The 70,000-nt window shown below is 53.0% G+C and overlaps 7 non-coding genes and 2 pseudogenes across 7 annotated transcripts; 4 read left to right on the top strand and 5 right to left on the bottom strand.

Annotated features, from left to right (window-relative positions):
• Positions 1 to 212: 212 nt before the first annotated feature.
• On the bottom strand, positions 213 to 366 carry LOC131062118 (5.8S ribosomal RNA). Its single transcript, XR_009110725.2, has one exon. It is a non-coding gene; the product is annotated as a 5.8S ribosomal RNA (ribosomal RNA).
• Positions 367 to 15,774: 15,408 nt separating this feature from the next.
• LOC131062021 (5S ribosomal RNA) lies at positions 15,775 to 15,893 on the top strand. The gene has a single exon (XR_009110648.1). It is a non-coding gene; the product is annotated as a 5S ribosomal RNA (ribosomal RNA).
• A 22,462-nt stretch (positions 15,894 to 38,355) lies between these two features.
• On the top strand, positions 38,356 to 38,474 carry LOC131062024 (5S ribosomal RNA). The gene has a single exon (XR_009110651.2). It is a non-coding gene; the product is annotated as a 5S ribosomal RNA (ribosomal RNA).
• A 3,210-nt stretch (positions 38,475 to 41,684) lies between these two features.
• On the bottom strand, positions 41,685 to 44,911 carry LOC131062237 (28S ribosomal RNA; annotated as a pseudogene).
• A 227-nt stretch (positions 44,912 to 45,138) lies between these two features.
• LOC131062120 (5.8S ribosomal RNA) lies at positions 45,139 to 45,292 on the bottom strand. The gene has a single exon (XR_009110727.1). It is a non-coding gene; the product is annotated as a 5.8S ribosomal RNA (ribosomal RNA).
• Positions 45,293 to 59,011: 13,719 nt separating this feature from the next.
• LOC131062044 (5S ribosomal RNA) lies at positions 59,012 to 59,130 on the top strand. Its single transcript, XR_009110669.1, has one exon. It is a non-coding gene; the product is annotated as a 5S ribosomal RNA (ribosomal RNA).
• Positions 59,131 to 62,780: 3,650 nt separating this feature from the next.
• LOC131062257 (5S ribosomal RNA) lies at positions 62,781 to 62,899 on the top strand. Its single transcript, XR_009110850.2, has one exon. It is a non-coding gene; the product is annotated as a 5S ribosomal RNA (ribosomal RNA).
• A 2,883-nt stretch (positions 62,900 to 65,782) lies between these two features.
• Positions 65,783 to 68,716, bottom strand: LOC131062241 (28S ribosomal RNA; annotated as a pseudogene).
• Positions 68,717 to 68,943: 227 nt separating this feature from the next.
• On the bottom strand, positions 68,944 to 69,097 carry LOC131062122 (5.8S ribosomal RNA). The gene has a single exon (XR_009110729.2). It is a non-coding gene; the product is annotated as a 5.8S ribosomal RNA (ribosomal RNA).
• Positions 69,098 to 70,000: the final 903 nt, after the last annotated feature.

Raw genomic sequence — 70,000 nt, 5'->3', positions numbered from 1 at the left:
GCACATTTTACCCACACGCTGGCAGGCCGCTATGGCCTGGTTGAAGTTCCACACTTGGCCTCGCTTGACCCGCACAAACCAACACCGACCTGCATAGGCCATCGCTCATCGCGACGGGGCGAGGGACCTCGTGCTCATTTCAGCTGACCACGCTGCTGGCGGGCACGACCGACCATCTCCGCTCCTCCGTGTAGGAGGGCGATTTTGGAGTGCGATGCCCAAGCAGACATTCCCTTGGCCAAGGCCTTGGGCGCAACTTGCGTTCAAAGACTCGATGATTCACGGGATTCTGCAATTCACACTAAGTATCGCATTTCGCTACATTCTTCATTGTGGCAAGAGCTGAGATATCCGTTGCTGAGAGTCATGTTTTTATCTTATTCATGTTTTTTTTCTGGTGACCCAAATGCACAAAGGTGCCTGGGCCACGCTTCAATGTTTTGGAATTCTTGCTGTGGGTCGCACCGATGTAGGGTGTTTGACACGAACCATCTGCTAGTGCAAGGGGGCACTGGAAGGGTGCGTGTCCCTGCCCCATTGCATTGCATAAGAGGCTGCTGCCTCGAGAGAACCTTGCAGTCAGAGGATGGCTCCTGCCCCATGAGAGATCGCTCGAGAGTGCACTCATCGGCGGCGGGGAACACTCCAAGCGACATGTTGTTCCCCTAGGAGACGTAACGGGGGGTTGCAGCAGTCCCAACTTCCCATCGTAGAACCGACGGATCACCGGGATCACACCGCGCACATAAACGGGGGCATACAAACTCGATGGGATAGAGACTCGGCCTCTCCTGAAAAGGGCATGCACCCGATCATGGCTTTCGATCACCTCGAGCCAACGGTGTGGAACCCGGGGCTGAGCCATGCAGTGAGGCCCAACCATCCACACATCATCGAGGGTGAGGGTTGGGAAGGAGGCGAGCTCAACGTGCCTCCCTTTCCTCCTCCCCTGCATGATTCAGGGGCCAGAACGGACAATGATCCTACCGCAGGTTCACCTACGGTAACCTTGTTATGACTTCTCCTTCCTCTAAATGATAAGGTTCAATGAAATTCTTGCGACATCACCGACAGGAACCGCCACTGTCAGCACGATCCGAACACTTCACCAGATCATTCAATCGGTAGGAGTGACGGGTGATGTGTATAAAGGGCAGGGACGTAGTCAATGCGAGCTGATCACTCGTTCTTACTAGGAATTCCTTGTTGTAGATCAATAATTGCAATGGTCTATCCCCATCATGATGCAATTTGGCAAGATTTCCCGAACATTTCGGGCCAGGGAGAAAAACTCGTTGGTTGCATCAGTGTAGCGCACATGCAACCCAGAACATCTAAGGGCATCACAGACCTATTATTGCCTCAAACTTCCATGGCCTAAGAGGCCATAGTCCCTCTAAGAAGCTAGCCGCGAAGGGGAACCTTTGCATAGCTAGTTAGCAGGCTGAGGTCTTGTTCATTAACGGAATTAACCAGACAAATCGCTCCACCAACTAAGAATGGCCATGCACCACCACCCATAGAATCAAGAAAGAGTTCTCAATCTGTCAATCCTTACTATGTCTGGACCTGGTAAGTTTCCTCGTGTTGAGTCAAATTAAGCCACAAGCTCCACTCCTGGTGGTGCCCTTCTGTCAATTCCTTTAAGTTTCAGCCTTGCGACCATACTCCCCTCGGAACCCAAACACTCTGATTTCTCAGAAGGTGCTGGCGGAGTCCTTAGAGCAACATCCGCCGATCCCTGGTCGGCATCGTTTATGGTTGAGAGTAGGACGATATCTGATCATCTTCGAGCCCCCAACATTCGTTCTTGATTAATGAAAACATCCTTGGCAAATGCTTTCGCAGTGGTTCGTCTTCCATAAATCCAAGAATTTCACCTCTGACAATGAAATACGAATGCCCTCGACAGTCCCTATTTTTCATTACTCCGATCCCGAAGGCCAACAGAATAGGACCAGACTCCTATCGCGTTATTCCATGCTAATGTATTCAGAGCGTAGGATTGCTTTGAGCACTCTAATTTTTTCAAAGTAACAGTGTCAAAACCACGACCCAACCAATTAAGGCCAGGAACACACCGCCGGCAGAAGGGACGTGAGGGCCAGTGCACACCAAGTAGGCAGACCGACCGTGATGACCCAAGGTCCAACTACGAGCTTTTTAACTGCAACAACTTAAATATACACTATTGGAGCTAGAATTACTGTGGCTGCTGGTACCAGACTTTCCCTCCAATGGATCCTCGTTAAGGGATTTAGATTGTACTCATTCCAATTACCAGACTTGATGAGCCCAGTATTGTTATTTATTGTCACTACCTCCCCATGTCAGGATTGGGTAATTTGCACGCCTGCTGCCTTCCTTGGATGTGGTAGCCATTTCTCAGGCTCCCTCTCTAGAATCAAACCCTAATTCTTCGTCACCCGTCACCACCATGGTAGGCCTCTATCCTACCATCAAAAGTTGATAGGGCATAAATTTGAATGAAGCATCACCAGCACAAAGGCCGTGCGATCCATTGAGTTATCATGAATCATCAAAGTAGCGGGCGAGCCCACACTGACCTTTTATCTAATAAATGCATCCCTTCCAAGAGTTGGGATTTGGTGCACGTATTAGCTCTAGAATTACTATGGTTATCCGAGTAGCAAAGTACCATCAAAGAAGCTATAACTGATTTAATGAGCCATCCGCAGTTTCACAGTCTGAAATAGTTCATACTTAGACATGCATGGCTTAATCTTTGAGACAAGCATATGACTACTGGCAGGATCGACCAGGTAGCTTCCAGCCACGAGTGGGCTGCCCCGGGCCTCTGCCAGAGAGACCGCGAGGTAGACCCGCCCTCATGGGAAACCAAAATTAGAAAGCATGTGGCCCATCCTTGCAATCAGAAAAAACCCACCTGCATCCCAAAGTTGACTAAGGATAGAGATGCGGGAACCGAGCAGTGTGCTCCTCAAGACCCGGAGTGAGGAAAACATGAGTGCAGGCTAGAGAGGTACGACAAGGAGCTTCAGTTCATAAGCACCTGGGAAGAATATACCGTACAGAGCCCTTTACCCTCGGTCTCAAAGCCGAACCTACTCGTGAATGTCAAATCTATGCAAAATACATCGTGCGCGCGACCACCTCAATTGTAAGGCCACTCAGAGACATCCATTTCCTAGGCATATGCCCCCTACATACTTGGAGTGGTGCACCCCGCACAGAAAAGCCATCGTCGACCGCACAGAACAATTTTCCGTCGCCCGGCTCTCTCGCCAAGCATCGACGAAGAACATCGTGTTGGAAGGAAAAGACGTGTGAAAGTTAGAATGTCGCATCAAGGAGCTCCAGTTCACAAGCACCTGGGAAGAACATCCCATATGGAACCCTTTACCCAAAAAATCCCAAATGACCGTGCTCACGACACATCTATCTGAATAGGCAACACCGTGCACGCAGCCACCTCAATTATAAGGCCACTCAGAGACATCCATTTCCCAGGTATATGCCCCCTACACACATGTTGTGGTGCAACCCACACAGACGAGCACATCTCGACTGATGCACAAATCATTCCCTTTCGAGCGTGACTTGGGTAACCATTCTCCGTGACCACTGCGACCCTCCCGATGGGGGAACAGGACCCTCCGCGGGCCGGAGTATGATGACAAGGGGCCTTGACCCACAAGAGCCTGGGAAGAACATCCCATACGGAACTCATTACTTGAAAACCACTGCATCATCGATGCTCATGACATTCATGCCATGAGAGAGTGCACCATGCACACAACCAAGTAAGGCCACTCAAAGACATCCATTTCCCAAGAATATGCCCCCTATGCACTTTTGGTGGTGCACCCTGCACGAACAATCTCGCCTCGACCAGCCTGAACAATTCCCCTCTCAAAGGAAGGCCTCAACCTTAATCGCCCATGACAAATAGCTCGATGAGGCATGAAGCACCCACGAGAGCCAGAGCATGACGATGCAGAGTCTTGGTTCACAGGAGCCTAGGAAGAACATCCCGTATGGAACCCTTTACCCGAAAACATCCGAACCGCACATGCTCACGATAGTCTTGCCGTTAGAGAATGCACTGTGCATGCGACTGAGTAAGTCCACTCAGAGACATCCATTTCCCAAGTATATGCCCCCTACACACTTTTGGTGGCCCACCTCGCATGAACAGTCCCACCTCAACCCCGTAAACAATCTTTTTTGCCTCGAAGAGTTTGTCAGAGATGAAGAAGCAACCTTCAGTGCAACTGTAGCACTCTTTTGTGCAACCACCCAAACAACACTTCCTCTACCCTTTATCGAAACACTCGGCATTGCTGCTCCCTAAGGTGAGCTTCTCCTCATAGGCAATTCCGCTCTTATTCGATCATGTTTGTGTGCCCAAATTTCAAAAGGCAACCTCCATGGGACATGGAAAAGACTCGAGAAGAGAGCTCGCTCACGGGAGAGAGAAGCCAAGGAGACCAGGAGAGTGCTGAGAGTGGGACAATGCTGAATAGGCGGGAGATGCCTGCGCGTATAAACAAAGATATATATCCAATTGCAATGAAGGAATGTGCCAAAGATTGAGAATAATGGCACAAATGCTAGTAACGTGCACTTCGGGACTAACGCATCACCGAAAGACAACCGCCAAACATCGAAAGAGTCATGATGCTCCGCAATCTACATGCAAAGTGGTCACACATCGGGTAAGGGAGTGAGAGCCCCAAACATAGCTGGGCGAGGCGCTCACTCCACTCTTTAATATCTCCTTAATACTGCCATTGAAATGGCACAACCACACACACACAAGCATCCTCAGAAGAGGACAATTCGAGTGACAGGTCAAATCCAAGAGTTCCGAAGACTACCTCCAGGAAAAATTGGGAACAAGACAGATTACAAGTCATTCAGTCAGTTATTGGGCAAACATGAGATGCGCACAAGAAATCGATCAGCCCTCACAATGGCCCAAGGCCAAAGATCAGACTACTACGATTTACCCCAACAATCATCGTGCCACTCTTTGTAGAGAGGTGATAGAGGCCAACAAGCCCGCGCATAGCAATCAAGGTGTAAAAAGGGCATTGAAGGCAGGAAGCCTGGACGAAAGAGGCTATGAGGTCACCTCGAAGCGGTCTAAGAATTGGGCGCCTTTGGAGCGACTACCAGTGCCAATCCCTTATCCCGCGGTGCATCCAACACATAGAAATTTCCAAGGTGGCCAAGGAGCCTCCTCGCATAGCAATCAGGGTGTGAGGTGAAGGATGCAGCATTGATAGAAATTGAGGTGTGAGGTGAAGGATGCAGAAGTGAGAGGTGAGGGATGTAGAAGAGATAGCAATCGAGGTGTGAGATGCAATAGAGATAGAAATTGAGGTGTGTGGCGAAGGGTGCGGTGGGAAGGGCCCAGCAGCTAGATGCATGAAGCAACGGATGTAGCAGTGATGACAATCGGGATGTGAGGAGAGGAGGGATGTAGCCAAGAAAGTAATCAAGGCTCGAGGCAAGGGATGCAGCAAGGATAGAAATCATGTTGTGAGGTGAGATTCCAAAGGCTAAACGTGAGAGGCTGCAGGGTTGACTCAGAGAGGTCTATGCATGTGAGAGGCTGCAAGCAAGGTCGACTCAAAGTGGTCTATGCATCAGGCACACTTGGGGCGACTACCAGTGCCAACCCCTTATCCCGCGATGCATCCAACAAAGAAAATGTTCCAAGGCGGCCGAGGAGGTTACCAGCTGAGGGATGCAGTAGCGATAACAGATATAGTTCTGAGGTGGCCAAGAAGCCTCACTGCATAGGAATCAGGATGCAAGGTGAGGGATGCACCAGGAAGGCCCCAATGGCTAGATGGAAGAGGCTGCAAGGCCGCCTCAAAATGGTCCAAGCATAAGGCATGATTGGGGTGACCAGCAGTGCCAACCCCTTATCCCACAATGCATCCAACACAGAGATAGTTCTGAGGTGGCTGAAGAGCCTCACCACATAGCAATCGGGATGCAAGGTGAGGGATGCGGCTGGAAGTCCCCAATAGCTAGATGGAAGAGGCTACAGGGCTGCCAAGGAATGGTCTGAGCATCAGACGCGCTTGGGGAAACTACTAGTGCCAACCCCTCATCTCGTGATGCATCTGATATAGAGATAGTTCTGAGGTGGCCGAGGAGCCTCACTGCATAGCAATCAGGGTGCGAGGTGATGGATGTAGTGAGAAGGCCCAAACGGCTAGATGGAAGAGGCTACAATGCCACCTTAGAATGGTTTGAGCATCAGACGTGCTTGGGGTGACTACTAGTGCCAACCCCTTATCCCGCGATGTGTCCGATACATAGATAGTTTCAAGGCAGCTGAGGAGCCTCACCGCATAGCAATCAGGGTGCGAGCCGAGGGATGAAGCGAGAAAGCCCAAACGGCTAGATGGAAGAGGCTTCAGGGCCACCTCGGAATGGTCCAAGCATCAGATGTGCTTGGGGTGACTACCAGTGCCAACCCCTTATCTCGCGATGCGCCCGATACACAAATAATTCCAAGGTGGCCGAGGAGCCTAACCATAAAGCAATCGAGGTGCGAGGAAAGGGATGCGGCAAGAAGGCCCCAACGGCTAGATGGAAGAGGCATCAGGGCCGCCTTGGAATGGTCCAAGAATCGAACGCGCTTGGGGCAACTACCAGTGCCAACCCCTTATCCCACGATGTGTTTGATACAAAGATAATTCCAAGGCGATCGAGGAGCCTCACCGCATAGCAATCAGGGTGCAAGGCGAGGGATGCGGTGAGAAGGCCCCAACGGCTAGATGGAAGAGGCTGCAGGGCCACCTTCGAATGGTCCGAGCATTGGATGCACTTGGGGCGACTACCAGTGCCAACCCCTTATCCCGCGATGCGTCCGATACATAAATAGTTCCAAGGCAGCCGAGGAGCCTCACCGCATAGCAATCGGGGTGCGAGGTGAGGGATGCGGTGAGAAATCCCCAATGGCTAGATGGAAGAGGCTTCAGGTCTACCTCGGAATGGTCCAAGCATTGGATGCGCTTGGGGCGACTACCAGTGACAACCCCTTATCCCGTGATGCATCCGATACATAGATAGTTCCAAGGTGGCCGAGGAGCCTCACCACATAGCAATTAGGGTGCGAGGTGAGGGATGCGGTGAGAAAGACCCAATGGCTAGATGGAAGAGGCTTCAGAGCCACCTTGGAATGGTCCAAGCATCGGATGCGCTTGGGGCGACTACCAGTGACAACCCCTTATCCTGCGATGCATCCAATACACAGATAGTTCCAAGGTGGCTGAGGATCCTCACCGCATAGCAATCGAGGTGCGAGGCAAGGGATGCAGCGAGAAGGCCCCAATGGCTAGACGAAAGAGGCTGTAGGGCTACCTTGGAATGGTCCAAGCATCGGACACATTTGGGGCAACTACCAGTGCCAACCCCTTATCCTGTGATGCATCCGATACAAAGATAGTTCCAAGGCGTCCAAGGAGCCTCACCACATAGCAATCAGGGTGCGAGGCGAGGGATTTAGTGAGAAGGCCCCAATGGCTAGACGGAAGAGGCTTCAGGGCCACCTCAGAATGGTCCAAGCATTCGATGCGCTTGGGGTGGCTACCATTGCAAACCCCTTATCCCACGATGCATCTGATACAGAGATAGTTCCGAAGTGGCCGAGGAGCCTCACCGCATAGAAATCGGGTTGCCAGGCAGATTATTGGGAAGGGAACCCCCTGGGATGCGGCTCAAGCAGTGCCCAAAGGGACTGGAATGTGGAATCACATCGAGAGACCCAAGTGCTATACGAGGGCTAAACTCAAATTATCAATTTGGCCATGACATGGACGCATCGGAACGACTACCTTTGCTGAACCACTCTCGCAATTGCATCCATACCGAAACCAATAGGCATTTCTGTTAGAGCCCTCGCATAGCATTCTGAAACCTCGCATGCCCCTCTAAATTAACCAATGCTAGTGCTCAATGAAAATCCAAGCGCTACCACCATTCGAGCGCCAGCATTGGTCAAGTTAGAGGGGCATGGGGGAGAATGCTCCAATCAACACCTCCCCTATATAAGTTATTTGTCCGATTCTCGCACAATCGTAGTCTACCTCATCAAATCGAACAACGGTCCCAAATTCGGACTTCCATTCCATAGAGACCCAAAAGCTAGATGGAGGCTCGTGAGAGAGAGATTCAGTGCATAGCAATCGGGTTTCTCAAACATTTAGGGACCGAGCTCACTTGCGGATAGGGCAAAATCTGCCAAGCAACCCAAAAGCTAGACAAGGGCTCAAATCGAATCGCCTAGGTGGCCACAACAAGGACATGTTGGATCGACTACCAGCGCCAAACCATTCAGCAAGATGAGTTTGTGTTGAGGCCAGATAGAGATTCTTAGAGAGCGCCCACATAGCATTCAGGAGACCTTCCGCGTCCCTCACACTTGACAAATGGTGGTGCACATTTATAAATCCGAGCGATCCAACCCTTTCGAGCACCAACATCGGTCGAGATAGAGGGGCACGGGGGGAGCTGCGTGAGACAACACAGTCCCCTATATATGTTATTTGTCCGATTCTCACACATCCTAAGAATGGTCATCAAATTGGACAACAGCCCAAACTTTTGACTTCGGTCCCAGAGAACCCAAGAGCTATCTAAAACGTTCATGGCCGGAACTCGATCGTGGCTTTACAAGTCCACTAAGCAACCCCAAAGCTAGACTGGAGCTCTAGTCGAATCACCTCTGTAGCCACTGCAAGGACGTGTTGGAGCAACTACCATTGCCGAACCATTCCGTAGGTTGCGTCCATACTTAGGCCACATAGAGATTCCTGATGAGCTCCTACATAGCAATCAGGAGACTTGCCATGTCCATCACAATCGATAAATCCTGGTGCAAGATTTTTGCATCCGAGTGCTCCAACCAGTCGAGCACCAGCATCAATCGACATAAATGAGCACAGGGGGAGGATGCTTGAGAACAATACCTCCCCTATATAAGCTGTAAGGGGCTGCTATCTCAGGGAGATCAGTAGGCTTCTGGGGTTGTAAGTCCCTTGTTATTCTCAGCTGGTGGAAGTTGTGGTGATTAACAAATGGTTAATGCCAAGCTACAGTTGTGTAAGAATTGGACGAAAAACTTATATATGGGGGTCGGTTGAAAGAATAGCCGAGTGCTAGGAGTGCACCAAGGTGGTCTGTGGTAGACACCTCCTCCTAGGGGTGAAGAAGAGTAACCCTGACCTCTAGTCTCAGGGAGATAGAGGTCCTACATGGACATTAGGGGTGAAGTAGAGTAACCCTGCCTTATCATTGGATGGTGAGGTTTACTGGTGGATGCATTCTCATGGTCCCTATCTCAGTGAAGCGGAGTAACTGAGCCAATGTTGGGGTTGACTCCCGGGGAGTTATCTATGACCCGAGGACTAGGGAAGTGGAGTACCTAGGCTCTTGCGAGAAGGATGATCGTGCAATGGATTGTCCCGGTTGGGGAAATGGAGTACCCAAGATCTTCTAAGGGGGATGGCCATGCAATGGGCTATCTATATCAGAATGTTGGAGCTTGAGAGTTGGGCGAGCTATGTGGGTTGAGTTGCAGAGCCAGAAGTCCATGTGTCTTGTGGAACAAGTGGGGTGATGTGCTGGGCATGCACCTAGGTTACCTGAAGTGGGATTTGCATTGAGATCCAGGATCTCAAGGCCCTAGAGTGGGGGTCAAATGTGGTAGTAGGGACTGGGTTCCGAAAGTGTGCTCATGTTGAGCCAAGCCATGAGGTGAGTCCAAGAGGGTGACAAAGATGGATGAGTTGCATGACCGAAAAGAGGACATGGTCCGTAGGTGAGTTGTTCTGGGAGCACAGCTGAGTTGAAGGAGAGTTCAGCGACCAATGATATTGGATTGGATCATGGAGCGAAGAGCTTGGTGCCCAAGTAGGAGTGCAAGGTGTTTTGTCAGTCTGAGAGACTTAGACTGGGTGTTTGCATGGAGCTGGTTATTGTGCATGGGATGTATAGGGAACCGGGTTCACCAGTGAAGCCATGTAGGCATAGGCTAGGGGCCCAAAGTAGTGTGACTTGGAGTCCTCGTTCAGGAAGGGGTTCTGAGTTGTGTACTAGGTAAGCCATCATGGGCTCATGAGAGAGTCAGTGGTGCACCAGGTTGAGTTCTGAAGGAGACAGGGTCTTTGTGGACCACGAGTCTATATGAGAAGCTATCGCCAGGGGCGAGGTGCAGTGGTATCTGTACTGGTGTTTCAAGAGTGGACATTGATCTAGGGGCAGGAACTTGTAATCGGATGCTTGGGAAGTATTCGGGGTAGTGACCAGTGACAGAGTTGGAATTGTTTGTAGATCGAGCCAGGGGCCATCTCTTCATAACAATAAAGCTATCTATTGCCCCAGTGTTGTGTTCATTGTGTGGAGATGGACAAACAAGAAGCTAGCTCAGGGAGTCTAGTCGTCCCATGAGATATGTTTGGTGCTTGAGGGTTTAGAGGAGCTGAGGGAGGCCAACATGGGGCGCCAGTGCTATGGGAGTACTGGGCATGCTCAGGGAGTGTGCAGAGTTGGAGCTAGAGGACTTAAGGAGTTCTGGATGGGTCAGTGTTAGTAGTCAGGGTCTTATGGGGGACTCAAGAAGATGAAGGCATCGAGGAGACCTGTAAGCTTGTACCAGGGGTGCAAGGATGGTGTGACAAGACAGTGCTAGAGTAGAGTCAGGGACTTTGAGGGAGTGCTAGGAGCATCAGGATGAAAGAAACCTGTGAGAGGGTTGGCATGCACTTCTATTCCACATGGATGTGTGTTAATGTGGTTAGGTGGTGGACACTTGAAAAGGTATGGCGTAGTCTGGAAACAAGAAAGGACTTGTCCGCAATGGAAGTCATGAGTAAGGTTTGCCAGTGCCGCATGAGGTTGGACCTCCTTTGGAAGGAAAAAGCTTGTTTGGGTAGCAGGTCGATCTAGCCCCGTGACATAAGTTATTTGTCCAATTCTCAAACAGTCGAAGTCTGGTCGTCGAATCGGGTCAAAGACCACAACTTCCGACTTTACCCACAATGCAAGTCATCGAATCGAACATCAGCCCCCGAGTTAGACTCCATGCATATGTCAGGTCATCTAACCTAACTTCTTCCTTCCTGTGCATGGCAGGCCATCAACTCGGTCATTGGACCCAACTTCCGCCTTCCTGCGCATGGCAGGCCATCAACTTAGTCATCAGACCCAACTTCCGCCTTCCTGTGCATGGCAGGCCATCAACTCGGTCATCGGACCCAACTTCCGCCTTCCTACGCATGGCAGGCCATCAACTCGGTCATCGGACCCAACTTCCGCCTTCCTGCGAATGGTAGGCCATCAACTCGGTCATCCGACCCAAATTCCACCTTCATGCACATGGCAGGCCATCAACTCGGTCATCGAACCCAACTTCTGCCTTCCTGCGCATGGCAGGCCATCAACTCAGTCATCCGACCCAACTTCCACCTTCCTGCGCATGGCAGGTCATCGGACCAAAATTCCGACCTCGCGAGTATACCTACATATCGAATCAGTCATCAGACCCAACTTCCAACTTCATCCATACTGTAGGGTCTTTGAGGTTGGCATGGTGCACTCAACCCGGGGAGTCGACCCATCGAAGCATACACCTCCCCTATATAGGCTATATGTCCGATTCCCACACCTGTGTAGTTTGCACCTCCGATCAGGACATCGACCCCAACTTCCCAACTTGGCTGCAATGACCGCACCAGCGCCTTGGTACGCACCTTGCAACACACAGTGCCAACATTTGCCTTCCTTCACATGGCAGGTCATCGGAACCAAATTCTAACCTTATGAGCATACCTACTAATTGAAGCGGTGCGCTCAACCTGCGAAGTTGACCCATCGAAGCATACACCTCCCCTATATAAGTTATTTGTTTGAATCTCACACCTCTTTAGTTTGCACCACCGATCAGGACATCAACCCCAACTTCCCAACTGGCCTGCATTGACCGCACCAGTGCCTTGGTGCACACCAAAGTGCGCACTTTTGGTGCGCACTTTTGTGCACCTTTGGAGCGCATTTTTCGTGCGCTCCAAACATGCACACATTTGGAGGGCACTTTTCGTGCGCTCCAAAGGTGCACACAAGTGCACACCTAGGTGAGCACCTTCGAGCACACCAAACTCTGACTTTCGACTTCATCCGCAATGCAGGGTCTTTGAGGTTGGTGCAATGTGCACAACTAGGGGAGTCAACCCATCAAACCCAACACCTCCCCTATATAAGCTATTTGTTTGATTCTCATACATGTGTAGCTAGCAGGAGCGATTAGGACATCAACCCCAACTTTTGGCTTCTAAATGAAAACAAGGTCTTTGAGGTTGGCGTAATGTGAACAACTAGGGGAGTCGACCCATCAAACCCAACACCTCCCCTATATAAGCTATTTGTCTAATTCTCATACATGTGTAGTCTGCAGGAGCGATTAGGACATCGACCCGAACTTTTGACTTCTTAAGGAAAACAAGGTCTTTGAGGTTGACGTAATGCGCACAACCAGGGGAGTCGACCCATCAAACCCAACACCTCCCCTATATAAGCTATTTGTTCGATTCTCATACATGCGTAGCCTGCAGGAGCCATTAGGACATTGACCCCAACTTTTGACTTCTTAACAAAAACAAGGTCTTTGAGGTTGGCGTAATGCGCACAACCAAGGGAGTCGACCCATCAAACCCAACACCTCCCCTATATAAGCTATTTATCTGAATCTCATACATGTGTAGCCTGCAACAATGATTAGGACATCTACCCCAACTTTCGAATTCATCTGCGTTGACCACACCAAAGGTGCACGCCTTGGTGCTCACCAAACTCCAACTTCCGACTTCTTCCGCAATGTAGGGTCTTTGAGGTTGGCGCAGTGCGCACAAATAGGGGAGTCAACCCACCAAACGCAACACCTCCCCTATATAAGCTATTTGTCTGATTCTCATACATGCGTAGTCTGCAGCAATGATTAGGACATCCACCCCAGCTTTGCACTTCTTAAACAAGATAGGGTCTATGAAGTTGGTGCAGTGCACACAACTAGGGGAGTCGACCCATCAAACGCAACACCTCCCCTATATAAGCCATTTGTCCGATTCTCATACATGTGTAGTCTATAGTAGCGATTAGGAAATTGACCCCAACTTCCGAATTCGTTTGCATTGATCGCACCAAAGGTTCGCGCCTTGGTGTGCACCCTGGAGTGCACTTTGGTGTGCATCCTGGAGTGCACTTTGGTGGTCACCTCGGTGCACACTTTGGTGTGCACCAAATGTGCGCACCTTGGAGCGCACCAAAGGTGTACACTTAGGAGTGCACCACATAGGGTCTTTAAGAGGTTGGCGTAGTGCGCACACCAAGGTGGGTGTTGAGGTTCGTGCCAAGGTGGGTGGGTGCTAGGGTGCGCTCCATGATGGGTGCCAGGGTGGGTGCATGCTAGGGTGGATTCCAAAGAGGGTCATAGGGTGGGTGCCAAGGTGGGTTGGTGATATAGTGGGTTCAAAGGTGGGTACTCGGGTGGGTTCCAAGGTGGGTCACAGGTTGGGTGCCAGGATGCGTGGGTGTTAGGTTGGGTTTCAAGGTGGGCTCTTGGGTGGGTGGCTGCTAGGGTGGGTTTCAAGGTGGGTACGAGGGCGGGTGCCAAGGTGGGTAAAAAGTTGGGTGTTAGGATGGGTGAGTGCTAGAGTGGGTGCCAAGGTGGGTGGGTGCTAAGGTGGATGCCAAGGTGGTTTGCCAAGGTGGGTAACAGGATCAGTGGGTTCTAAATTGGGTGCCAGGGTGGGTGTGCACCCACCTTGCCCGAGGTGGGTGCCAAGGTGCCAGAGTGGGTGGGTGCTAAGGTGGATGCCAAGGTGGGTGCCAAGGTGAGTTCCAAGGTGGGTGAGAAGGTGGGTGATAGGTTGAGTGGTAGGATGGGTGGGTGCCAAGATGGGTCAAAGGGTGGGTGCCGAGGTGGGTGGGTGCAAGGGTGGGTAGGTGCTAGGGTGGGTGTTAGGGTGGGTGGGTGCTAGGTTGGGTTCCAAGGCAAGTGCGAGGGTAAGTGTCGAGGTGGGTCACAGGTTAGGTGCTAGGATGGGTGAGTGCTAGGGTGCAAAGGTGCCAGGGTGGGTGCTAAGGTGCATCACAGCTTGGGTGCTAGGATGGGTCGGTGCTAGGGTGAGTGGCAACGTGGGTGCACATGTGTCAAGGTGGGTGCCGAGGTGGGTGCCAAGTTGGGTTCCAAGGTGGGTGCCAAGCAGGCGACTGCTATGGTGGATGCCAAGGTGGGTCACGGGGTGGATGCCAAGTTGCTAGGTTGGGTTCCAAGGTGGGTGCTAGGGTGCGTGGGTCACAAGGTGTGCTAAAAGGTGTGTCACAAAGTGGGTGCTAGAATGGGCGCACACCCACCCAGGCCAAGATGGGTGCGAGGGTGGGTTCCAAGGCAGGTCACAGGCTGGGTGCTAGGATGGGTGGGTGCCAAGGTGGGTGTGCACCCACCCTGGCCAAGGTCTATCACGGGGTGGGTCCTAGGGTGGGTAACGGGGTTGGTACTAAGGTGCGTGCCAAGGTGTGTCATAGGGTGGGTGCCAAGGTGGGCACCAGGGTGGGTGTGCACCAACCCTAGCCAAGGTAGGTCACGGGGTGGTTGTCAGGGTGGTTGTCAAGGAGCCAAGGTGGGTGGCAAGTAGCCAAGTTGCGTGCCAAGGTGGGTGTCAGGGTGGGTGCCAAGGATCCAAGGTGGATGCCAAGGAATCAAGGTGGGTGTCTGGGTGGGCGCCGAGGTGGGAGCCAGGGTGGGTCCCAAGGTGAGTGCAAAGGTGGGTGCCAAGGTCAAGGTGAGTGCCAATGTGGGTTCCAAGGTGCCAATGTGGGTTCAAAGGTGCAAGGTTGGGTGCCAGGGTGGGTGGGTGCCAAGGTGTGCTAGGTGGAAGCTCGGGTGGGTGTCAGGGTGGGTCGACATCCCATGGGTGCCGAGTTGGGTGCCTGGAGGGTGCTTCTTGTCAAGTTTTAGTCGTCAGGACTCATTTCGAGCCTCAGAGGTTGTTTCTTGTCTGGTTGCCCTGTCTTCGACTTGGGAACCCAATTTTGGTCCTTGGGTCCCATTTTTTTTGTCTCGCATCCCACTTTTGGCCTGTGGCCTTTTTGGGGTCAATTCTCATTTTGGGCATTAGAGCATGTTTCTTCTCCTAAAAACCAATATTTGTTTATTAAGTCTCAGACCACATTTTTGTTCTCGTGGACCCATCATGGGTCTTGGAATGCATTTGTGGTCCTTGGGTCCCATTTTGCATTACGAAACTTGTTTTTGGTGCTTGATCCCTATTTTGGGTGCCCACCTTGCACCAAGTGCGCACCCGGGGCAAACCGAGCGCCTTGGTGCATCAGGGCAAGATCGAGCATGCACCTGAGGTGCCCCGAACATGCACCAGGGTGCACTCGGCCCACATGTGAGCGCAGGTCATTGCGCCGAGGTGGTGTGCGGGCACCGCGGTGTAGATGAGACACTGCGCGCACTTGGGTGGGTCGGGTGCGCACCCAGGCTGGGTCGAGTGCGCACATGACGCCCCGTCCAGGTGCACGCACGTAGGCCGGGCCAAGTGCACACCCGATGCCTGGGTGAGGTGCGCGCACCCGGGCAGGGTTCACACTTGGCGAAAGGGGCGCGCTTGGTGAGGTAGGGTGTGCACCTCGGTGGGGGCGGGTGGCCGGGGTGGATTCGCACGTGGGTCATGGTTTGCTAAGTACACACTGCGACAAGCTCATAACAGGTGCGATCATACCAGCGTTAGTGCACCGAATCCCATCAGAACTCCGTAGTTAAGCGCGCTTGGGCCAGAGTAGTACTAGGATGGGTGACCTCCCGGGAAGTCTCGGTGTTGCACCCTTTTTTAGTTTTTCGTCGGGCGTCACAATGCTATTTGAATTAACCTTTTGCCTGTTTGTGTTCTTGTTGGGGCCGGGCCGGGGTGCGGTGCCCGCACTACCGCACGCTCGGGGGCGACACCGAGCGCACACCCGAGGCGCCCCGAGCACACAGGCCATGGTGCAACCCAGGCATTGTGCGTGCACCCCGGTGCGCCCAAGGTGCTGCGTGCGCACCTAGGTGAAATCGATGTGCAACTCAGCCAGTGCACACTCGGTCAAGTCGCGCACGTTGGCCAAGGTGCACAATGATGTTTCTTACCCTAAGGTTCCACACCAAACACCCGAGGACAGGTGAGCAAAGCTGGGCGGGGCCGGGTGCGCACCCGGGGCAGGTGCACGCAGCTGGAGAGCACTTTGGAGCACACCAGAGGTGCGCACCTTGGAGCACACTTTGGGGCGCTCCTTGGTGCGCACCAATGATGCGTTCTGTTCAAAAGTTTCCTGAAAAGGCAAAAAAAATTGAGATTATAGAATTTCCCACTTAAGAGATTGTCAAAAAAAAAATGAAAAAAAAAATGAAGGAAACGTGGGTGCCAATGTGTGCGCTCGGGTGCCCACCCTAGTGCACAGCCCAGCCAAGGTGTGCGCATCAAGGTGCCCACCCTGGCGAAGGTGCACGCAAGGTGCGCACCCGGGGCAAACCGGACAATTAACCCAACTTTTGACTTCGCATGCACCAGAGCGCGCCATGGTGTGCACCTTGGAGCGCATGAGAGGTGCACACCTTGGAGTGCTCCTTGGTGCACACCAATCTTGGGCACCTCAGAGCGCACCATGGCACCCACCAAGGTGCGCAGCCCAGCCAAGGTGTGCGCAGCAAGGTGCGCACCCAAGGAAAACTGAGCTTCGACTTTGTGCGCGCCTTGGAGCGCACAAAAGGTGCGCACCTTGGAGGACACTTCGGAGCGAACCTTGGTGTGCACCTCGGAGCGCACCGTGGTGCCAACCAAGGTGCGTCGCCCAGCCAAGGTGTGCGCACCCTGGGCAAACCGAGCTCTGAATCGATCGCACCAGAGGTGCATGCCATCGTGCGCACCTTGCAGCACACTTCAGAGCGCTCCTTGGTGCGCATCGATATTGCGCACCTCGGAGCGTAGCTGGGGAAAACAAGGCAATTAACCCAAGTTTTGACTTCATGCGCACCTCGGAGCGCTCCCAGATTCACACCTCGAAGCACACCGAGGTGCGTACCTTTGATGCATTGCCTTCACCAATTTCCAGAAAAGGCAAAAAAACATTGAGAAGGTGTGCGCACCAAGGTGCCCACCCTGGTGATGGTGCACGTGAGGTGCGCACTCGGGGCAAACCGAGCTCTGACTTCGTGCACGCCATGCTGCGCACCTTGGAGCACCTTGGAGGGCCATGGTGCGCACCTTGGAGCACAATTCAAAACACTCCATGGTGCCCACCAAGGTGCACAACCCAGCTAGCATGTACGCACCAAGGTGCCCACCGTGGCGAAGGTGCACACGAGGTGCACACCCGGGGCAAATCGGGCTCTGACTTCGTGCATGCCGCACCTTGGAGCACACTTCAGAGCACTCCTTGGTGCGCACCATGGTGCCCACCAGGGCACGCAACCCAGCTGAGGTGTGCGCACCGAGGTGCCCACCCCAGCGAAGGTGCAGGCGAGGTACGCACCTGGGGCAAACCGGGCTCTGACTTCATGCATGCCATAGTGCGCACCATGGTGCCCACCAAGGCGCGCAACCCAGCCAAGGTAGCCACCGCGGTGAAGGTGCATGCGAGGTGCACACCCAGGGCAAACCAGGCTCCGACTTCGTGCATGCCACATTTTGGAGCACACTTCAGAGCGCTCCTTGGTGCACACCATGGTGCCCACGAGGGCACGCAACCCAGCCAAGGTGTGTGCACCAAGGTGCCCACCCCGGTGAAGGTGCATGCGAGGTGCGCACCCGGGGCAAACCGAGCTCTGACTTCATCACGCTACACCTTGGAGCACACATTGGGGCACCCCCGAGTTCGCACCAACGTTGCGCACCGTGGTGGGCACCTCGGAGGACACCAAGGTGGGCAGCGAGGTGTGCACCTTTGATGTGCTGCCTTCACTTATTTTCATAAAAGGCAAAAAAAAATGAGATTTTAAAATTTCCATTTTGAAAGATAGTGAAAAAAAGGGAATGCAGGTGCCATCTTGAGCCCGCCTTGGTGCGTAGAAAAGGCAAGGTGTGTGCACCAAGGTGCCCACCCTGGTGAAGGTGCGCACCCGGGCAATTAACCCAACTTCTAACTTTGTGTGCACTAGGGTGGGAGTGCACCCAACAACCGGGCCTAGGAAGAGCCAATGCGAGAAACCCCACCAAATGCTCTGACAAAAAAAGAGGGGGCGCTCCAATAACCCCGCTTCAGAGCGCACCCGGGGCAAACCCAGCCAAGGTGCCCACCTCGGCAAAGTTGCACGCGAGGTGCGTACCTGGGGCAAACCGGGCTCCGACTTCGTGCATGCCACACCTTGGAGCACACTTCGAACCGCTCCCGGGTGCGCACCAGCATTGCGCACCGTGGTGGGCACCTTGGAGCACACCAAGGTGGGCAGCAAGGTGCGCACCTTTGATGCGTTGCCTTCACTAATTTCCAGAAAAGGCAAAAAAAAATGAGATTTTAAAATTTCCATTTTGAAAGATAATGAAAAAAATGGAACGCGGGTGCCATCTTGAGCCCGCCCTGGTGCGCAGCCCAGGCAAGGTGTGTGCACCAAGGTTCCCACCCCTGTGAAGGTGCGCACCCTGGCAATTAACCCTACTTTCGACTTCGTGCGTGCCAGGGTGGGTGTGCACCCAACAACCGGGCCTAGGAAAAGCCAATGTGAGAAACCCCACCAAATGCTCCAAAAAAAAAGAGGGGGTTCTCCAATAACCCCACTTCGGAGAGCACCGAGGGCAAACCCAGCTAAGGTGCCCACCCCGGTGAAGGTGCACGCGAGGTGCGCACCCGGGCCAAACTGGGCTCTGACTTCGTGCATGCCGCACCTTGGAGCACACTTTGAAGCACTCCTTGGTGCGCACCATTGTGCCCACCAGGGCTCGCAACCCAGCCAAGGTGTGCGCACCAAGGTGCCCACCCCAATGAAGGTGCATGCGAGGTGTGCACCCGTGGCAAACTGGGCTCCGACTTCATGCACGCCACACCTTGGAGCACACATCAGGGCACTCCCGAGTTCACACCAATGTTGCGCACCGTGGTGGGCACCTCGGAGCACACCAAGGTGGGCAACGAGGTGCTCACCTTTGATGCGCTGCCTTCACTAATTTCCAAAAAAGGCAAAAAAAAAAGAGATTTTAAAATTTTCGTTTTGAAAGATAGTGAAAAAAATGGAACGTGGGTGCCATCTTGAGCCCGCCCTGGTGCGCAGCCTAGGCAAGGTGCCCACCCTGGCGGAGGTGCACACCCGGGGCAAACCGGGCTCTGACTTCGTGCATGGCATGGTGCCCACCATGGTGTGCAACCCAGCCAAGGTGCCCACTGCAGTGAAGGTGCACGCGAGGTGCGCACCCGGGGCAAACCAGGCTCCGACTTCATGCACGTCGCACCTTGGAGCACACTTCGGAGCGCTCCTTGGTGCCCACCATGGTGCCCACTAGGGCGCGCAACCCAGCCAAGGTCTGCACACCAAGGTGCCCACCTCGGTGAAGGTGCACGTGAGGTGGGCACCCGGGGCAAACCGAGCTCTGACTTTGTGCATGTCGCACCTTGGAGCACACATCAGAGTGCTCCTGGATTCGCACCAGCATTGCGCACCGTAGCAGGCAGTGAGGTGCGCACCTTTGATGCTTTGCCTTCACTAATTTCTAGAAAAGGCAAAAAAAACAAGATTTTAAAATGTCCATTTTGAAAGATAGTTAAAAAAATGGAACGCAGGTGCCATCTTGAGCCCACCATGGTGCACCGCCCAGGCAAGGTGTGCGCACCAAGGTGCCCACCCTAGCAGAGGTGCACACCCGGGGCAAACCAGGCTCTGACTTCGTGCACACCATGGTGCGCACCATGGTGCCCACCAAGGCGCGCAACCCATCTTGAGCCTGCCCTAGTGCGCAGCCCAGGCAAGGTTTGCACACCAAGGTGCCCACCTTGGTGAAGGTGCGCACTCAGGGAAAATCAGGCAATTAACCCAACTTCCAACTTTGTGCGCGCCAGGGTGGGTGCGGACCCAACAACCGGGCCTGGGAAGGCCCAATGCGAGAAACCCCACCAAATGCTTGGACAAAAAAAGAGGGGGCGCTCCAATAACCCCACTTTGGAGTGCACCAGAAACCCCACTAGATGCTTGGGCAAAAACGTAATGCGCACCCAAAGCCCCTACCCAGAAATCTCGACTTCAGACATCGGGAGCTGCAACGGTAAAAAGACTCACTAAACTCTCGGACGAAAAGGTGGCTCGAGGGTAATGCCTGAAACCCCACTTCCACTTCCAACCGAGGCAGCCCCCCTCTTCGGAGCCCCGCCCAGCACTTGGACAAAAAAAATGCGGCACAAGGGTTGGCCAGCTTGGCACCTAGATGAGAAACCCCTCTTCGGAGCCCCGCCTAGCACTTGGATGAAAAAAATATGGCCCCCGGATGAGAAACCCCTCTTCAGAGCCTCACCCAGCACTTGGAAAAAAAAAATGCAGCCCAAGGGTTGCCTAGCTTGGCACCCAGATGAGAAACCCCTCTTCGGAGCCCTGCCCAACACTTGGACGAAAAAAATGTGGCCCCTGGATGAGAAACCCCTCTTCGGAGCCCCGCCCAGCACTTGGACGAAAAAAATGCCGCCCCCAGATGAGAAACCCCTCTTCAGAGCCCCGCCCAGCACTTGGACGAAAAAAATGTGGCCCAAGGGTTGCCCAGCTTGGTACCCGAATAAGAAACCCCTCTTCGGAGCTTGGAAAACCCAACTCAGTGTTTTGACAAAAAGGCAGACCTAGGGTCGCATCATTTTCATCCACACTTGGCATCCGGGGAAGAAAAGAGTGCACCACAAACCACGCTCAGCCCTTGGACAAAGAAAAGGTCGACGAAGGGTCGCACCGTCGGCAACCCCGCTTGGCACTTGGCACTGGCAGGACCCCGCCTTGGGGGACTTTGGAGACAAAGATGCGGGTCAGCAAGAAATGAAGAAGGTTAGAACTGTAAACCCCACCTACGACAGAGCCAAAAATAGAGGTCACATGAATCGAGGCGACAGAGGGCTGAATCTCAGTGGATCGTGGTAGCAAGGCCACTCTGCCACTTACAATACCACATCACTTATTTAAGTCATCTGCAAAAGATTCCTCTCACCGACAGCTTGAAATTGTTATCCAAGGTTGCTCCGACCAAGCGGTTGTGCCGATCGAAGGTAGCCAATGACACGGGCCCCTGGGGGTGCAAGAGCACCCCTACTGTGGGTCACGATGCAGCCGGAGAGAGAGATGTGCCACATCTAGCATGGATTCTAACTTAAACTAACCTATCTCACAATGGTCTAAACCCAGCTCACGTTCCCTATTGGTGGGTGAACAATCCAACACTTGGTGAATTCTGCTTAACAATCTAGTTATCCCTGTGGTAACTTTTTTGACACCTCTAGCTTCAAATTCTGAAACTCTAAAGGATCGTTAGGCCACGCTTTCACGGTTTGTATTTGTACTGAAAATCAAAATCAAATGAGCTTTTACCCTTTTGTTCCACACAAGATTTTTGTTCTTGTTGAGCTCATCTTAGGACACCTGCGTTATCTTTTAACAGATGTGCCGCCCTAGCTAAACTCCCCAACTGACAATGTCTTCTGCCCAAATCGGTGTGCCTAGATGCACCTTAAGGCAAAAAATAGGGGCATTTCCCCGTCTCTGCCTCACGAAATAAGTAAAATAACGTTAAAAGTAGTGGTATTTCACTTGCGCCGAAACAACTCCCACTTATTCTACACCTCTCAAGTCATTTAACAAAGTCAGACTAGAGTCAAGCTCAATAGGGTCTTCTTTCCCTGCTGATTCTGCCAAGCCCGTTCCTTGGCTGTGGTTTCGCTAGATAGTAGATAAGGATAGTGGGAATCTCGTTAATCCATTCATGTGTGTCACTAATTAGATGATGAGGCATTTGGCTACCTTAAGAGAGTCATAGTTACTCCCGTCATTTATCTGCGCTTGGTTGAATTTCTTCACTTTGACATTCAGAGAACTAGGCAAAAATCACATTGCGTCAGCATCCGCAGGGACCATCGCAATGCTTTGTTTTAATTAAATAGTCGGATTCCCCTTGTCCGTACCAGTTCTAAGTCAGCTGTTCACCGCCTAGGGAAAGCCCCCTGAAGGGAGTTCCCTACGTCCGTCACCTGATTGACACACGGTGGCTTGCCCTCGCCACGGTAGCAGCTCGGGCAGGCCGCCAACAACCCACGGGTTTGGGGCGCAGACCCCTAGGCCCAGCCCTTAGAGTCAATCCTTTCCCCAAAGTTACGGATCCATTTTGCCGACTTCCCTTACCTAGATTGTTCTAATGACCAGAGGTTGTTAACCTTGGAGACCTGATGCGGTTATGAGTACGACTGGGCATGAACAGTACTCGGTCCTCCAGATTTTCAAGGGCCGCCGAAGGCGTACTGGACACCGTGAGACATGCGGTGCTCTTTCGGCTGCTAGACCCTATCTCCAGTTGAACCGATTTCAGGGTGGGCAGGTTGTTAAAAAGAAAAGATAACTCTTCCTGGGGCCCCTACCGATGTCTCTGGATTTCCTAACATTGTTGTCCGCCACCATGTCCCGGTTCGGGAATATTAACCCGATTCCCTTTTGATGATCGCGCAGAGTGCACCCTTGAAACAGGGCGATTTTGGAGTGCGACGCCCGAGCAGACGTGCCCTCGGCCGAGGCCTCAGGCGCAACTTGTGTTCAAAGACTCGATGATTCATGGGATTCTGCAATTCACACTAAGTATCGCATTTCGCTACATTCTTCATCGTGGCGAGAGCCGAGATATGCTTTGCTGAGAGTCATGTTTTTATCTTATTCATGTTTTTTTCTAGCGACCCAAACGCACAAAGGCACCTGGGCCACGCTTCAATGTTTTGGACTTCTTGGTGTGGGTCGCACCGATGTAGGGTGTTTGAGATGAACCATCCGCCAATGCAAGGGGGCACTGGAAGGGTGCGTGTCCCCGCCCCGTTGCATCACACAAGAGGATGCCACCTCGAGAGAACCCTACAGCCAGAGGATGGGTCCTGCCCCATGAGCGATCGCTCGAGAGTGCACTCATCAGCGGCGGGGAACGTTCCAAGCGACATGTTGTTCCCTTGGGTGACATAACAGGGGGTTGTAGCAGTCCCGACTTCCCATCGTAGAATGGACGGATCGTCAGTACGACACCATGCGCGCAATCAGGGGCATGCAACTCGGGGGTCGAGCCATGCTGCGAGTCCCAATCGTGCACACATCATCGAGGGCGAGGTTCGGGAAGGAGGAAAGCTCAGCGTGCCTCCCTTGCCTCCTCCCCTGCACGATTTAGGGGCCAAAACCGACAATGATCCTACTACAGGTTCACCTACGATAACCTTGTTACGACTTCTCCTTCCTCTAAATGATAAGGTTCAATGAACTTCTAATGATGTCGGTGATAGGAACCACTGCCATCAGCGCGATCCAAACACTTCACTGTATCATTCAATCGGTAGGAGCGATGGGCGATGTGTACAAAGGGCAAGGACGTAGTCAATGCGAGCTGATGACTCACGCTTACTAGGAATTCCTCGTTGAATATCAATAATTGCAATGTTCTATCCCCATCACAATGCAATTCTGCAAGATTTCCCGAACCTTTGGGCAAGGGAGAAAAACTCATCGGTTGCATCAGTGTAGCGCGTGTGCGGCCCAGAACATCTAAGGGCATCATAGACCTGTTATTGCCTCAAACTTCCATGGCCTAGGAGGCCATAGTCCCTCTAAAAAGCTGGCCGCGAAGGAGAACCTCCACGTAGCTAGTTAGTAGGCTAAGGTCTTGTTTGTTAACGGAATTAACCAGACAAATCGCTCCACCAACTAAGAATGGCCATGCACCACCACCCATAGAATCAAGAAAGAGCTCTCAATCTGTCAATCCTTACTATGTCTAGACCTGGTAAGTTTCCTCGTGTTGAGTCAAATTAAGCCGCAAGCTCCACTCCTGGTGGTGCCCTTCCATCAATTCCTTTAAGTTTTAGCCTTGCGACCATACTCCCCCCGAAACCCAAACACTCTGATTTCTCAGAAGGTGCTGGCGGAGTCCTTAGAGCAACATCTGTCGATCCCTGGTCGGCATTGTTTATGGTTGAGACTAGGACGATATCTGATCATCTTCGAGCCCCCAACTTTCATTCTTGATTAATGAAAACATCCTTGGCAAATGCTTTCACAGTGGTTCGTCTTCCATAAATCTAAGAATTTCACCTTTGATAATGAAATACGAATGCCCCTGACAATCCCTATTAATCATTACTCCGGTCCTGAAGGCCAACAGAACAGGACCAGACTCCTATCGCGTTATTCCATGCTAATGTATTCAAAGCGTAGGCTTGCTTTGAGCACTCTAATTTTTTCAAAGTAATGGCGCCAGAACCGTGACCCAGCCAATTAAGGCCAGGAACACGCCACCGACAGAAGGGACATGAGGGCCAATGCACACCAAGTAGGCGGACTGACCGTGACGACCCAAGGTCCATTTACGAGCTTTTTAACTGTAACAACTTAAATATATGCTATTGGAGCTGGAATTACCGTGGCTGCTAGCACTAGACTTGCCCTCCAATGGATCCTCGTTAAGGGATTTAGATTGTACTCATTCCAATTACCAGACTCGATGAGCCCAGTATTGTTATTTATTGTCACTACCTCCCTGTGTCAGGATTGGGTAATTTGCGTGCCTGTTGCCTTCCTTGGATGTGGTAGCCATTTCTCAGGCTCCCTCTCCGGAATCAAACCCTAATTTTCCATCACCCATCACCACCATGGTAGGCCTCTATCCTACCATCGAAAGTTGATAGGGCAGAAATTTGAATGAAGCGTCGCCGGCACAAAGGCCGTGTGATCCATCGAGTTATCACGAATGACCAAAGTAGCGGGTGAGCCTGTGCCGACCTTTTATCTAATAAAGGCATCCCTTCCAAGAGTCAAGATTTGGTGCACGTATTAGCTCTAGAATTACTATGGTTATCCGAGTAGCAAAGTACCATCAAAGAAACTATAACTGATTTAATGAGCCATCCACAGTTTCACAGTCTGAAATAGTTCATACTTAGACATGCATGGCTTAATCTTTGAGACAAGCATATGACTACTGGCAGGATTGACTAGGTAGCTTCTGGCCATGAGCGGGCCACCTCGGGCCTCTGCTAGAGAGACCGCAATGCAGACCCGCCCTCATGGGAAACCAAAATTAGAAAGCATGCGGCCCATCCTTGCTTATATCAAAATACTAATCTAGCTCAATCACAAAAGCTCATTGCAATGATCAATCCTAACACACTCAATAAAGACATGAAAATAAAACATTCAAAACTAAAAACTAAGCAAACCAGATGCAGATTCGAATGTCTCCTTCATGCGGCTCCATTTTCCTTCTTTCTCCTTCAAATAGCTTTGTTGTGGATCTCACCTACAAGTGCATGATCATGATATGAAAGCAAGTAGACAAGATGATTGCTCAAGAATACTCGAAGCGTGATTGATTTGACGAAGTGATTATTCGATAATATGATTATTAGATTAGGATTGAAGAAATTCATCCAATTTATAGACAAATTGGAGAAATGATCAAATTAGCATGATTCAATTCAAATGGAAATTGCAAATCAATAATGTCAATTATGACAAATTATGACAAATTTGCACTTTCTATGCAAAATTGATTGATTGATAATTTATGACAAAATTATGACAACTTTCTATGTCAAAATTGATTGATTGTCAATTATGACAAATTATGACAAATTGAAATGTCATTCCCATGAAATTAGGAGGAAAATAGGAGGAAATTGAATTAGAAATTAGGAAAATTAGAAAAATTAGAAAAAGAAGAAAATTAGGAATTAAGAAATTGAGGAAATAGGAAATTAGTGAATGAATTAATAATTTTTCATTTATTAATTAATTCACAAAGAGGGAATTTAGAAATTGAGGAATGATGAAATTAGAAAATTGATGCAAATTAGGTAAATTAATTAATAATTTGTCATTTATTAATTAATTCACAAAAAGAGGAATAATTAGTTAGCCAATTAAGTTAAACATTTAATTGTGACTCGAAGACCTAGGATAAATAAATAATTTATTTAACCTAGAGAGAGAAATGACAAACAAGATTAAATGAATAAATCATAAAACCCTAGAAGATGAATTAGAAATGCAAAGATGACAATTAGGTCTTGACAAAGGATAATCGATATCGATTCAATTTAACCATGATTCTGACTAATAAAGGACCAATGCTGACAAATCATATGACTGATAAATGCGCCGATTGACAAGGAACAATGACAAATTGATCCAAACTAACATGATTGAGAAAGACAACGATCAATGACAAATCGATCGCAAAATGACAAAATTGACAAGAAGACAAGGATGAGGATCGATGACAAAATAGATCACAAGACAAGATTGATGACAAATTGATCAAAAGACAAGAATCGATGACAAATCGATCGCAAGACGATAAGATTGAAAACGACGACAAGAGGACAAGGATCGATTGCATGATGACAAGATTGATAAGAGGACAAAACCCTAATTAGGATTGACGATGTCCAAAATGATAACAAATGAGCACGCTTATTGACATGACAGGATAAGATTGACCAAAATCATGACTGAAGATTGTTGTCGACAAGACCAAATTCGAGAGCGAGATAAATGAAGAATGCAGAAGAAGGACTCGATGCTCGCAAATGATAAAGACCAAGTGTGTGACATAGGAGAAAATGTTAATGCGACGCAAAAACCCTAAAATAAGGCAATGCACAAATGTTAAAGTATGATTTCGCAAGCGTTGACCATTTTTAGGTTGGCCCCAATGGCTAGACGGAAGAGGCTGTAGGGCTGCCTCAGAATGGTCCAAGCATCGGACATGCTTGGGGCGACTACCAGTGCCAACCCCTTATCCCACGATGCGTCCAATACACAGATAATTCCAAGGTGGCCGAGGAGCCTCACCGCAAAGCAATCGGGGTGCAAGGCGAGGGATGCGGTAAGAAGGCCCCAACGGCTAGATGGAAGAGGCATCAGGGCCACCTTGGAATGGTTTGAGCATCGAACGTGCTTGGGGTGACTACCAGTGCCAACCCCTTATCCCACGATGTGTTCGATACAAAGATAGTTCCAAGGCGGCCGAGGAGCCTCACCACAAAGCAATCGGGGTGCGAGGCGAGGTTGTAGTGAGAAGGCCCCAACGACTAGATGGAAGAGGCATCAAGGCTGCCTTGGAATGGTCCAAGCATTGGACATGCTTGGGGTGACTACCAGTGCCAACCCCTTATCCCACGATGCGTCCGATACAAAGATAGTTCCAAGGCGGCCGAGGAGCCTCACCGCATAGCAATCGGGGTGCAAGGCGAGGGATGCAGCGAGAAGGCCCCAATGGCTAGATGGAAGAGGCTTCAGAGCCACCTTGGAATGGTCCAAGCATCGGACGTGCTTGGGGTGACTACCAATGCCAACCCCTTATCCCGCGATGCGTCTGATACAAAGATAGTTCCAAGGCAGCTGAGGAGCCTCACCGCATAGCAATCGGGGTGCAAGGCGAGGGATGCGGCGAGAAGGCCCCAACAGCTAGATGGAAGAGGCTTCAGGGCCGCCTTGGAATGGTCCAAGCATCAGATGCACTTGGGGTGACTACCAATGCCAACCCCTTATCCCGCGATACGTCCGATACAAAGATAGTTCCAAGGTGGTCGAGGAGCCTCACCGCATAGCAATCAAGGTGCAAGGTAAGGGATGCAGTGAGATGGCCCCAATGGCTAGATGGAAGAGGCTTTAGGGCCACCTCGAAATGGTCCAAGCATCGAACATGCTTGGGGGGACTACCAGTGCCAACCCCTTATCTCGCGATGTATCCGATACACAGATAGTTCCAAGGCAACCGAGGAGCCTCACTGCATAGCAATCATGGTGCGAGGTGGGGGATGTGGCGAGATGGCCCCAAAGGCTAGATGGAAGAGGCTGCAGGGCCACCTTGGAATAGTCAAAGTATCAGACGCGCTTGGGGTGACTACCAGTGCCAACCCCTTATCCCATGATGCGTCCGATACACAGATAGTTCCAAGGTGGCCGAGGAGCCTCACTGCATAGCAATTGGGGTGCGAGGCGAGCGATGCAGCGAGAAAGCCCCAATGGCTAGACGGAAGAGGCTTCAGGTCCACCTTGGAATGGTCCAAGCATCAGATGCGCTTGGGATGACTACCAGTGACAACCCCTTATCCCACGATGCATCTGATATAGAGCTAGTTCCAAGGCGGCCGAGGAGCCTCACCGCATAGCATTCGGGGTGCGAGGTGAGGGATGCGGCGAGAAATACCCAATGGCTAGACGAAAGAGGCTTCAAGGCCACCTCAGAATGGTCCAAGCATCAGATGCACTTGGGGCGACTACCAGTGACAACCCCTTATCTTGCGATGCTTCCGATACATAGATAGTTCCAAGGTGGCTGAGGAGCCTCACCGCATAGAAATCGGGGTGTGAGGCGAGGGATGCGGCGAAAAGGACCCAATGGCTAGACGGAAGAGGCTGTAGGGCCGCCTCAAAATGGTCCAAGAATCGGATGTGTTTGGGGCAACTACCAATGCCAACCCCTTATCCCACAATGTGTCCAATACAAAGATAGTTCCAAGGCAGTCGAGGAGCCTCACCACATAGCAATCGGGGTGCGAGGCAAGGGATTTGGTGAGAAGGCCCCAACGGCTAGACGGAAGAGGCTTCAGGGCTGCCTCGAAATGGTCCAAGCATTCGACGTGCTTGGGGCAGCTACCGTTGGCAACCCCTTATTCCGCGATGAGTCTAATACAGAGATAGTTCTGAGGCGGCCGAGGAGCCTCACCGCATAGCAATCGAGTTGTGAGGCAGATTATTGGGAAGGGAACCCCCTAGGATGCGGCTCAAGTAGTGCCCAAAGGGACTGGAATGCGGAATCACATTGAGAGACCCAAGTGCTATATGAGGGCTCAAATTTAATTATCGATTGGCCATGACATGGACGCATCAGAATGACTACCTTTTCTGAACCACTCTCGCAATTGCATCCATACCGAAACCAATAGGCATTTCTGTTAGAGCCCTCGCATAGCATTTGGGAATCTCGCATGTCCCTCTAAATCGACCAATGCTAGCGCTCAATGAAAATCTGAGCGTGACCACCATTCGAGTGCTAGCATTGGTCAAGTTAGAGGGGCACGGGGGAGAATGCTCCAGTCAACACCTCCCCTATATAAGTTATTTGTCCGATTCTCGCACAACCATAGTCTGCCTCATCAAATCGAACAACGGTCCCAGATTCTGACTTCCATTCCATAGAGACCCAAAACCTAGATGGAGGCTCGCAAGAGAGAGAGTCGGCACATAGCAATTGGGTTTCTCGAACGTTTAGGGACCGAGCTCACTTGCGGATAGGGCAAAATCTGCCAAGCAACCCAAAAGCTAGATGGGGGCTCGAATCGAATCGCCTAGGTGGCCACAACAAGGACGTGTTGGATCGACTACCAGTGCCAAACCATTCAGCAAGATGAGTCTGTGTCAAGGCCAAATAGAGATTCTCAAAGAGCGCCCACATAGCATTCAGGAGACCTACCACGTCCCTCACACTCGACAAATGGTGGTGCATGTTTATAAATCCGAGCGATCCAACCCTTTCGAGCACCAACATTGGTCGAGATAGAGGGGCACAGGGGGAGCTGCGTGAGACAACACAGTCCCCTATATAAGTTATTTGTCTGATTCTCACACATCCAAAGAATGGTCATCAAATCAGACAACAGCCAAAACTTCCGACTTCCATCCCAGAAAGCGCAAGAGCTATCTAAAACGTTCATGGCCGGAACTCGATCGCGGCTATACCAGTCCGCCAAGCAACCCAAAAGCTAGACTAGAGCTCTAGTCGAATCACCGTTGTGGCCAATGCAAGGATGTGTTGGAGTGACTACCATTGCCAAACTATTCCATAGTTTCAGGCCATACCGAGGCCGCATAGAGATTCCCGATGAGCTCCTGCATAGCAATCAGGAGACTTGCCGTGTCCATCACAATCGATAAATCCTGGTGCAATATTTTTGCATCCGAGCACTCCAACCAATTGAGCACTAGCATCAATCGACATAAACGGGCATGGGGGGAGGATGCTCAAGAACAATACCTCCCCTATATAAGTTATTTGTCTGATTTTCAAACAGCCAAAGTCTGGTCATCGAATCGGGTCAAAGACCACAACTTCCGACTTTACCCACAATGCAAGTCATCGAATCAAACATTGGCCCCCGAGTCGGACTCCATGCGTATGTCAGGTCATCAGACCCAACTTCTACCTTCCTGTGCATGGCAAGCCATCAACTCGGTCATCGAACCCAACTTCCGCCTTCCTGTGCATGGCAGACCATCAACTCAGTCATCGGACCCAACTCTCGCCTTCCTGCGCATGGCAGGCCATCAACTCGGTCATCGGACCCAACTTCCGCCTTCCTGCGCATGGCAGGCCATCAACTCGGTCATCTGACCCAAATTCTGCCTTCCTGTGCATGGTAGGCCATCAACTCGGTCATCGGACCCAACTTTCGCCTTCCTGCGCATGGCAGGCCATCAACTCAATCATCCGACCCAACTTTCGCCTTCCAGCGCATGGCAGGTCATTGGACCCGAATTTTGACCTCGCGAGTATGCCTACATATCGAATCGGTCATCGAACCCAACTTCCGACTTCATCCATACCGTAGGGTCTTTGAGGTTGGCACAGTGCGCTCAACCCGGGGAGTCGACCCATCGAATCATACACCTCCCCTATATAAGCTATTTGTCTGATTCCCACACCTGTGTAGTTTGCACCTCCGATCAGGACATCGACCCCAACTTCCGAACTCACCTGCATTGACCGCACCAGTGCCTTGGTGCACACCAAAGTGCGCACTTTTGTGCGCTCCAAAGGTGAGCACTTTTGGAGGGCACTTTTGTGCACTCCAAAGGTGCGCACTTTTGGAGGGCACTTTTCGTGCGCTCCAAAGGTGCACACATTTGGTGCACACAAGTGCACACCTAGGTGAGCACCTTCGAGTACACCTTGTAGCACACCAAACTCTGACTTTCGACTTCATCCATAATGCAGGGTCTTTGAGGTTGGCGCAATGCGCACAACGAGGGGAGTTGACCCATCAAACTCAACATGTCCCCTATATAAGCTATTTTTCTAATTCTCATACATGCGTAGCCTGCAGGAGTGATTAGGACATCGACCCCAACTTTCGGCTTCTAAACGAAAACAATGTCTTTGAGGTTTGTGTAGTACGAACAACTAGGGGAGTCGACCCATCAAACCCAACACCTCCCCTATATAAGCTATTTGTCTGATTCTCATACATGTGTAGTCTGCAGGAGCGATTGGGACATCGACCCCAACTTTTGACTTCTTAATGAAAACAAGGTCTTTGAGGTTGACGTAATGCGCACAACCAGGGGAGTCGACCCATCAAACCCAACACCTCCCCTATATAAGCTATTTGTCCAATTCTCATACATGCGTAGCCTGCAAGAGCCATTAGGACATTGACCCCAACTTTTGACTTCTTAACAAAAACAAGGTCTTTGAGGTTGGCGTAATGCACACAACCAAGGGAGTCGACCCATCAAACCCAACACCTCCCCTATATAAGCTATTTGTCTGATTCTCATACATGTGTAGCCTACAACAACAATTAGGACATCGACCCCAACTTCTGAATTCATCTGCATTGACTGCACCAAAGGTGCACGCTTTGGTGCTCACCAAACTCCGACTTTCGACTTCTTCCACAATGCAGGGTCTCTGAGGTTGGCGCAGTGCGCACAACCAGGGGAGTTGACCCACCAAACGCAACACCTCCCTTATATAAGCTATTTGTCTGATTCTCATACATGCATAGTCTACAGCAATGATTAGGACATCCACCCCAACTTTCGACTTCTTAAACAAGATAGGTTCTTTGAAGTTGGTGCAGTGCACACAACCAGGGGAGTCGACCCATCAAACACAACACCTCCCCTATATAAGCTATTTGTCCGATTCTCATACATGTGTAGTCTACAGCAGCGATTAGGACATTGACCCCAACTTCTGAATTCATTTGCATTGACCGCACCAAAGGTGCGCGCCTTGGTGTGCACCCTGGAGTGCACTTTGGTGTGCACCCTAGAGTGCACTTTGGTGCTCACCTTGGTGCACACTTTGGTGTGCACCAAAGGTGCACACCAAAGGTGTACACTTTGGAGCACACCACATAGGGTCTTTCAGAGGTTGGCGTAGTGTGCACACCAAGGTGGGTGTTGAGGTGCGTGTCGAGGTGGGTGGGTGCTAGGGTGTGCTCCATGGTGGGTGCGTGCTAGGGTGGATTCCAAAGAGGGTCATAGGGTGGGTGCCAAGGTGGGTTGAGGATATAGTTGGTTCAAAGGTGGGTGCTAGGGTGGGTTCCAAGGTGGGTCACAGGTTGGGTGCCAGGATGCATGGGTGTTAGGTTGGGTGCCAAGGTGGGTTGAGGATATAGTTGGTTCAAAGGTGGGTGCTAGGGTGGGTTTCAAGGTGGGCGCAAGGGTGGGTGCCAAGGTGGGTAACAAGTTGGGTGTTAGGATGGGTGAGTGCTAGAGTGGGTGCCAAGGTGGGTGGGTACTAAGGTGGATGCCAAGGTGGTTCACAAGGTGGGTGGGTTCTAGGGTGAGTTCCAAGGTGGGTCACAGGTTCAGTGCTAGGGTGGGTGTCGAGGTGGATGCTTGGGTGCATGGGTGCTAGGGTGTGGATGCCAATGTGGGTCATAGGGTGGGTGCTAGGGTGGGCTGCAATGTGGGTGCCAAGGTGGGTAATAGGCTTTGTGGGTTCTAAATTGGGTGCCAGGGTGGGTGTGCACCCACCTTGCCTGAGGTGGGTGCCAGTGTGGGTGGGTGCTAAGGTGGATGCCAAGGTGGGTGAGAAGGTGGGTGATATGTTGAGTGGTAGGATAGGTGGGTGATAGGTTGAGTGGTAGGATAGGTGGGTGCTAAGATGGGTCACAAGGTGGGTGCCGAGGTGGGTGGGTGCAAGGGTGGGTAGGTGCTAGGGTGGATGTCAGGGTGGGTGGGTGCTAGGTTGGGTTCCAAGGTGGGTGTGAGGGTAAGTGTTGAGGTGCGTCACAGGTTAGGTGCTAGGATGGGTGAGTGCTAGGGTGCAAAGGTGCCAGGGTGGGTGCTAAGGTGCATCATAGCTTTGGTGCTAGGATGGGTCAGTGTTAGGGTGAGTGGCAAGGTGGGTGCACAAGTGTCAGGGTGGGTGCCGAGGTGGGTGCCAAGTTGGGTTGCATGGTGGGTGCCAAGTGGGCGACTACTATGGTGGATGCCAAGGTGGGTCACGGGGTGGGTGCCAAGTTGCTAGGTTGGGTTCCAAGGTGGGTGCTAGGGTGCATGGGTCACAGGGTGTGTTCCAAGGTGTGTCACAATGTGGGTGCCAGGATGGGTGCGCACCCACCTTGGCCAAGACGGGTGCGAGGGTGGGTTCCAAGGCTAGTCACAGGCTGGGTGCTAGGATGGGTGGGTGCCAAGGTGGGTCATAGGGTGGGTGCCAAGGTGGGCACTAGGGTAGGTGTGCACCCACCGTGGCCAAGGTGGGTCACGGGGTGGGTACTAAGGTGCGTGCCAAGGTGGGTCATAGGGTGGGTGCTAAGGTGGGCGCCAGGTTGGGTGTTCACCAACCCTGGCCAAGGTAGGTCACGGGGTGGTTGTCGGGGTGGGCATCAAGGAGCCAAGGTGGGTGGCAAGTAGCCAAGTTGCGTGCCAAGGTGGGTGTCGGGGTGGGTGCCAAGGATCCAAGGTGGGTGCCAAGGAACCAAGGTGGGTGTCTAGGTGGGTGTCGAGGTGGGAGCGAGGGTGGGTCCCAAGGTGAGTGCAAAGGTGGGTGCTAGGGTCAAGGTGAGTGCCAATGTGGGTTCCAAGGTGCCAGGGTCAGGGTCAGTGCCAATGTGGGTTCAAAGGTGCTAAGTTGGGTGTGAGGTTGGGTGCCAGGGTGGGTGGGTGCCAAGGTGTGCTAGGTGGAAGCCCGGGTGGGTGTCGGGGTGGGTCGACATCCCATGGGTGTCGAGTTGGGTGCCTGATGGGTGCTTCTTGTCTAGTTTTAGTCGTTGGGACTCATTTCGATCCTCAGAGGTTGTTTCTTGTCTGGTTACCTTGTCTTCGACCTGGGAACCCAATTTTGGTCCTCGGGTCCCATTTTTTTTGTCTCGCATTCCACTTTTGGCCTATGGCCTTTTCGGGGTTGATTCTCGTTTTGGGCATCAGAGCATGTTTCTTCTCCTACAAACCAATATTTGTTTATTGCGTCTCAAAACACATTTTTGTTCTCCTGGACCCATCATGGGTCTTGAAACGCATTTGTGGTCGTTGTGTCCCATTTTGCATCCCGAAACTTGTTTTTGGTGCTTGATCCCTATTTTGGGTGCCCACCCTGCACCAGGTGCGCACCTGGGGCAAACCGAGCACCTTGGTGCACCGGGGCAAGATCGAGCGTGCACCCGAGGCACCCCGAACATGCACGAGGGTGCACTCGGCCCACATGTGAGCGCAGGTCATTGCGCTCGAGGTGGTGTGCGGGCACCGCGGTGCAGACGGGACAGTACGCGCACTTGGCTGGGTCAGGTGTGCACATGACGCCCTGTCCAGGTGCATGCACGTAGGCCGGGCCGGGTGCACACCCGACACCCGGGTGAGGTGCACGCACCCGGGCAGGGTTCACACTTGGCGAACAGGGTGTGCTTGGCGAGGGAGGGTGTGCACCTCATCGGGGATGAGTGGCCAAGGTGGATTCGCACGTGGGTCACAGTTTACTAAGTACACACTGCGACAAGCTCATAATGGGTGTGATCATACCAGCGTTAGTGCCTCCCGGGAAGTCCCGATGTTGCATCCTTTTTTAGTTTTAAGTCGGGCATCGCAATGCTATTTGAATTAACCTTTTGCCTATTTATGTTGTCATTGGGGCTAGGCCGAGGTGCGGTGCCCGCACTACCGCATGCTTGGGGGCGACATCGAGTGCGCACCCAAGGCGCCCCAAGCACAGAGGCCACGGTGCAACCTGAGCGTTGTGCGCGCACCCTGGTGCGCCCGAGGTGCTACACGCGCACCCAGGTGAAATCAGTGTGCACCTCGGCTAGTGCGCACTCGGTCGAGTAATGCACATTGGCTAAGGTGCACAACGATGTTTCTTACTCTAAGCTTCCACACCAGATGCCTGGGACAGGTGAGTGAAGCTGGGCAGGGCCGGATATGTGCCCAGGGCAGGTGCACGTAGCTGGAGAGCACTTTGGAGCGCACCAGAGGTGCGCAAGTTGGAGCACACTTCAGAGCGCTCCTTGGTGCACACCAATGATGCGCTCTGTTCAAAATTTTCCTGAAAAAGGCAAAAAAATTTGAGATTATAGAATTTCCCACTTGAGAGATTGTCAAAAAAATAAAAAATTGAAGGAAATGCGGGTGCCAAGGTGTGCATGCCCGGGTGCCCACCCTGGTGCGCAGTCTAGCCAAGGTGTGCGCACCAAGGTGCCCACCCTGGTGAAGGTGCACGCAAGGTGCGCACCCAAGGCAAACCGGACAATTAACCCAACTTTCGACTTCGTGCGCACCAGAGGTGCACGCCATGGAGCGCACGAGAGGTGCGCACCTTGGAGCACACTTCAGAGTTCTCCTTTGTGCGCACCAATCTTGGGCACCTCAGAGCGCACCACGACACCCACCAAGGTGCGTAGCCCAGCCAAGGAGTGCGCAGCAAGGTGTGCACCCTGGCAAAGGTGCGCACCCGGGGCAAACCAAGCTCCGACTTCGTGCACAGCTTGGAGTGCAGAAAAGGTGCGCACCTTGGAGGACACTTCGGAGCGAACCTTGGTGCGTACCTCAGAGTGCACCATGGTGCCCACCAAGGTACGCAGCCCAGCCAAGGTGTGCACACCCCGGGCAAATCGAGCTCTGAATCGTGCGCACCAGATGTGCACGCCATCGTGCACACCTTGGAGCACACTTCAGAGTGCTCCTTGGTGCGCACCAATGTTGCGCACCTCAGAGCGCACCTAGGGAAAACAAGGCAATTATCCTGACTTTTGACTTCGTGTGCACCTCAGAGCGCTCCCGGGTTCGCACCTCAGAGCACACCGAGGTGTGCACCTTTGATCCACTGCCTTCACCAATTTCCAGAAAAGGCAAAAAAACATTGAGAAGGTGTGCGCATCGAGGTGCCCACCCTGGCGAAGGTTCACGCGAGGTGCGCACTCAGGGCAAACTGGGCTCCGACTTTGTGCATGCCATGTTGCGCACCTTGGAGCACCTTGGAGGGCCCTGGTGCGCACCTTGGAGCACACTTCAGAGCGCTCTATGGTGCCCACCAAGGTGCCCACAGGGGCAAAGGTGCACGCGAGGTGCGCACACGGGGCAAACTGGGCTCCGACTTCGTGCACGCCGCACCTTGGAGCACACTTCGGAGCGCTCGTTGGTGTGCACCATGGTGCCCACTAGGGCGCGCAACCCAGTCGAGGTGTGTGCACTGAGGTGCCCACCCTGGCAAAGGTGCATGCGAGGTGCACACCCGGGGCAAATCGGGCTCCAACTTCGTGCACACCATGGTGCCCACAAAGGCATGCAACACAGCCAAGGTGCCCACCACGGCGAAGATGCACGCGAGGTGCGCACCCAAGGCAAACCGGGCTTTGACTTCGTGCACGCTGCACCTTGGAGCACACTTCGGAGTGCTCCTTGGTGCGCACCATGGTGCCCACTAGGGCGCGCAACCCAACCAAGGTGTGTGCACCAAGGTGCCCACCCTAGCGAAGGTGCACGTGAGGTGCGCACCCGGGGCAAACCAGGCTCCGACTTCGTGCACGCCGCACCTTGGAGGACACATCGGGGCGCTCCCGGGTTCGCACCAGCGTTGCGCACCATGGTGGGCACCTCGAAGCACACCAAGATGGGCAGCGAGGTGCGCACCCTTGATGCGCTGCCTTCACTAATTTCCAAAAAAGGCAAAAAAAGAACGAGATTTTAAAATTTCCATTTTGAAAGGTAGTGAAAAAAAAGGAATGCGGGTGCCATCTTGAGCCAGCCCTGGTGTGGAGCCCAGGCAAGGTGTGCACAACAAGGTGCCCACCCTGGCAAAGGTGCGCACCCGGGAAATTAACCCAACTTCTGACTTCATGCGCGCCAGGATGGGAGCGCACCGAACAACCGGGCCTGGGAAGAGCCAATGCGAGAAACCCCACCAAACGCTCCGACAAAAAAAGAGGGGGTGCTCCAATAACCCCACTTTAGAGCACACCCAGGGCAAACCCAGCCAAGGTGTGCACCAAGGTGCCCGCCCTGACAAAGGTGTGCGTGACGTGCGCACCCGGGGCAAACCGGGCTCCAACTTCGTGCACGCCACACCTTGGAGCACACTTCAGAGCATTCTTGGGTTCACACCAGCGTTGCGCACCATGGTGGGAACCTCGGAGCACACCAAGCTGGGCAGCGAGGTGCGCACCTTTGATGCACTGCCTTCACTAATTTCCAGAATAGGCAAAAAAAAAATGAGATTTTAAAATTTCCGTTTTGAAAGAAAGTGAAAAAAATGGAACGCGGGTGCCATTTTGAGCCCGCCTTGGTGCGCAGCCTGCACCAACGTGCCCACCCTGGCAAAGGTGTGCACCTGGGGCAAACTGGGCAATTTAACCAACTTTCGACTTCGTGCGCGCTAAGGTGGGTGTGCACCCAACAACCGGGCCTGGGAAGCCCCAATGCAAGAAACTCCAACAAATGCTCGGACAAAAATAGAGGGGGCGCTCCAATAACCCCGGTTCGGAGTGCACCAGGTGCGCACCCAAGGCAAGCCGAGTGCCTTGGTACACCGGGGCAAGATCGAGCATGCACCTGAGGTGCCCCGAACATGCACCAGGGTGCACTCGGCCCACATGTGAGTGCAGGTCATTGCGCTCGATGTGGTGTGCGGGCACCGCGGTGCAGACGGGACACTACGCGCACTTGGCCGGGTCGGGTGCTCACACGACGCCCCATCTAGGTGCACGCACATAGGCCGAGCTGGGTGCACACCCGACACCCGGGCAAGGTGCGTGCACCCAAGCAGTGTTCACACTTGGCGAACAGGGCGCGCTTGGCGAGGGAGGGTGTGCACCTCGGCGGGGGTGGGTGGCCGAGGTGGATTCGCACGTGGGTTGTGGTTTGCTAAGTACACACTGCGACAAGATCATAATGGGTGTGATCATACCAGCGTTAATGCACCGGATCTCATCAGAACTCTGCAGTTAAGCGCGCTTGGGCCGGAGTAGTACTGGGATGGGTGACCTCCCGGGAAGTCCCGATGTTGCACCCTTTTTTAGTTTTTCGTCGGGTGTCGCAATGCTATTTGAATTAACCTTTTGCCTGTTTGCGTTCTCATCGGGGCCGGGCCGGGGTGCGGTGCTTGCCCTTCCACGCACGTGGGGGCGACACCAAGCACACACCCGAGGCACCCCGAGCACATAGGCCAGGGTGCAACCCGGGCGTTGTACGCGCACCCTAGTGTGCCTGAGGTGTTGTGCGCGCACCCAGGTGAAATCGGTGTGCACCTCAGCTAGTGCATACTCGGTCGAGTTGCGCACGTTGGCCAAGGTGCACAACGATGTTTCTTACTCTAAGGTTCCACACCAGACGCCCGAGATAGGAGAGTGAAGCTGGGCAGGGCTGGGTGCGCACCCGGGGTAGGTGCACGCAGCTGGAGAGCACTTTGGAGCGCACCAGAGGTGTGCACCTTGGAGCACACTTCAGAGCGCTCCTTGGTGCGCACTAATGATGCGCTCCATTCAAAAGTTTCCTGAAAAAGGCAAAAAAAATTGAGAATATAGAATTTCCCTCTTGAGAGATTGTCAAAAAAAATAAAATTGAAGGAAAGGTGGGTGCCAAGGTGTGCGCGCCCGGGTGCCCACCCTGGTGCATAGCCCAGCCAAGGTGTGCGCACCAAGGTGCCCACCTTGGTGAAGGTGCACACCCAGGGCAAACTAGACAATTAACCCAACTTTCGACTTCGTGCGCACCTCCATGGAGCGCACGAGAGGTGCACACCTTGGAGCACACTTCGGAGCGCTCCTTGGTGCACACCAATCTTGGGCACCTCGAAGTGTACCATGGTGCCCACCAAGGTGCGCAGCCTAGCCAAGGTGTGCGCAGCAAGGTGCGCACCCTGGTGAAGGTGCTCACCCGGGACAAACCGAGCTTCGACTTCGTGCGCACCTTGGAGTGCACAAAAGGTGCGTAACTTGGAGGACACATTGGAGCGAACCCTGGTGCGCACCTCAGAGCGCACCATGGCGCCCACCAAGGTGTGCAGCCTAGCCAAGGTGTGCGGACCCCGGGCAAACCAAGCTCTGAATCGTGCACACCATCGTGCGCACCTTGGAGCACACTTCGGAGTGCTCCTTGGTGCGCACCAATGTTGTGCACCTCAGAGCGCACCCAAGGAAAACAAGGCAATTATCCCGACTTTCAACTTTGTGCGCACCTCGGAGCGCTCTCGAGTTCGCACCTCAAAGCACACCGAGGTGCGCACCTTTGATGCGTTGCCTTCACCAATTTCCAGAAAAGGCAAAAAAACATTAAGAAGGTGTGCGCACCGAGGTGCCCACCCTGGCAAAGGTGCATGCGAGGTGCGCATACAAGGCAAACTGGGCTCCGACTTTGTGCACACCATGCTGCGCACCTTGGAGCACCTTGGAGGGCCATGGTGTGCACCTTGGAGCACACTTCGGAGTGCTCCATGGTGACCACCAAGGTGCGCAACCCAGCCAAGTTGTGCGCATGAAGGTGCCCACCACGGTGAAGGTGCACGCAAGGTGCACACCCAAGGCAAACCGGGCTCTGACTTCGTGCACGCCGCACCTTGGAGCACACTTAGCACTCCTTGGTGCGCACCATGGTGCCCACCAGGGTGTGCAACCCAGCTGAGGTGTGCGCACTGAGGTGCCCACCCCGGTGAAGGTGCATGTGAGGTACGCACCAGGGGCAAACCGGGCTCTGACTTCGTGCATGCCATGGTGCGCACCATGGTGCCCACAAAGGCGCGCAACCCAGCCAAGGTGCCCACCGCGGCGAAGGTGCATGAGAGGTGCACACCTGGGGCAAACCGGGCTCCGACTTCGTGCACGTCGCACCTTGGAGCAAACTTTAGAGCGCTCCTTGGTGCGCACCATGGTGCCCACCAGGGCGCGCAACCCAGCCAAGGTGTGCGCACCAAGGTGCCCACCTCAGCGAAGGTGCACGCGAGGTGCGCACCCGGGGCAAACTGAGCTCCGACTTCGTGCACGCTGCACCTTGGAGCACACATTGGGGCGCTCCCGTGTTGGTACCAGCATTGCACACCGTTGTGGGCACCTCGGAGCACACCAAGGTGGGCAGAGAGGTGTGCACTTTTGATGCGCTGTCTTCACTAATTTGCATAAAAGGCAAAAAAAAATAAGATTTTAAAATTTCCATTTTGAAAGATAGTGAAAAAAATGGAATGCGGGTGCCATCTTGAGCCCGCCCTGGTGCGCAGCCTAGGCAAGGTGTGCGCACCAAGGTGCCCACCCTGGCGAAGGTGCGCACCCGAGCAATTAACCCAACTTCTGACTTCGTGCGCGCTAGGGTGGGAGCGCACCCAACACCCGGGCTTGGGAAGAGCCAATGCAAGAAACCCCACCGAACGCTCGGACAAAAAAAGAGGGGGCGCTCCAATAACCCCACTTCAGAGCGCACCAGAAACCCCACTGGATGCTTGGGCAAAAATGTAATGCACACCCGAAGCCCCTACCCAGAAATCCCCACTTCGGACATGGGGAGCTGCAATGGTAAAAAGCCTCACTAAACTCTCGGATGGAAAGGTGGCTCGAGGTTAATGCCCGAAACCCCACTTCCACTTCCAACCGAGGCAGCCCCCCTCTTCGGAGCCCCGCCAAGCACTTGTATGAAAAAAATGTGGCACAAGGGTTGTCTAGCTTGGCACCCAGATGAGAAACCCCTCTTCGAAGCCGCGCCCAACACTTGGATGAAAAAAATGCAGCCCCAGATGAGAAACCCCTCTTCAGAGCCCCGCCCAGCACTTGGACGAAAAAAATGCGGTGTAAGGGTTGCCCAGCTTGGCACCCGAATGAGAAACCCCTCTTTGGAGCCCCGCCCAGTACTTGGACGAAAAAAATGCTGCCCAAGGGTTGCCAAGCTTGGCACCTGGATGAGAAACCCCTCTTCGGAGCTTGGAAAACCCCACTCAGCCCTTAGACAGAAAGGCAGACCTAGGGTCGCATAATTTTCATCCACACTTGGCATCCAGGGAAGAAAAGAGTGCACCACAAATCACACTCAGCCCTTGAAAAAAGAAAAGGTCGGCGAAGGGTCGCACCATCGGCAACCCCGCTTGGCACTTGGACGAGAAAGTTTGGCGCATGCCCCCTCGAGGTGCACTGGCAGGAACCCCGCCTCGAGGGACATTGGAGAGAGAGATGTGGGTCAGTGAGCAACGGAGAAGGTTAGAACTGTAAACCCCACCTACGACAGAGCCAAAAAAAGAGGTCGCACGAATCGAGGTGACAGAGGGCTGAATCTCAGTGGATCGTGGCAGCAAGGCCACTCTACCACTTACAATACCCTGTCGCTTATTTAAGTCATCTGCAAAAGATTCTTCTCGCCGACAGCTTGAAATTGTTATCCAAGGTTGCTCCGACCAAGCGGTTGCGCCGATCGAAGGTAGCCAATGACACGGGCCCCTGGGGGTGCAAGAGCACCCCTACTACGGGTCTCAATGCAGCCGGAGAGAGAGATGCACCGCATCTAGCATGGATTCTGACTTAGAGGCGTTCAGTCATAATCTGACACATGGTAGCTTCACGCCACTGGTTTTTCAATCAAGCGCGATGACCAAATGTGTGAATCAATGGTTCCTCTCGTACTAAGTTGAATTACTATCATGGCGCGGATCATCAGTAGGGTAAAACTAACCTATCTCATGATGGTCTAAACCTAGCTCACATTCCCTATTGGTGGGTGAACAATCCAACACTTGGTGAATTTTGCTTCACAATGATAGGAAGAGCTGACATCGAAGGATCAAAAAGCAACGTTGCTATGAATGCTTGTCTGCCACAAGCCAGTTATCCCTGTGGTAACTTTTCTGACACCTCTAGCTTCAAATTTTGAAAGTCTAAAGGATCGATAGGCGCACCTAGAGACACCTTAAGGCCAAAAATAGGGGCATTGCCCCATCTCCACCTCATGGAATAAGTAAAATAATGTTAAAAGTAGTGGTATTTCACTTGCGCCGAAACGGCTCCCACTTATTCTACACCTCTCAAGTCATTTCACAAAGTCGGACTAGAGTAAAGCTCAACAGGGTCTTCTTTCCCCGTTGATTCCACCAAGCCCGTTCCCTTGGCTGTGGTTTCTCTAGATAGTAGATAGGGATAGTGGCAATCTTGTTAATCCATTCATGCACGTCACTAATTAGATCATGAGGCATTTGGGTACCTTAAGAGAGTCATAGTTACTCTCGTTGTTTACCCGCGCTTGGTTGAATTTCTTCACTTTGACATTCAGAGCATTGGGCAGAAATCACATTGCGTCAGCATCCACAGGGACCATCACAATGCTTTGTTTTAATTAAACAGCCAAATTCCCCTTGTCCGTACTAGTTCTAAGTCAGCTGTTCACCGCCTAGGGTAAGCCACCTGAAGGGAGCGCCCTGCGTCCGTCGCCCGATCGACATGCGACAACCCGCCCTCACCGCAGTGGCAGCTTAGGTAGGCCACCTACAGACCACGGGTTTGGGGTGTAGACCCCTAGGCCCAGCCCTTAGAGCCAATCCTTTTCTCGAAGTTATGGATCCATTTTGCCAACTTCCCTTACCTACATTGTTCTATTGACCAAAGGTTGTTCACCTTGGAGACCTGATGCGGTTATGAGTACGACTGGGCATGAATGGTACTCGGTCCTCCAGATTTTCAAGGGCTGCCAAAGGCGCACCAGACACTGTGCGACATGCAGTGCTCTTCTAGCTACTGGACCTTATCTCTGGTTGAACCAATTTCAAGGTGGGCAGGCTGTTAAAAAGAAAAGATAACTCTTCCCAGGGCCGCCGTCGACATCTCTGGATTTCCTAACGTTGTCGTCTGCCGCCACGTCCCGGTTTGGGAATATTAAGCCGACTCCCTTTCAATGATCGCGCAAAGTGTGCCCTTGAAATAGGGCTTCCCCATCTCTTAGGATCGACTAACCCATGTCCAAGTGCTGTTCACATTGAACCTTTCCCCACTTCAGTCTTCAAAGTTCTCATTTGAATATTTGCTACTACCACCAAGATCTGCACCGGGGGCCGGTGCACCCATGCTCATGCCCAAGGTTTCACAACAACCCCCGCATCCTCCTACTCATCGAAGCCTGACACTTGCCCCGACGACCGAGTATAGGTTACGTGCTTCAGCGCCATCCATTTTTGGGGCTAGTTGACTTGGCAGGTGAGTTGTTACACACTCCTTAGCGGATTTCGACTTCCATGACCACCATCCTATTGTCTTAATCAACCAACACCCTTTGTGGGATCTGGGTTAGCACGCAATTTGGCACTGTAACTCGGCTTTCGGTTCATCCTACATTGCCAGTTTTGCTTACCAAAAATGGCCCACTTGGAGCTCGTGATTCTGTGGCGTGGCTCAACGGAGCAGCCACGCCGCCTTACCTATTTAAAGTTTGAGAATACGTCGAGGGCATTACGCCCCTGATGCCTCTAATCATTTGCTTTACCTGATAAAACTCCCACATGAGCTCCAGCTATCCTAAGGGAATCTTCAGAGGAAACTAGCTACTAGATGGTTCAATTAGTCTTTCGCCCCTATACCCAAGTCAGATGAACGATTTGCACATCAGTATCACTGCGGGCCTCCACCAGAGTTTCCTCTGGCTTCGCCTTGCTCAGGCATAGTTCACCATCTTTCGGGTCCCAATAGGTGTGCTCGCACTCAAATCCTTCATAGAAGATCAGGGTCGATCGACGATGCACCCCCCGAGAGGGGATCTCGCCAGTCAGCTTCCTTACACCTCATGGGTTTCCCAACCCGCTGACTCGCACACATGTTAGACTCCTTGGTCCGTGTTTCAAGACAGGTTGGATGGAAAGCCCACTGGCTAGCGCCACAAGCGCACTGCTGCCTAAGGGCCCACCCTGGTAGGCACGCGCTTCACTCCTCGACCGCTACAACGGAGGCACAAGTGCGACCAAAAGGCCGCACTTGTGCCACTACAACGGCCCGCTCTGGCACGCCCCCCGAGCCAAGCGATGGACCGGCTGACGCTGTTCCGCATCCGACTGAGGCGCATTGCCGGCCTCCATCCGCTTCCCTCTCGACAATTTCAAGCACTCTTTAACTCTCTTTTCAAAGTCCTTTTCATCTTCTCCTCGTGGTACTTGTTCGCTATCAGTCTCTCACCCGTATTTAGCCTTGGACGAAATTTATGACCCGATTAGGGCTGCATTCCCAAACAACCCGACTCGCCGACAGCGCCTCGTGGTGCGACAGGGTCCAGGCCCGATGGGGCTCTCACCCTCTCTGGTGCCCCCTTCTAGGGGACTTGGGCCCGGTCCATCACTAAGGATGCTTCTACTGACTACAATTCAGTAGGCAAAGCCGCCAATTTTCATGCTGGGCTCTTCCCGATTCGCTTGCCATTACTATGGGAATCCTGGTAAGTTTCTTTTCCTCTGCTTAGGGATATGGTTAAACTCAGTGGGTATTCACGCCTGACTTGGGGATGCGACAAAGGGGCCAAGCACATTTTACCTGCACACTGGCAGGCCGCTGTGGCCCAGTTGGAGTTCCACACTTGGCCTCGCTCGACCCGTACAAACCAACGCCGACCCGCATAGGCCACCCCTCGTCGCGACGGGGCGAGGGACCTCGTACTCATTTCAGCCGACTGCACCGCTGGTGGGCATGGATGGCCATCTCTGCTCCTCTGTGTAGGAGGACAATTTTGGTGTGTGACACCCAAGCAGACGTGCCCTCGGCTGAGGCCTTGGGTGCAACTTGTGTTCAAAGACTCGATGATTCACGGGATTCTGCAATTCACACTAAGTATCACATTTCGCTACATTCTTCATCGTGGCGAGAGATGAGCTATCCATTGCTAAGAGTCATGTTTTTATCTTATTCATGTTTTTTTCTGGCGACCCAAACGCACAAAGGCGCCTAGGCCATGCTTCAATGTTTTGGACTTCTTGGTGCGGTTCGCACCGATGTAGGATGTTTGACACGAACCATCCGCCAGTGCAAGGGGGCACTGGAAGGGTGGGTGTCCCCGCCCCATTGCATCGCACAAGAGGATGCCGCCTCAAGAGAACCTTGCAGTCGGAGGATGGGTCTTGCCCCATGAGTGATCGCTTGAGAGTGCACTCGTCAGCGGTGGGAAATGCTCCAAGCGACCTATTGTTCCCCTGGGAGACGTAACGGGGGGTTGCAGAAGTCCTGACTTCCCATCTGAGAATGCACGGATCGCCAGGATGACACCGCATGCGCAATTGGGGGCATGCGAACTCGACGAGATAGAGACTCGACCTCTCCCGAAAAGGGCATGCACCCGATCATGGCATTCGATCATCTCGAGCCGACGGTGTGGAACCCAGGGCCAAGCCATGCAGTGAGGCCCAACTATCCACACATCGTCGAGGGTGATGGTTGGGAAGGAGGTGAGCTCGGCATGCCTCCCTCGCCTGCTCCTCTGGACGATTCAGGGGCCAGAACCGACAATGATCCTACCGCAAGTTCACCTACGGTAACCTTGTTACAAATTCTCCTTCCTCTAAATGATAAGGTTCAATGAACTTCTCGCAACATTGGCGACAGGAACCGCCATTGTCGACGTGATCCGAACACTTCACCAGATCATTCAATCGGTAGGAGCGATGGGTGGTGTGTACGAGGGGCAGGGACGTAGTCAATGCGAGCTGATGACTCGCGCTTACTAGGAATTCCTCGTTGAAGATCAATAATTGCAATTGTCTATCCCCATCACGATGCAATTTGGCAAGATTTCCCGAACCTTTCCGGCCAGGGAGAAAAACTCGTTGGTTGCATCAGTGTAGCACGAGTGCGGCCCAAAACATCTAAGGGCATCACAGACCTATTATGGTCTCAAACTTCCATGGCCTAGGAGGCCATAGTCCCTCTAAGAAGCTGGCCGCGAAGGAGAACCTCCACGTAGCTAGTTAGTAGGTAGAGGTCTCGTTCGTTAACAGAATTAACCAAACAAATCGCTCCACCAACTAAGAATGGCCATGCACCACCACCCATAGAATCAAGAAAGAGCTCTCAATCTGTCAATCCTTACTATATCTCGACCTAGTAAGTTTCCCAGTGTTGAGTCAAATTAAGCCGCAGGCTCCACTCCTGGTGGTGCCCTTCCGTCAATTCCTTTAAGTTTCAGCCTTGCAACCATACTCCCCCTAGAACCCAAACACTCTGATTTCTCAGAAGGTGCTGGCGGAGTCCTTAGAGCAACATCTGCCGATCCCTGGTCGGCATCGTTTATGGTTGAGACTAGGACGGTATCTGATCATCTTCGAGCCCCCAACTTTCATTCTTGATTAATGAAAACATCCTTGGCAAATGCTTTCGCAGTGGTTCGTCTTCCATAAATCCAAGAATTTACCTTTGAGAATGAAATATGAATGCCCTTGACAGTCCCTATTAATCATTACTGCAGTCCCGAAGGCCAATGGAACAGGACCAGACTCCTATCGCGTTATTCCATGCTAATGTATTCAGAGTGTAGGCTTGCTTTGAGCACTCTAATTTTTTCAAAGTAACGTCGCTGGAACCACGACCCAGCCAATTAAGGCCAGGAACATGCCACCAGCAGAAGGGACGTGAGGGCTAGTGCACACCAAGTAGGCGGATTGACCGTGACAACCCAAGGTCCAACTACGAGCTTTTTAACTACAACAACTTAAATATATGCTATTGGAGCTAGAATTAACGTGGCTACTGGCACCAGACTTGCCCTCCAATGGATCCTCATTAATTGATTTAGATTGTACTCATTCCAATTACCAGACTCGATGAGCCCAGTATTATTATTTATTGTCACTACCTCCCCGTGTTAGGGTTGGGTAATTTGCACGCCTATTGCCTTCCTTGGATGCGGTAGCCATTTCTCAGGCTCCCTCTCCGGAATCGAACCCTAATTCTTTGTCACCCATCACCACCATGGTAGGCCTCTATCCTACCATCGAAAGTTGATAGGGCAGAAATTTGAATGAAGCGTCACCGGCACAAAGGTCGTGCAATCCGTCGAGTTATCATGAATCACCAGAGTAGCGGGCAAGCCCACGTCGGCCTTTTATCTAATAAATGCATCCCTTCCAAGAGTCAGGATTTAGTGTATGTATTAGCTCTAGAATTACTATCGTTATCCAAGTAGCAAAGTACCATCAAAGAAACTATAACTGATTTAATTAGCCATCCGCAGTTTCACAGTCTGAAATAGTTCATACTTAGACATGCATGGCTTAATCTTTGAGACAAGCATCTGACTACTGGCAGGATGAACCAAGTAGCTTCCGGCCATGAGCGGGCCACCCTGGGACTTTGCCAGAGAGACCGCGAGGCAGACCCACCCTCATGGGAAACCAAAATTAGAAAGCATGTGGCCCATCCTTGCAATCAAACAAAACCCGCCCGCATCCCAAAGCACCTAGGAAGAATATCCTGTAAGGAGCCCTTTACCCTTGGTCTCAAAGCCGAACCTACTCACGAATGTCAAATCTGTGCAAAATGCATCATGCGCATGACCACCTCAATTGTAAGGCCACTCAGAGACATCCATTTCCCAAGCATATACCCCCTACACACTTGGAGTGTTGCACCCCTTACAGAAAAACCATCCTCGACCGCACAGAACAATTTTCCGTTGCCCGGCTCTCTTGCCAAGCACCGAAGAAGAACATCGCGCTAGAAGGAAAAGATGTGTGAAAGTCAAAATGTGGCATCAAGGAGCTCCAGTTCACAAACACCTGGGAAGAACATCCTGTACGGAACCCTTTACCCAAAAACTCCCAAATGACTCTGCTCGCGACACGTCTATCTAAACAGGCGACACCGTGCACATAGCCACCTCAATTGTAAGGCCACTCAGAGACATCCATTTCCCAGGTATATGCCCCCTACACACATGTTGTGGTGCAACCCGCATAGATGAGCACATCTTGATTGATGCACAAATCATTCCCTTCGGAGCACGACTTGGGTAACCATTCTCTGTGACCATTGCGACCCTCCCAATGGGGGAATAGGACCCCCCGTGGGCTAGAGCACGACGACAAGGGGCCTCGGTTCACAAGAGCCTAGGAAGAACATCCCATACAGAACCTTTTACCTGAAAACCATCGCACCATCGATGCTCATGAAAGTCATGCCATGAGAGAGTGAACCATGCACGCGACCGAGTAAGGCCACTCAGAGACATCCATTTCCCATGCATATGCCCCCTACGCACTTTTGGTGGTGCACCCCACATGAACAATCCCGCCTCGACTAGCCTGAACAATTCCCCTCTCAAAGGAAGGCCTCAGCCTTAATCACCCATGACAAACAGCTCGACGAGGCATGAGGAACCCATGGGAGCTGAAGCATGATGATGTAGAGTCTTACTTCACAGGAGCCTGGGAAGAACATCCCGTACAGAACCCTTTACCCGAAAACATCCGAACTGCACATGCTCAGGACAGTCCTGCCGTTAGAGAATGCACCGTGTATGCGACTGAGTAAGGCCACTTAGAGACATCCATTTCCTAGGTATATGCCCCCTATGCTCTTTTGATGGTGCACCTCGCACGAACAGTCCCACCTCGACCCCATAAACAAGATTTTTTGCCTCGAAGAGTTTGTCGGAGATGAAGAAGCAACCTTCAATGTAACCGTAGCACTCTTTTGTGCAACCGACTGAACAATGCCTCCTCTACCCTCTATCAAAACACTCGGCATTGCTGCTCCCTAAGGTGAGCTTCTCCTCATAGGCAATTCCGCTCTTATCCGGTCACGTTTGTGTGCCTGAATTTTGAAAGGCAACCTCCATGGGACATGGAAAAGACTTGAGAAGAGAGCTCTCTCATAGGAGAGAGAAGCCAAGGAGACCACGAGAGTGCTGAGAGTGGGCCAAAGATCAAGAACAATGGCACAAATGCTAGTAACGTGCACTTCGGGACCAACGCATCACCACAAGACAATCATTAAACATCGAAAGAGTCGCGATGCTCCGCAACCTACGTGCAAAGCGGTCGCACATTGGGTAAGGGAGTGAGAGCCCCAATCATAGCTGGGTGAGATGCTCACTCCGCTCTTTAATATCTCATTAATACTGCCAAGGAAATGGCACAAGCACACACAAACAAGCATCCTCAGAAGAGGACAGTTCGAGTGACAGGTCAAATCCAAGATTTCTGAAGACTACCTCTAGGAACAATCAGGAACAAGACCGATTACAGGTCGTCAAGTCTATTACTGGGCGAACACGAGATGCGCATAGGAAATCGATCAGCCCTCACAATGGCCCAAGGCCAAAGATTGGACTGCTACAATTTACCCCAATAATCATCGTGCCACTCGTTGCAGAGAGCTGATAGAGACCAACGAGCCTGCGCATAGAAATTGAGGTGTAAAAAGGGCATTGAAGGCAGGAAACCTGGATGAAAGAGGCTACGAGGTCACCTCGTAATGGTTTAAGAATCATGTGCACTTAGGGTGACTACCAGTACCAACCCCTTATCCCACGGTGCGTTTGACACATAGAAATTTCCAAGGCGGCCAAGGAGCCTCCCCGCATAGCAATTGGGGTGTGAGGTGATGGATGCAGCATTGATAGCAATTGAGGTGTGAGGTGAAGGATGTAGAAGTGAGAGGCGAGGGATGTAGCAGAGATAGCAATCGGAGTGTGAGATGTAGCAGAGATAGCAATCGATATGTGCGGCGAAGGGTGCGGTGGGAAGGGCCCAGCAGCTCAATGTATGAAGCGACAGATGCAGCAGTGATGACAACCGGGCTGTGAGGAGAGGAGGGATGCAGCCAAGGATAGCAATCATGTTGTGAGGCAAGATTCCAAAGGCTAAACGTGAAAGGCTGCAGGGTGAACTCAGAGAGGTCTATGCATGTGAGAGGTTGCAAGCAAGGTCGACTCAGAGCGGTCTATGCATCGGGCATGCTTGGGGTGAGTACTAGTGCCAACCCCTTATCCTACGACGTGTCCGACAAAGAGAACGTTCCAAGGCGACCGAGGAGGTTACTAGCTGAGGGATGCAGTAGCGATAACAAATATAGTTCCAAGGTGGCCGAGAAGCCTCACCGAATAGGAATCAGGATGCGAGGCAAGGGATGCACCGGGAAGGCCTCGACGGCTAGATGGAAGAGGCTGCAGGGCCGCCTCGGAATGGTCCAAGCATCAGGCGCGATTGGGGCGACTACCAATGCCAACCCCTTATCCCGCAATGTGTCTAACACAGAGATAGTTCTGACGCGGCTGAGGAGTCTCACCACATAGCAATCAGGATGCGAGGCAAGGGATGCGGTTGGAAGTCCCCAATAGATAGACAGAAGAGGCTGTAGGGGCACCTTGGAATGGTTCAAGCATCAGAAGCGCTTGGGGCGACTACCAGTGCCAACCCCTTATCCTGCAATGCATCTGATATAGAGATAGTTCCAAGGTGGTCGAGGAGCCTCACCGTAAAGCAATCAGGGTGCGAGGCGAGGGATGCAGTGAGAAGGCCCCAATGGCTAGACAGAAGAGGCATAAGGGCCACCTCGGAATGGTCCGAGCATCATACGTGCTTGGGGTGACTACCAGTGCCAACCCCTTATCGCACAAAGTGTCCAATACAAAGATAGTTCCAAGGTAGCCGAGGAGCCTCACTGCAAAGCAATCAGGGTGCGAGGTGAGGGATGCGGTGAGAAGGCCCCAACAGCTAGATGGAAGAGGCATCAGGGCCACCTTGGAATGGTCCAAGCATCGGATGCACTTGGGGCAACTACCAGTGCCAACCCCTTATCCCACGATGCGTCCGATACAAATATAGTTCCAAGGCAGCTGAGGAGCCTCACCGCATAGCAATCGGGGTGCAAGGCGTGGGATACGATGAGAAGGCCCCAATGGCTAGATGGAAGAGGCTTCAGGGCCGCCACGAAATGGTCCAAGCATCAGACGTGCTTTGGGTGACTACCAGTGCCAACCCCTTATCCCGTGATATGTCTGATATAGAGATAGTTCCAAGGCGGCCGAGGAGCCTCACCGCATAGCAATCAGGGTGCAAGGCAAGGGATGCGGCAAGAAGGCCCCAACGGCTAGATGGAAGAGGCTTCAAGGCCACCTCAAAATGGTCCAAGCATCGGATGCGCTTGGGGTGACTACCAGTGCCAACCCCTTATCCTGCGATGCATTCAATACGAAGATAGTTCCAAGGCGGTCAAGGAGCCTCACCACATAGCAATCAGGGTACAAGGTGAGGTATGCGGCTAGTTGGCCCCAATGGCTAGATAGAAGAGGCTTTAGGGCCACCTCAGAATGGTCCAAGCATCAGACGTGCTTGGGGCAACTACCAGTGACAACACCTTATCCCGCGATGCATTAGATACACAGATAGTTCCAAGGTGGTCGAGGAGCCTCACCACATAGCAATCGAGGTGCAAGGTGAGGGATGCGGCAAGAAGGCCCCAACGGCTAGACAGAAGAGGCTGCAGGGCCACCACAGAATAGTCCAAGCATCAGACGTGCTTGGGGTGACTACCTGTGCCAACCCCTTATCCCGCGATGCATCTAATACATAGATAGTTCCAAGGTGGTCGAGGAGCCTCACCGCATAGCAATCGTGGTGCAAGGTGGGAGATGCGGCGAGATGGCCCCAAAGGCTAGATAGAAGAGGCTACAAGGCCACCTCGGAATAGTCCAAGCATCAGACACACTTGGGGTGACTACTAGTGCCAACCCTTTATCCCGCGATGCGTCTGATACACAGATAGTTCCAAGGCGGCCAAGGAGCCTCACCGCATAGAAATCGGGATGCGAGGTGAGGGATGTAGTGAGAAAGCCCCAATGGCTAGATGGAAGAGGCTTCAGGTCAACCTTAGAATGGTCCATGCATCGGATGCACTTGGGGTGACTACCAGTGACAACCCCTTATCCCGCAATGCATCCGATACAGAGATAGTTCCAAGGCGGCCGAGGAGCCTCATTGCATAGCAATCGGGGTGCGAGGCGAGGGATGTGGTGAGAAAGACCCAATGGCTAGATGGAAGAGGCTTCCGGGCCACCTCAGAATGTTCCAAGCATCGAATGTGCTTGGGGCGACTACCAGTGAAAACCCCTTATCCCTTGATGCGTCTGATACATAGATAGTTCCAAGGCGACCGAGGAGCCTCACCACATAGCAATCAGGGTGTGAGGTGAGGGATGTGGCAAGGAAGACACAATGGCTAGATGGAAGAGGCTTCAAGGCTGCCTTGGAATGGTCCAAGCATTAGACGCACTTGGGGTGACTACCAGTGAAAACCCCTTATCCCGCTATGCGTCTGATACACAGATAGTTCCAAGGCGTTCAAAGAGCCTCACCGCATAGCAATCGGGGTGCGAGGCGAGGGATGCAGCGAGAAGGCCCCAATGGCTAGATGGAAGAGGCTTCAGGGCCGCCTCGGAATGGTCCAAGCATCTGATGGGCTTGGGGCGGCTACCATTGCCAACCCCTTATCCCGCAATGCATCCGATATAGAGATAGTTTCGAGGTGGCCAAGGAGCCTCACCACATAGCAATCGGGGTGTGAGGCAGATTATTGGGAAGGGAACCCCCTGGGATCTGGCTCAAGTAGTGCCCAAAGGGACTGGAATGTGGAATCACATCGAGAGACCCAAGTGCTATACGAGGGCTCAAATCGAATTATCGATTGGCCATGACATGGACGCATCGGAATGACTACCTTTGCCGAACCACTCTCGCAATTGCATCCATACCGAAACCAATAGGCATTTCTGTTAGAGCCCTCGCATAGCATTCAGGAATCTCGCATGCCCCTCTAAATCGACCAATGCTGGCACTCAATGAAAATCCAAGCGCTACCACCATTCGAGCGCCAACATTGGTTGAGTTAGAGGGGCACGAGGGAGAACGCTCCAGTCAACACCTCCCCTGTATAACTTATTTGTCCGATTCTCACACAACCGTAGTCTGCCTCATCAAATAAAACAATGGTCCCAGATTCCGACTTCTGTTCCATAGAGACCCAAAAGCTAGATGGAGGCTCGCAAGAGAGAGAGTTGGCGCATAGCAATCGGGTTTCTCGAATGTTTAAGGACCGAGCTCACTTGCGGATAAGGCAAAATCTGCCAAACAACACAAAAGCTAGACGGTGGCTCGAATCGAATCGCCTAAGCAGCCACAACAAGGACGTTTTGGATCGACTACCAGTGCCAAACCATTCAGCAAGATGAGTCTGTGTTGAGGTCAGATAGGGATTCTCAGAGAGCGCCTGCATAGCATTCAAGAGACCTACCGCGTCCCTCACACTCGACAAATGGTGGTGCACATTTATAAATCTGAGCAATCCAACCCTTTCAGGCACCAACATCGGTCGAGATAGAGGGGCACAGGGGGAACTACGTGAGACAACACAGTCCCCTATATAAGTTATTTGTCCGATTCTCACACATCCAAAGAATGGTCATCAAATTGGACAATAGCCCAAACTTCTGACTTCCATCCCAGAGAGCCCAAGAGCTATCTAAAACGTTCATGGCCGGAACTCGATCGCGGCTATACTTGTCCGCCAAGCAACCCAAAAGCTAGACTGGAGCTCTAGTCGAATCACCTCTATGGCCACTGCAACGATGTGTTGGAGCGACTACCATTTCTGAACCATTCTGCAGGTTGAGTCCATAACGAGGCCGCATAGAGATTCCCAATGAGTTCCTACATAGCAATCAGGAGACTTGCCATGTCCATCACAATCGATAAATCCTAGTGCAAGATTTTTGCATCGGAGCATTCCAACCAGTCGAGCACCAACATCAATCGACATAAATGGGCATGGGGGGATGATGCTCAAGAACAATACCACCCCTATATAAGTTATCTGTCTGATTCTCAAATAGTCGAAGTCTGGTCATCGAATCAGGTCAAAGACCACAACTTCCGACTTTACCCACAATGCAAGTCATCGAATCAAACATCGGCCCCCAAGTCAGACTCCATGCATATGTCAGGTCATCGGACCCAACTTCCACCTTCTTGCACATGGTAGGCCATCGACTCGATCATCGGACCCAACTTCCGCCTTCCTACGCATGGCAGGCCATCAACTCGGTCATCGGACCCAACTTTTACCTTCCTGCGCATGGCAGGCCATCAACTCGGTCATCTGACCCAACTTCCGCCTTCCTGCGCATGGCAGGCCATCAACTTGGTCATCCAAACCAAATTCCGCCTTCCTGCACATGGCATGCCATCAACTCGGTCATCGGACCCATCTTCCACCTTCCTGTGCATGGCAGGCCATCAACTCGGTCATCCGACCCAACTTCCGCCTTCCTGTGCATGGCAAGTCATCGGACCCAAATTTTGACCTTGCGAGTATGCCTACATATCGAATCGATCATCGGACTCAACTTCTGACTTCATCCATACCGTAGGGTCTTTGAGGTTGGCACGGTGCGCTCAACTCGAGGAGTCAACCCATCAAAGAATACACCTCCCCTATATAAGCTATTTGTCCGATTCCCACACCTTTGTAGTTTGCACCTCCAATCAGGACATTGATCCCAACTTCCGAACTCAACTGCAACGAGCGCACCAATGCCTTGGTGTGCACCTTGCAACACACAGTGCCAATATTCACCTTCCTACACATGGCAGGTCATTGGATCCAAATTCTGACCTAGTGAGCATACCTACTAATCAAATCGGTCATCAAACCCAACTTTTGACTTCATCCATAGCGCAGGGTCTTTGAGGTTGGCAAGGTGTGCTCAACCCAGGGAGTTGACCCATCGAAGAATACACCTCCCCTATATAAGTTATTTGTCTGAATCTCACACCTCTGTAGTTTGCACCACCGATCAAGACATCAACCCCAACTTCCGAACTCGCCTGCATTGACCGCACCAGCGACTTGGTGTGCACCAAAGTGCACGTGCACACTTTTGTGTGCTCCAAAGTCCGCGTGCACACTTTTATGCACTCCAAAGGTGCAGACTTTTGGAGGGCACTTTTGTGCACTCCAAAGGTGCGCACTTTTGGAGGGCACTTTTGTGCGTTCCAAAGGTGAGCACTTTTGGAGGGCACTTTTCATGTGCTCCAAAGGTGAGCACTTTTGGAGGGCACTTTTCGTGTGCTCCAAAGGTGTGCACCTTTGGAGGGTACTTTTTGTGCGCTCCAAAGGTGCACACATTTGGTGCACACAAGTGCACACCTAGGTGAGCACCTTCAAGCACACCTTGTAGCACACCAAACTCCAAATTTTGACTTCATCTGCAATTCAGGGTCTTTGAGGTTGGCAAAATGCGCACAACCAGGGGAGTCGACCCATCAAACCCAACACCTCCCCTATATAAGCTATTTGTTTGATTCTCATACATGCATAGCTTGCAGGAGCGATTAGGACATTGACCCCAAATTTTGGCTTCTAAACGAAAACAAGGTCTTTGAGGTTGGCGTAATGCGAACAACTAGGGGTGTCGACCCATCAAACCCAACACCTCCCCTATATAAGCTATTTGTCTAATTCTCATACATGTGTAGTCTGCAGGAGCAATTAGGACATCGACCCCAACTTTTGACTTCTTAACGAAAACAAGATCTTTGAGGTTGACGTAATGCGCACAACCAGGGGAGTCGACCCATCAAACCCAACACCTCCCCTATATAAGCTATTTGTCCAATTCTCATACATGCGTAGCCTACAGGATCCATTAGGATATTGACCCCAACTTTCGACTTCTTAACGAAAACAAGGTCTTTGAGGTTGGCGTAATGCGCACAACCAAGGGAGTCGACCCATCAAACCCAACACCTCTCCTATATAAGCTATTTGTCTAATTCTCATACATGTGTAGACTGTAACAACGATTAGGACATCGACCCCAACTTCTGAATTCGTCTGCGTTGACCACACCAAAGGTGCATGCCTTGGTGCTCACCAAACTTCGACTTCCGACTTCTTCCACAATGCAGGGTCTTTGAGGTTGGCACAGTGCGCACAACTTGGGGAATCGACCCACCAAATGTAACACCTCCCCTATATAAGCTATTTGTCTGATTCTCATACATGTGTAGTCTGCAGCAGTGATTAGGACATCGACCCCAACTTTTGAATTCGTTTGCAATGACCAAACCAAAGGTGTGCACCCTGGAGTGCACTTTGGTGCTCACCTCGGTGCACACTTTGGTGTGCACCTCGGAGTGCACCAAAGGTGTACACTTTAGAGTGCACCACATAGGGTCTTTGAGAGGTTGGTGTAGTGCACACACCAAGGTGGGTGCTGAGGTGCATGCTAGGGTGGGTGGGTGCTAGGGTGCGGTCCATGGTGGGTGCCAAGGTGGGTGCGTGCTAGGGTGGATTCCAAAGAGGGTCATAGGGTGGGTGCCAAGGTGGGTTGGTGATATAGTGGGTTCAAAGGTGGGTGCTAGGGTGGGTTCCAAGGTGGGTCACAAGTTGGGTGCCAGGATGCGTGGGTGTTAGGTTGGGTGCCAAGGTGGGCTCCTGGGTGGGTGGGTGCTAGGGTGGGTTTCAAGGTGGGTGCAAGGGTGGGTGCCAAGGTGGGTAACAAGTTGGGTGTTAGGATGGGTGAGTGCTAGAGTGGGTGCCAAGGTGGGTGGGTGCTAAGGTGGATGCCAAGGTGGTTCATAGGGTGGGTGGGTTCTAGGGTGAGTTCCAAGGTGGGTCACAGGTTCAGTGCTAGGGTGGGTGTCAAGGTGGGTGTGTGGATGTGGATGCCAATGTGGGTCATAGGGTGGGTGCTAGGGTGGGCTGCAATGTGGGTGCTAAGGTGGGTAACAGGCTCGGTGGGCTCTAAATTGGGTGCTAGGGTGGGTGTGCACCCACCTTGCCCGAGGTGGGTGCCAGTGTGGGTGGGTGCTAAGGTGGATGCCAACGTGGGTGCCAGGGTGAGTTCCAAGGTGGTCAAGAAGGTGGGTGATAGGTTGAGTGGTAGGATGGGTGGGTGCCAAGATGGGTCATAGGGTGGGTGCCGAGGTGGGTGGGTGCAAGGGTGGGTGCTAGGTTGGGTTCCAAGGTGTGTGTAAGGGTAAGTGTCGAGGTGGGTCACAGGTTAGGTGCTAGGATGGGTGAGTGCTAGGGTGCCAAGGTGCCAAAGTGGGTGCTAAGGTGCATCACAACTTGGGTGCTAGGATGGGTCGGTGCTAGGGTGAGTGGCAAGGTGGGTGCACAAGTGTCAGGGTGGGTGCCGAGGTGGGTGCCAAGTTGGGTTCCAAGGTGGGTGCTAGGGTGCGTGGGTCATAGGGTGTGTTCCAAGGTGTGTCACAATGTGGGTGCCAGGATGGGTGCGCACCCACCCTGGCCAAGATGGGTGCGAGGGTGGGTTCCAAGGCTAGTCACGGGCTAGGTGCTAGGATGGGTGGGTGCCAAGGTGGGTCACAGGATGGGTGCCAAGGTGGGCACCAGGGTGGGTGTGCACCCACCCTGGCCAAGGTGGGTCACGGGGTGGGTACTAAGGTGTGTGCCTAGGTGGATCATAGGGTGGGTGCCAAGGTGGGTACCAGGGTGGGTGTGCACCAACGCTGGCCAAGGTAGGTCACGGGGTAGTTGTTGGGGTGGGCGTCAAGGAGCCAAGGTGGGTGGTAAGTAGCCAAGTTGCGTGCCAAGGTGAGTGTCGGGGTGGGTGCCAAGGAACCAAGATGGGTGTCTAGGTGGGTGCCGAGGTGGGAGCCAGGGTGGGTCCCAAGGTGAGTGCAAAGGTGGGTGCTAGGGTCAACGTGAGTGCCAATGTGGGTTCCAAGGTGGCAAGGTCAAGGTGAGTGCCAATGTGGGTTCAAAGGTGCTAAGTTGTGTGCGAGGTTGGGTGCCAGGGTGGGTGAGTGCCAAGGTGTGCTAGGTGGAAGCCTGGGTGGGTGTCGGGGTGGGTCGACATCCCATGGGTGTCGAGTTGGGTGCCTGATGGGTGCTTCTTGCCTAGTTTTAGTCGTCGGGACTCATTTCGAGCCTTAGAGGTTGTCTCTTGTCTGGTTGCCCTGTCTTCGACCTGGGAACCCAATTTTGGTCCTCAGGTCCCATTTTTTTTTGTCTCGCATCCCACTTTTGGCCTGTGGCCTTTTCAGGGTCGATTCTCATTTTGGGCATCAGAGCATGTTTCTTCTCCTAAAAACCAATATTTGTTTATTGCGTCTCAGAACACATTTTTGTTCTCGTGGACCCATCATGGGTCTTGGAATGTATTTGTGGTGCTTGGGTCCCATTTTGCATCCCAAAACTCGTTTTTGGTGCTTGATCCCTATTTTGGGTGCCCACCCTGCACCAGGTGCGCACCCGGGGCAAACAGAGCACCTTGGTGCACCGGGGCAAGATCGAGCGTGCACCCAAGGTGCCCCGAACATGCACCAGGGTGCACTCGGCCCACATGTGAGTGCAGGTCATTGCGCCCGAGGTGGTGTGCAGGCACTGTGGTGTAGATGGGACACTGCGTGCACTTGGCCGGGTTGGGTGCACACTCGACGCCCGGGCGAGGTACGCGCACCCAGGAAGGGTTCACACTTGGCGAATGGGGTGGGCTTGACGAGGGAGGGTGTGCACCTCTGTGGGGGTGGGTGGCCGGGGTGGATTCACACGTGGGTCGCGGTTTGCTAAGTACACACTGCGACAAGCTCATAACGGGTGCGATCATACCAGCGTTAGTGCACCTGATCCCATCAAAACTCCGCAGTTAAGCACACTTGGGCTGGAGTAGTATTGGGATGGGTGACCTCCCAGGAAGTCCCAGTGTTGCACCCTTTTTTATTTTTTTGTCGGGCGTCGCAATGCTATTTGAATTAACCTTTTGCCTATTTGCATTCTCATCGGGGCCGGGCCAAGGTGCGGTGCCCGCACTACCGCACGCGCGGGGTTGACATCGAGCGCGCACCCAAGGTGCCCCGAGCACACAGGCCACGGTGCAACCCGGGTGTTGTGCACACACCCCGGTGCACCTGAGGTGCTCCATACGCACCCAGGTGAAATCATTATGCACCTCGGCCAGTGCGTGCTCGGTCGAGTCGTGCACATTGGCCAAGGTGCATAATGATGTTTCTTACTCTAAGTTTCTACACCAGACGCCCGCGACAGGTGGAAAAAGCTGGGCCGGGCCGGATGCACGCCCGGGGTAGGTGCACGCAGCTGGAGAGCACTTTGGAGCGCACCAGAGGTGTGCACCTTGGAGCACACTTCGGAGCGCTCCTTGGTGCGCACAATTGATGCGCTCCGTTCGAAAGTTTCCTAAAAAAGGCAAAAAAAATTGAGATTATAAAATTTCCCACTTGAGAGATTGAAAAAAAATAAAAAAATTGAAGGAAATGCGGGTGCCAAGGTGTGCACGCCCGGGTGCATAGCCTAGCCATGATGTGCGCACCTTGGAGCGCTCCTTGGTGCGCACCAATCTTGGGCACCTCGGAGCACACCATGGTGCCCACCAAGGTGCGCAGCCCAGCCAAGGTGTGCGCAGCTCTGACTTCGTGCACACCTTTGGTGTGCACGAAGTCGAAGCTCAGTTTGCCCTGGGTGCGCACCTTGCTGCGCACACCTTGGCTGGGCTGCGCACCCTAGTGGGCGCCATGGAGGACACTTCAAAGTGAACCTTGGTGTGCACCTCAGAGTGCACCATGGTGCCCACCAAGGTGCGCAACCCAGCCAAGGTGTGTGCACCCTAGGCAAACCGAGCTCCAAATCATGCACACTAGAGGTGCACACCATCGTGCGCACCTTGGAGCACACTTCGTAGCACTCCTTTGTGCGCACCAATGCTGTGCACCTCCGAGCGCACCCGGGGAAAACAAGGCAATTATCCCGACTTTTGAGTTCATGCGCACCTCAGAGCGCTCCCAGGTTTACACCTCGGAGCACGCCGAGGTGCGCACCTTTGATGCGCTGCCTTCACCAATTTCCAAAAAAGGCAAAAAAACATTGAGAAGGTGTGCGCACCGAGGTGCCCACGTTGGTCAAGGTGCACGTGAGGTGCGCACCCGGGGCAAACTGGGCTTCGACTTCTTGCATGCCATGTTGCGCACCTTGGAGCACCTTGGAGGTCCATGGTGCACACCTTGGAGCACACTTCGGAGTGCTCCATGGTGCCCACTGTGGCAAAGGTGCACGCGAGGTGCACACCCGGGGCAAACTGGGCTCCAACTTTGTGCACGCCGCACCTTGGAGCACACTTTGGAGCGCTCCTTGGTGCCCACCAGGGTGCGCAACCCAGCCGAGGTGTGCGCACCGAGGTGCCCACCCTGGTGAAGGTGCATGCAAGGTGTGCACCCGAGGCGAAATGGGCTCCGACTTCGTGCACACCATGGTGCCCACAAATGCACGCAACCTAGCCAAGGTGCCCACCGTGGCAAAGGTGCATGCGAGGTGCGCACCCGGGGCAAATCGGGCTCTGACTTCGTGCATGCCGCACCTTGGAGCACACTTTGGAGTGCTCCTTGGTGTGCACCATGGAGCACACTTTGGAGTGCTCCTTGGTGCGCACCATGGTGCCCACCAGGCCGCGCAACCCAGCCAAGGTGTGCACACCAAGGTGCCCACCCCGGCGAAGGTGCACGTGAGGTGCACACTTGGGGCAAACCGGGCTCCGACTTCGTGCACGCTGCACCTTGGAGCAGACATCAGGGCGCTCCCGGGTTCGCACCAGCGTTGCACACCGTGGTGGGCACCTTGGAGCACACCAAGGTGGGCAGCGAGGTGCGCACCCTTGATGCACTGCCTTCACTAATTTCCATCTTGAGCCCACCCTGGTGCGTAGCCCAGGCAAGGTGTGTGCACCAAGGTGCCCACCTTAGCGAAAGTGCACACCTGGGCAAATAACCCAACTTCTGACTTCGTGTGTGCCAGGGTGGGAGCACACCGAACAACCGGGCCTGTGAAGAGCCAATGCGAGAAACCCCACCAAACGCTCTGAAAAACCTGGGGCAAACTGGGCTCCGACTTCGTGCACAGCATGGTGCCCACAAATGCACACAACCCAGCCAAGGTGCCCACCGCGGCGAAGGTGCATGCGAGGTGCGCACCCGGGGCAAATCGGGCTCCGACTTCGTGCACACCGCACCTTGGAGCACACTTTGGAGTGCTCCTTGGTGCGCACCATGGTGCCCACTAGGGCATGCAACCCAACCAAGGTGTGCACACCAAGGTGCCCACCCCGGCAAAGGTGCACGTGAGGTGCACACCTGGGGCAAACCGGGCTCCAACTTCGTGCACGCTGCACCTTGGAGCACACATCGAGGCGCTCCCGGGTTCATACCAGCGTTGCACACCGTGGTGGGCACCTCGGAGCACACCAAGGTGGGCAGCGAGGTGCACACCCTTGATGCACTGCCTTCACTAATTTCCATCTTGAGCCTGCCCTGGTGTGCAGCCCAGGCAAGGTGTGCGCACCAAGGTGCCCACCCTGGCAAAAGTGCGCACCTGGGCAAATAACCCAACTTCTGACTTCATGTGCTCCAGGGTGGGAGCGCACCCAACAACCGGGCCTGAGAAGAGCCAATGCGAGAAACCCCACCAAACACTCTGACAAAAAAAGAGGGGGTGCTCCAATAACCCCACTTCATAGCGCACCCGGGGCAAACCGGGCTCCGACTTCATGCACGCCGCACCTTGGAGCACACTTCGAAGCGTTCTAGGGTTTGCACCAGCATTGCACACCGTGGTGGACACCTCGAAGCACACCAAGGTGGGCAGCGAGGTGCGCACCTTTGATGCGCTACCTTCACTAATTTCCAGAAAAGGAGAAAAAAAATGAGATTTTAAAATTTTTGTTTTGAAAGATAGTGAAAAAATGGAACGCGGGTGCCATCTTCAGCCCGTCCTAGTGCGCAGCCCACACCAAGGTGCCCACCTTGGCGAAGGTGTGCACCCGAGGCAAACTGGGAAATTCACCCAACTTCCGACTTCGTGTGCACCAGGGTGGGTGCGCACCCAACAACTAGGCCTGGGAAGCTCCAATGCGAGAAACCCTGCTTCAGAGCAACTTTCGACTTCGTGCGCGCCAGGGTGGGTGCGCACCCGGGGCAAATCGAGCACCTTGGTGCATCGGGGCAAGATCGAGCGTGCATTAGAGGTGCCCCAAACATGCACTAGGGTGCACTCAGCCCACATGTGAGCGCAGGTCGTTGTGCTCGAGGTGGTGTGTGGGCACCGCAGAGCAGACGGGACACTATGCGCACTTGGTCAGGTCGGGTGCGCACACAACGCCCTGTCCAGGTGCAGGCACGTAGGCCGGGCCGGGTGCACACCCAACACTCGGGAAAGGTGCGCACACCCGAGCAGGGTTCACACTTGGTGAACAGGGTGCGCTTGGCGAGGGAGGGTGTGCACCTCGGCGGGGGTGGGTGGGCGGGGTGGATTTGCACGTGGGTCGTTGATTTGCTAAGTACACACTGCGACAAGCTCATAACGGGTGCGATCATACCAGCGTTAGTGCACCGGATCCCGTCAGAACTCCGCAGTTAAGCGCGCTTGGGCCGGAGTAGTACTGGGATGGGTGACCTCTCGGGAAGTCCCGGTGTTGCACCCTTTTTTAGTTTTTCGTCGGGCGTCGCAATGCTATTTGAATTAACCTTTTTCCTATTTGCATTCTCGTCGGGGCCAGACCGAGGTGCGGTGCCCAAACTACCACATGCGCGGGGTGACACCGAGCGCGTACCTGAGGCGCCCTGAGCTCACAGGCCATGGTGCAACCCAGGCGTTGTGCGCGCACCTAGGTGAAATTGGTGTGCACCTCGGCCAGTGCACGCTCAGTCGAGTCACGCATGTTGGCCAAGGTGCACAATAATGTTTCTTACTCTAAGGTTCTGCACCAGATGCCCGGGATAGGTGAGCGAAGTTGGGCGAGGTTGGGTGCGCGCCCGGGACAGGTGAGCGAAGTTGGGCGGGGCCAGGTGCGCACCCGGCATAGGTGCACATAGCTGGAGAGCACTTTGGAGCACACTTCAGAGCGCTCCTTGGTGCGCACCAATGATGCGCTCTGTTCAAAAGTTTCCTGAAAAAGGCAAAAAAAATTGAGATTATAGAATTTCCCACTTGAGAGATTGTCAAAAAAAAGGAATAAAAAAAAATAATTGAAGGAAACGTGGGTGCCAAGGTGTGCATGCCCGAGTGCCCACCCTGGTGCGTAGCCCAGCCAAGGTGTGCACACCAAGGTGCCTACCCTGGCGAAGGTGCACGCAAGGTGCGCAACGGGGCAAACCAGACAATTAACCCAACTTTCAACTTCACGCGCACCAGAGGTGCGTGTCATGGAGCGCACGAGAGGTGCGCACCTTGGAGCACACTTCGGAGTGCTCCTTGGTGCGCACCAATCTTGGGCACCTCGCAGTGCACCATGGCGCCCACCAAGGTGCGTAGCCCAGCCAAGGTGTGCGCAACAAGGTGCGCACCCTAGTGAAGGTGCGCACCCGAGGCACACCGAGCTCCAACTTCGTGCACGCGAGGGTGGGAGCGCACCCAACAATCGGGCATGGGAAGAGCCAATGCGAGAAACCCCACCAAATGCTCTGACAAAAAAAGAGGGGGCACTGCAATAACCCCGCTTCGGAGCGCACCCGGGGCAAACCCAGCCAAGGTGTACACCAAGGTGCCCGCCCCAGGGCAAACCGGGCTCCGACTTCGTGCATGCCACACCTTGGAGCACACTTTGGGGCGCTCCTGGGTTTGTACTAGCATTTTGCACTGTGGTGGGCACCTCGGATCACACCAAGGTGGGCAGCGAGGTGTGCACCTTTGATGAGCTGCCTTCACTAATTTCCAGAAAAGGCAAAAAAAAATGAGATTTTAAAATTTCCATTTTGAAAGAGAGTGAAAAAAATGGAATGCGGGTGCCATCTTGAGCCCGCCCCGGTGTGCAGCCCAGGCAAGTTGTGCACACCAAGGTGCCCACCCTAGCGAAGGTGTGCATGCGGGCAATTAACCCTACTTCCAACTTCGTGCGTGCCATGGTAAGTGCGCACCCAACAACCGGGCCTGGGAAGAGCCAATGCAAGAAACCCCACCAAACGCTCCTACAAAAAAAGAGGGGGCGCTCCAATAACCCTGCTTTGAAGCTCACCCGAGGCAAACCTAGCCAAGGTGTGCACGCCAAGGTGCCCACCCAAGTGAAGGTGCACGTGAGGTGCGCACCTGAGGAAAACCAGGCTCCGACTTCGTGCACGCGAGGTGCACACCAGGGGCAAACCAGGCTCCGACTTCGTGCACACCGCACCTTGGAGCACACTTCGAAGTGCACCTTGGTGTGCACCATGGTGCCCACCAAGGCGTACAAACTAGCCAAGGTGTGCACACCAAGGTGCCCACCCCGGCGAAGGTGCACGCGAGGTGCGCACCGGGGGCAAACGGGGCTTCGACTTCATGCATGCCACACCTTGGAGCACACATCGGAGTGCTCCCAGGTTCGCACTAGTGTTGCGCACTATGGTGGGCACCTCGGAGCACACCAAGGTGGGCAGCGAGGTGTAGTGCCATCTTGAGCCCGCCCTAGTGCGCAGCCCAGGCAAGGTGTGTACACCAAGGTGCCCACCCTAGCGGAGGTGCACACCTGGGGCAAATCAGGTTCCAACTTCATGCACACCATGGTGCCCATCAAGGCGCGCAATCCAGCCATGGTGCCCACCACAGTGAAGGTGCATGCAAGGTGCGCACTTGGGGCAAACCGAGCTCCAACTTCATGCACGACGCACCTTGGAGCACACTTTGGAGTTCTCCTTGGTGCACATCATGGTGCCCACCAGGGCGTGCAACCCAGCCAAGGTCTGCACACCAAGGTGCCCACCCTGGTGAAGGTGCACACGAGGTGTGCACTCGAGGCAAACCGGGCTCTGACTTTGTGCACGCCGCACCTTGGAGCACACATCGGAGCGCTCCTAAGTTTGCACCAGCGTTGTGCACCGTGGTTGGCAGTGAGGTGCGCATCTTTGATGCACTGCCTTCACTAATTTCCCAGGCCATCTTGAGCCCGCCCTAGTGCGCAGCCCAGGCATGGTGTGCGCACCAAGGTGCCCACCCTGGCAAAGGTACGCACTCGGGAAATTAACCCAACTTCCGACTTCATGCGTGCCAGGGTGGGTGCGCACCCAATAACTAGGCCTAGGAAGCCCCAATGCAAGAAACCCCACCAAACGCTCGGACAAAAAAATAGGGGGCACTCTAATAACCCCGCTTCGGAGCGCACCAGAAACCCCACTAGATGCTTGGGCAAAAATGTAATGCAAACCCGAAACCCCTACCTAGAAATCCCCACTTCGGACATGGGGAGCTGCAACGGTAAAAAGCCTCACTAAACTCTCGGACAGAAAGGTGGCTCGAGGGTAATGCCCGAAACCCCACTTCCACTTCCAACCGAGGCAGCCCCCCTCTTTGTAGCCCCTCCCAGCACTTGGACGAAAAAAATGTGGCACAAGGGTTGACCAGCTTGGCACCCGGATGAGAAACCCCTCTTTGGAGCCGCACCCAGCACTTAGATGATCAAAAAGCAACGTCGCTATGAATGCTTGGCTGCCACAAGCCAGTTATCCCTATGGTAACTTTTCTAACACCTCTAGCTTCAAATTCTGAAAGTCTAAAGGATCGATAGGCCACGCTTTCACGGTTTGTATTCGTACTGAAAATCAAAATCAAATGAGCTGTTACACTTTTGTTCCACACGAGATTTCTATTCTTGTTGAGCTCATCTTAGGACACCTGCGTTATCTTTTAACAGATGTGCTGCCCTAAACCAAACTCCCCACTTGACAATATCTTTCGCCCGGATCGGCGCGCCTAGACGCACCTTAAGGCCAAAAATAGGGGCATTGCCCCATCTCCCCCTCACGGAATAATTAAAATAACGTTAAAAGTAGTGGTATTTCACTTGCACCGAAACGGCTCCCACTTATTCTACACCTCTCAAGTCATCTCACAAAGTTGGACTAGAGTCAAGCTCAATAGGGTCTTCTTTCCCCACTGATTCCGCCAAGCCCGTTCCCTTGGCTGTGGTTTCGCTAGATAGTAGATAGGGACAGTGGGAATCTCATTAATCCATTCATGTGCGTCACTAATTAGATGACGAGGCATTTGGCTACCTTAAGAGAGTCATAGTTACTCTCGCAGTTTACCCACACTTGGTTGAATTTCTTCAATTTGACATTCAGAGCACTGGGCAGAAATCGCATTACGTCAGCATCCGTAGGGACCATCACAATTCTTTGTTTTAATTAAACAGTCGGATTCCCCTTGTCCATACCAGTTATGAGTCAGCTGTTTGCCACCTAGGGAAAGCCCCCCGAAGGGAGCGCCCTGCGTCCGTCACCCAATCAACACGCGACGGCCCGCCCTCGCCGCGATAGTAGCTCAGGCAGGCCACCAACAGCCCATGCATTCGGGGTGCAGACCCCTATGCCTAGCCCTCAGAGCCAATCCTTTTCCCGAAGTTACAGATCCATTTTGCCGACTTCCCTTACCTACATTGTTCTATTGACCAGAGGTTATTCACTTTGGAGACCTGATGCGGTTATGAGTACGACCAGGCATGAACAATATGCGGTCCTCTAGATTTTCAAGGGCCGCCGAAGGTGCACCAGACACCGTGGGACATGCGATGCTCTTCCAGCTGCTGGACCCTATCTCTAGTTGAACCGATTTCAGGGTGGGCAGGTTGTTAAAAAGAAAAGATAACTCTTCCCGAGGCCCCCGCCAACGTCTCCGGATTTCCTAACATTGTCGTCCGCCACCACGTCCTGGTTCGGGAATATTAACCCGATTCCCTTTCGATGATCGCGCAAAGTGCGCCCTTGAAACAAGGCTTTCCCATCTCTTAGGATCGACTAACCCATGTCCGAGTGCTGTTCACATGGAACCTTTCCCCACTTCAGTCTTCAAAGTTCTCATTTGAATAGTTGCTACTACCACAAAGATCTGCATCGGGGGCCGGTCCACCTAGGCTCATGCCCAAGGTTTCGCAACAACCCCCACATCCTCCTACTCATCGGAGCCTGACACTTGCCCTGACGGCCGAGTATAGGTTGCATGCTTCAACGCCATCCACTTTCGGGGCTAGTTGATTCGGCAGGTGAGTTGTTACACACTCCTTAGTGGATTTTGACTTCCATGACCACCGTTTTGTTGTCTTAATCAACCAACACCCTTTGTGGGATTTGGGTTAGTGCGCAATTTGGCACCGTAACTCGGCTTTTGGTTCATCCCGCATTGCCAATTCTGCTTACCAAAAATGGCCCACTTGGAGCTCGCAATTCCGTGACACGGCTCAATGGAGCAGCTGCACCGCCTTACCTATTTAAACTTTGAGAGGAGGGCGAGGGTGTTACGCCCCTGATTCCTCTAATCATTTTCTTTACCCGATAAAAATCGCACATTAGCTCTAGCTATCCTGAGGGAAACTTCAGAGGAAACCAGCTACTAGAGGGTTCGATTAGTCTTTCACCCCTATACCCAAGTCAGACGAATGATTTGCACATCAGTATTGCTGCGGGCCTCCACTAGAGTTTCCTTTGGCTTCGCCCTGCTCAGGCATAGTTCACCATCTTCCGGGTCCCAATAGGTGTGCTTGCATTTGAACCCTTCACAAAAGATCAGGGTTGGTCGACGGTGCACCCCCCGAGAGGGGATCTCGCTAGTCAGCTTCCTTGCGCCTCGCGGGTTTCCCAACCCACCGACTCGTACACATGTTAGACTCCTTGGTCCATCTTTCAAGATGGGTCGGATGGAAAGCCCGCTGGCCAGCGCCATGAGAGCACAGGTGCCCAAGGGCCCGCCCTGGTAGGTGCGTGCTTCCCTCCTCGACCATTATGATGGAGGTACAGGGCGACCAGAAGGCTATGCTTGTGTCACCACAATGGTCCACGCTGGCACGCCCCCCGAGCTGAGCAGCGGACCGACTGACACCATTCCGCATCCGACCGGGGCGCATCACCGGCCTCCATCCACTTCCCTCCCGGCAATTTCAAGCACTCTTTAACTCTCTTTTCAAAGTCCTTTTCATCTTTCCCTTGCGATACTTGGTCGCTATCGGTCTCTCGCCCGTATTTAGCCTTGGACGGAATTTACCACTCGATTAGGGCTGCATTCCCAAACAACCCGACTCGCTGATAGCGCCTCCTGGTGCGGCAGGGTCCAGGACTGATGGGGCTCTCACCCTCTCCAACGCCCCCTTCCAGGGGACTTAGGCCCGGTCCGTCGTTGAGGACGCTTCTATAGACTACAATTCGGCAGGTGAAGCCACCGATTTTCATGCTGGGCTCTTCCCGGTTCGCTCACCGTTATTAAGGGAATCCTGGTAAGTTTCTTTTCCTCTGCTTAGTGATATGCTTAAACTCAGCGGGTATTCGCACCTGACTTGGGGATGCGGCAAAGGGGCCAAGAACATTTTACCTACACGCTGGCAGGCCATTATGGCCTAGTTAAAGTTCCACACTTGGCCTTGCTCGACCTACACAAACCAATGCCGACCCGCATAGGCCACTGCTCATCGCAATGGGGTGAGGGACCTCATGCTCATTTCAGCCGACCACGCTGCTGGTGGGCACAGACAGCCATCTCCGCTCCTCCGTGCGGGAGGGTGATTTTAGAGTGCCACGCACAAGCAGATGTGCCCTCAGCCGAGGCCTCGGGCGCAACTTGTGTTCAAAGACTCGATGATTCACGGGATTCTACAATTCACACTAAGTATCGCATTTCGCTACATTCTTCATCGTGGCGAGAGCCAAGATATCTATTGCCAAGAGTCATGTTTTTATCTTATTCATGTTTTTTTCTAGCGACCCAAACACACAAAGGTGCCTGGGCCACACTTCAATGTTTTGGACTTCTTGGTGTGGGTCGCACTGATGTAGGGTGTTTGACACAAACCATCCACCAGTGCAAGGGGGCACTGGAAGGGTGCGTATCCCTACCCCGTTGCATCGCACAAGAGGATGCCACCTCGAGAGAAGCCTGCAGCCAGAGGATGGGTCCTGCCCCACGCGTCATAGCTCGAGAGTGCACTCGTCGCTGGCGGGGAACGCTCCAAGCGACATGTTGTTCCCCTTGGAGATGTAATGGGGGGTTGCAGTAGTCCCGACTTCCCATCGTAGAAACGACGGATCACGGGGATGACATCATGCTCAATCGGGGGCATGCAAACTCGACGAGATAGAGACTCGACCTCTCCCAAAAAGGGCATGCACCTAATCATGGCATTTGATCACCTCAAGCCGAAAATGTGGAACCTGGGGCCAAGCCATGCAGCGAGGCCCAATCATCCACACATCATCGAGGGCGAGGTTCGGGAAGGAGGCGAGCTCGGCGTGGCTCCCTCGCCTCCTCCCCTACATGATTCAGGGTCAGAACTGACAATGATCCTACCACAGGTTCACCTATGGTAACCTTGTTATGACTTCTCCATCCTCTAAATGATAAGGTTCAATGCACTTCTCGCGACGTCGGCGACAGGAACCACCACCATTTGCGCGATCCAAAGACTTCACCAGATCATTCAATTGGTAGGAGTGATGGGTAGTGTGTACAAAGGGCAGGGACGTAGTCAACGTGAGCTGATGACTCGCACTTACTAGGAATTCCTTGTTGAAGATCAATAATTGCAATGGTCTATCCCCATCACGATGCAATTTGGCAAGATTTCTCGAACCTT

Source organism: Cryptomeria japonica, chromosome 2, assembly GCF_030272615.1.
Source record: "Cryptomeria japonica chromosome 2, Sugi_1.0, whole genome shotgun sequence".
NCBI lineage: Eukaryota > Viridiplantae > Streptophyta > Pinopsida > Cupressales > Cupressaceae > Cryptomeria > Cryptomeria japonica.
Note: the sequence above shows the minus strand (reverse complement) of the source record. Positions and strands in the feature narration are given on the sequence as shown.